The following is a 72,089-nucleotide window of genomic DNA, read 5'->3' as shown; positions in this document are numbered from 1 at the left end:
TGGAAAGAAGCTCCACTATCAAGAAACCAACCACTTCCCACCATGGATGAAACCATGCATGTGAAGAGTGTGAAATCCAACTCAAACTTTGAAGCAAGTCCCTCACCTTCAGATCCTTCCCCGGATCCCTTCTTGGATTTCCTCCGTGGACAATTTGCAGCATAATGGCCCACCTCATGACAACGAAAGCATCGCACTTTCGATTTGTCAACCTTCTTCTCATCATTGGAAGAATTGGATTCAGAAAGATAAACCTTCTCCTTGCCCTTCTTTACCTTACTCGCTAAGGCACAGTTCTCCTCATCATGCATAGATGAAGCACTGTCTCTGGTGCTCCGTCTGATCTCCTGCTGCATCAAATCCGACCATAGTCATTCCTAATCTCGTAGTTTCTCCCTTCCATTCACCAAGTCCTGGTAGCTATGCTAGCTCTTAGGAAGGCCAAGGAGTGCTAGACTCACCATATCCTCATCCGATGTCATGACCCCTACACTTGCAAGCTCATCCCTGCATGTGATGAGCTTGGTTAGATACATAGAGATCGTCTCATCCCTTTCACACTTGATCTTTCGAAGTTTTTCCTTCAATGCCAGCTTCCTCTGATCACTGCTATTCTAATATAAATCTTTCAATGTTTTCTACATTGCATGCGGAGTCTCCTTCCCATGGAGGCTCAAGACAATGTGATCCCGCACTCCCTCCAAGAGAATTCTCCTAGCTCTAGCCACACACTTCCTGTTGTGGGGAAAAATGCCTATGCAGGATGATCCTATCCACCTAAGGTGTGACAGTGCCTTAGCAACAAACAGAAACAGCTATTCTAGTATTCTTCCTTTATGAATTAAGAATGAAGAGAGATGGATGGACTAACCGGTGTCTTCCGTTTGTCCTTCGATCCAATTTCTCTTCTCTTTGAGAGTTCCCAGCTACTTGCCTTCTCGCTCGCCCAGCTTCAACAGGTCCCTGCAAGATCACAAGAAGAGAACACTACACAAAGACATAGATTCATATTCATAACTAGTTCAGGATTAGAAATAAACTAAACATACTAATGCAATCATACATCAAAGATACATCAGTATATAGGAGAAACCAAGATAGCTTTATTGATGAATAACAAGGTTCAAGAGGAGATACAACCAAGAGAGTTCCAATCTAGCATTTCCTTCCCAGCAAATGAAATTCCTATCTTCACCTCCCTTCAAAGCATTAAGCACCCAATGATTCCAATCTCAAACCAACAGCAATTCTTTGCAATAACAAAATTCCAGCCTCCTGGATCTCATGGAGGAGAGATCCATATATAGATGTTTGGAGAGAGGATGAGTCAGCTTGAGATCTGACTAGTGTCCTCTCCCTCTGTCAGTTCTTGCTTCCACTTGGAGACTAAGAGCCTCTTACTCATCACTAGTCGAATTCATTGAGGCAAGTGTCATTGGAGAAGATTCTGGAAGCTTCCAGGGTCTCTCCACCTCATTGAATGAACTTGCCATTTGTCACTTCCCGCTCAGCGCACCCTGGTAGTGCTTCTACCTGCGTTGCAGTGCACCTAGCCAGTGTAATCTCTGCATTTCAGCGCAGACAGCTAGTGGAGCCTCTGAATTGATCCTGAATTGACTTGTTTTTGAGCAGTTTCTGGTGGAGAACTTCTGTGAATTGCTGTGGTTTGTTAGCCTTGTTCCTCTAGGGGTAGGAACAACATGTTTAGGGACTTTGGATCCCTTAGATTATGGACATTTCATGCTTATAGCTGTAAGGCACAAAAATGTCTATAACAGTTGCCCCCTAAAGTATGAGGTCATTTATCGGGTGAAATGCTTTATTAGGAGGATCCGAAGTTCATCCAATGCTGGGAGGAGACCTGTAATAAGATACAATAAAATACATTATTTTTCATACTGCTTTCATGATCTAGCTGAGGCGGGCATTCCCATGCTCAGCTTTATAAATTCATTTTTCTGTACATAGAACAAACAATCGTCTGATGGTAGACTGATAATTTTATGAAATTATCATCCTTTGGGTAGGATGATTATCTGCTGCAATGATGTACATGTCAATGTCTTTATCTTTCCTGAATATATATCGCAGCCCGGATGGATGAAACTAGATCCGGGGTCTTCAAACTCGTTTGATCTTCACTCTAAGTACAAGTCGATCCATGTGAGAAATGTTCTGAAGTCGAACATGGAAAGACATCGCTTGATTACCGGTCAATGAGGTAAACCGTTAACAAGCACGAGAGGAATCACCGATAATGATAATGACCCTCAAGGTACTGCAGTACAATTCACGTGGTGTGAATAAAGGACTTGGCATCGAACACCACGCAAAATCTTTCGGTCGAAGGTCATTGATGTATACCTGTCGCCAGAAGTGAGAAACTTGCCATTGAGGCATGCAAGCTTCAAAGTACTGAAGGGGGTGTTCCTAGATCAACTTCTTGGATAATGAGCTGATGTCGACAAGAAGCGATCCGTCAAAGGAGGGCCTTGATGTATCCCACATCAGTGACACGGAACGGAGTAAATGATTTTTATGGAGGTGAAAACGATCTGATGACATATGATTCAGGGTGGCGGTCATGAAAGGATGAAGGATAATGTACGGCAGTGGATGGGACACGGTTGACTTCTCTGAACGACTTCTCTTGAACATATGGCGACACTTATGCGATGGATCGGTAGCATTACCCCAAATATGGATGGTATGGTGAGACCATGGTGATGTGACCGGTGAATGAAACAACCCAACCCGATTGTGGTACGGAGGAAAAGTGTCATGTTCAAGAGCGACTTGCTACCATCAAAGTTTTCTTGAGTTTCTCCCAATTTTCCCCAGTCATTGCTGACCAGTACCTCTTTATTTTTGTCAAGCTTGAGGAGGATAACATATGCTTGTTCTATAACTTGCCCTTCGGGCAAGCCCATCACTATGTTTTAACGAGCCTAGCGATAGTGAAACTCGTTCTCGTCTAAAGACAAGTTTGTCGCTATTTAATGATTTTAACGAGTCTAACAACAAAGATAACTCAGTCCTTTTCATTTTTAGAGAGTCTGAAAAGGTACGTAAAGTCAACTCCGAAAGTCCTTTTTCGTCATCTAATCCCTTAAGTCCGAAAAAGTATAAAACAATACAGAAGGGATGAGTTTTCGATAATTTTAACGAGCCGAACAAAACAAGCGCTCGATCTTTTTGTGCAATAATCCCTCAGGTCCAAAAAGATTAAAATATAGAGGAGGGATAGCACTTCCGGTCACTTTAACGAGCTGGAAGGCCAAAACTCGACAATCTTTTCATATTTTACGAGTCAGATGAAAAGAGCTTAAAGAAGACTCGTCTTTTGAGGAACGAGTGATAAAACGGGTTAGCAGCTGATTCCAGGTACGGGTTGGAATTTTCCAATCACGGCAGTGTCACAAGGATGGCTAGTGAAATCACTCTTCGCAGCTGTTCCTCAAAATGGGTAAACAATCATATGGAGGTGAACGATCGGCCAATGGAAAAGTGGAGGTGACGGTGCAAACACGACCAAGGCTTTAATGGCTGATAATGTTACATTCACAATGGTTATTTACCGGAAGATAGTTCATTTTTTAACGAGCTTAAACGCGGAAAAACACTGCTCAATCTTATGTTTATTTTTTAACGAGCATGAACTATGTGCTAAAACTGCTCGGATCTTGCGTTTATTTTTTAACGAGCATGAACTGTGTGCTAAAACTGCTCGATTAATCCAGTCATATGATAAGAATGTCTCATTGAAGATGCTATTTTTTATGGAGCTTAGATCTTACAAAGCTTTGCTCCGGATCCTTTCGTTATGCAAGTTCGGAAACGACTAATCCTACGAGTTTAAAGGGTTAGACCTACAGGTTTAAAGGGAGGACCTAAAAATTTAAAAAATAAATAGCCGCCCCTTGCTTGCACTCAAAAAGGTTTGCATGCCCCCAGGTATAAAGTACGATTTCAAGGTTACCCCTCAATTTGCAGATAAAACATTTGTTTTACCAGGAAAGGCCTACCTCTTTTAGGTTACCCAAAGATTGTTTCATTTGCACATCAAACAAGACACTTCTTCAGCGATGTCTACCGAAATAGACAAAGGTGAGAGACTCCGTCTGTCAACTCACATAACTTTGACAAAAGAATCTTATTCTAGAACAACCCCTCTTCCATGTCGAACGAGGTATGGACTAGTCATATTCTCCCACGGAAACCTACCCTATACCCAAAGTTTTCCTGCCGAAGCAGACCAGGACGCATGCCCCTGGGTTCCAGTCATATCCTTCTGAATCACTCGCGCTCATCGGGAGGACGGATCGTGGGTTGAGACATTTCTTGCGTGAAGAGACCATTTAGGGATGGTGTATGACTATTTGCGATGCGTGATCCGGGAAATGAAAGTTGGTCCACGAGCTTGACCACTCTTCCTTCGTGCAGAAAACACATTACTCTAAAGAGTGAGGAGACGATGGCTCCCATGCAATATATATAGTCTTGTCCAAGGAGTAGGTTATAATCCAAGGGTCCTTGAACGACCATCACGTTCATTTGAACGGTCTTCCCTTTCAATGTGATTGGCACATTGGGAAGAATCCCTAAAGGTCGACTGGTTCCTTTATCAAAGCCTGTCAGATTTCTCATTTCAGGCAAAAGCGCTGGCGAACCAAGCGCTTTCCAAGCAATAGAGGAAAGGATACTGACAGATGCCCCCTCATCAATGATGGTGCCAGCCATTACCATTCTGTATATTTGAACGATAATTCTGAATGGTATGCTTGCTGGCAACCAGGGTCTGCCTAGTTGGTTCCAGTCGAAGGATACAACTAGGTTGCTTGGTGGTGGGACCGAATAGACGGCCAGGTATGACTCTGACGAAGTTCCTTCCTACGATAAAGGAATGGGCAAATTGCCCCCTTGTTCGTTGGAGTCTGTGTTGATGAAGAGAATTTGGACGGTGTCGTCTTTATTCTCTTCTGTGATGGTATCATTCGAAGATAGAACCTCTGAAGGCAAGACCGGGTCAACTGCCGCCTCGACCTTTTGACTTTCGTCAGGTATGGATTCGGATGGTTCATCCTCAATGATAGGTGCTTCGGCTGACCACCTGAGCGGGCCAGCCGGGTTCTCAACTGGTGAAGGACTTGGCAGGAGTTTTTGATATCCAGGAGGAAGTCGCGCTGGTAAAACCGGGTGATCTTCCAAAACTCTTTTAGCCTTGTCTAAGAAGGGACAACGGTGGATGGCATGGTCGCCTTCACACAGTTTGCAGGGAAATCTAGCTTTCCCTCTCTATCCTGTGGCTTCACTTTCACTAGTTGACGGTGTGCTGTCAACATGGCTATCAGAGGTTGACGCCACCGAATTGTGCAAACGGGGAGACCAGTCCCTTAGTATCCGAGGGATGCAGGGACAATCTCTGTGGAAGTGGTCTCCCTTGCATATGACACATGGCGATTTAGCCCTAGTCAGTGCTGTGTGTGGATTTTTGTCAGACGACACTTGTTTGCCCCCAGTCGCTTTTGGCTCCTTCTTCTTCTTCTCTTTCTTCTTCTTTTCCTTCTTCTCCTTAGGAACTTGGTTTTTTGTTTTACCAGTTCCGTCAAGCGAAGAGGAAGGAGGAGAGGAAAAATTAGATGAAGTAGAAGGCTGGTGGGTAACTCTGGTCTGGTCTAACTGTTGATTCGACTGTTCAAGAATAGTGGTGTTCTGAACGACATTGGTTGAAAAGAGCCAAACCGGCAAGCCAATTGTCAGTCCTGGAAGCGACAATGTGGCCATATGGGGCGCACCAACATCTCCCCAAGAGGAGAAGGGACTAGGATTTCCACCAAGGGGAATTCCTTGGTTGGTGTGCTCCATTTTCTCAACCTAAAGATCAACGCAGGAAGAAGGGGTGATTGTTCCGTTTAAAATAAATTTTAACGACGCTTTAGACACAACTTGCTTTTTCAATTTTAAAGAGTCGAGAAAAAGCTAAAGATGACTCTAGTCTCCTTCGATGTTTTAACGAGCCCGAAGTGACAAATGCTCGGATGGACTTTTTCTGTTATAGAGTCTGAAAAAGGCCAAAAGGAACTGCTCTGGAGTTCTAGGTAGAGGGTGTGCCAAACTTTTCGCAAAACCGCAGAATACTTTTTAAGGTACGGGCGGTCAATCTTCTTGAATGCTGTGTTCAGTGCATTGCGATCAGTAGGGCGGCCGACACGGCTTCCTAAGGATAAAGGTTTTATGCCTATAGGGGTCTCCCAATATATACTCGACGGTACGTGGGAGCACAATCCGTACAGGCGCTATCGTCCCTCACAAGGAATCACCCACCATCAGCGAGATCGACAGTCACCAGGCTTTACGACGCCGGAACATGTCTCTAGCCTAGACCTCTATGTTGTGCGTTAAGTTACAAAGCATTGTTAAGTTCATTCAGTTTATTTTAGGTTGATCTTTGTAGAAGTTTGCCTTTTTGGATCACCACGAGATGTATGATACAATTCCTAAATGCAATCTAAAGATGATAAGCAAGCTTTTATATCTTTTCAACAATGAAAATCCTAGCTACAAAGGGAAAAGAAAGACACCATCTTTTCTCAAAGAGCAATCAGCACACTCCAATGCACTTTTCCTAAATCAAGCATGCAAACTATCAAGATGCAAATGCACAATGCAGGTGTTTGTTTTCCGCTTTCTTAATATTGATGCCTAAAAAGAAAGCTTTTTGTACAACTTTGAATTTTCTTTTAAATGACAAATACAAACAAGTTTACTTTTTCGAAATCAAAAAGGGTAGAAGAGAATACAACACTTTACGACTTTCGAAATGAACACTTGTTTCGACACTTAAAAGAGACAAACTCAAACCAAAAGCAAAAGTAAATGTATAATCAACTGTAAACAGCCAATGAACTCTCTCCTAAGATCACAATCAACAGATCTGAATCAAGGGCTACAGGATGATTATTTCACTCTTGCAAAGGAAAACTGTAAATGACACCACAAACACATAAAAACACTCACAGTCTTTTTGTACAAAAGGAGGCGGAATTTAAGCAGAGAAAAGGAGTTATCAGACAGGTACCTATGCTGGTTACAGGCTGCAAAAATCAGAGATCAAAACAAGGCAAAACAGAGCAGAGAACCCCAGCTGCACAAGGCCTAACTGGATCAACACACCCTCAACACAGAGGTTTTGACATTCAGCGTAGGTAGCCTTCACGAGACCTGCGTTGAAATGCAGAACCTCTTCACAGAGTCTGCGCTGAAGGAGAAACGAGAGTTCCTCACTGGGTTCTGGGTCACAGTTTGCTGATTAATCTACGGTTTCAGGCCAAATAAAAGCAACAAGCAAGGTACAATCAAAGGGATGCTTTGAGGGAGGACTAAGATCTATCACAAAGGATCATCAAATCATTTGTGAGTCCATTGTTCAGATCATAGACAAATCCAGTGATTGGATCAAAGCAGCAGCTGTCTACTTTGCATCTGAGAATAGCAGATGCAATTCGATTGTTGTTGTTGAGTCTATGAAACAAACAATGATAGAGACACAAATAAAATGACTAAACAAATCTCCCCAGCGGAGTCGCCAATTTGTTGTGGGGAAAAATGCCTATGCAGGACGATCCTATCCACCTAAGGTGTGACAGTGCCTTAGCAACAAACAGAAACAGCTATTCTAGTATTCTTCCTTTATGAATTAAGAATGAAGAGAGATGGATGGACTAACCGGTGTCTTCCGTTTGTCCTTCGATCCAGTTTCTCTTCTCTTTGAGAGTTCCCAGCTACTTGCCTTCTCGCTCGCCCAGCTTCAACAGGTCCCTGCAAGATCACAAGAAGAGAACACTACACAAAGACATAGATTCATATTCATAACTAGTTCAGGATTAGAAATAAACTAAACATACTAATGCAATCATACATCAAAGATACATCAGTATATAGGAGAAACCAAGATAGCTTTATTGATGAATAACAAGGTTCAGGAGGAGATACAACCAAGAGAGTTTCAATCCAGCATCTCCTTCCCAGCAAATGAAATTCCTATCTTCACCTCCCTTCAAAGCATTAAGCACCCAATGATTCCAATCTCAAACCAACAGCAATTCTTTGCAATAACAAAATTCCAGCCTCCTGGATCTCATGGAGGAGAGATCCATATATAGATGTTTGGAGAGAGGATGAGTCAGCTTGAGATCTGACTAGTGTCCTCTCCCTCTGTCAGTTCTTGCTTCCACTTGGAGACTAAGAGCCTCTTACTCATCACTAGTCGAATTCATTGAGGCAAGTGTCATTGGAGAAGATTCTGGAAGCTTCCAGGGTCTTTCCACCTCGTTGAATGAACTTGACATTTGTCACTTCCCGCTCAGCGCACCCTGGTAGTGCTTCTACCTACGTTGCAGTGCACCTAGCCAGTGTAATCTCTGCATTTTAGTGCAGACAGCTAGTGGAGCCTCTGAATTGATCCTCAATTGACTTGTTTTTTAGCAGTTTCTGGTGGAGAACTTCTGTGAATTGCTGTGGTTTGTTAGCCTTGTTCCTCTAGGGGTAGGAACAACATGTTTAGGGACTTTGGATCCCTTAGATTATGGACATTTCATGCTTATAGCTGTAAGGCACAAAAATGTCTATAACACTTCCTTCATTCCACCTACTCAGTCTTTTCAATAGGCTTAGGAATTTCTTGATCAATGAAATCCTTAAGGCCATTATCTTCCAAAACTGCATCCATGTGATCCTTCCAAGCTATATAGTTTGAGCTGCCATCAAGGGCATACTCAAGCCTCAAACCATAGAACGCCATCGATGAAATAGATGTGATAAGAACTTGAGATCTATATCCCGAATAATAAACTTCAAATTTCTCCTGCTAGTATATTGTTCTTGCTTGATCACCTGTGCTCCAATAACATGTAGAATTTTCTCTACAAATTAGCTAGCTTTGATACCATGTAGAAATTTCACCTGTAGAACAAACCGATATATGCAATGTCCTAAAGCATAATACTTGTTCTACTTCTACAAAACATTAAGCGGAAGCATAATTGAATTCATGAGCAACACCAAGTAGAAACATGCATAACTGATCAAGAGAAATAATCACACATAACACAAGATATATCCAGGGGAAAGCACCAGCCTAAAACCCCAACCATCTATTATCAATCAAGTGGAAATCCTATTCACAATACAAAAAGAACTAGCTCTCAAGCTATTCAGTTCTCAATGAACTATGAAGATATGAAAATATGTCTCATGAACCACCCAAGCCCTATTTATATAGGCTTTCCCTATGGTCCTTACGTAGTTTTCTTAGGAAATTATAGCAAAAGCATATGCTATTAATTCCAACATACCAAAAACAACCAATGTTCCAACTACGTATTCCTTGAGAACACTAGTTCCTCAACCATGCAAAAACTACTTACTAGAAATAGTTAAGCATCTGATAGTGCACTGTCCCACATCTAATCTCAACTAGGTCTCTGACAGAACTGACATGCAATAGTTATCCATGAGTGAATCCTCAATTATCTAAAATAATAGTTGCCACATGCGTGCAAGCATTAACAAACTATATTTTATTATTTTAACAACTTGTTAAAATAATCTAACTGGACTTGACTAGTTAGAACTAAGTCAACTGATTCTCTCATTATAGAATTCATGCTTATTCCCTCAATCAATGGACGAAACTCATGTGCATGCTCACAAAGACTTCAAGTTTAATTTTCCATAATTAATTAACTCATGGAGATTAATTAATTAATGTTTTAAATTGTTGTTAAGACCAAAATTAATTTTACTTCCTATAGATAGACTAGGGGCTGCTATAAAGAGGAAGGGACCCAGAAATTCTATTGTTAGAACTTTCTATTTTTAGTAGTTTCACCTCTCACCCAATGCCGCCAATGACCTCACTGGCCAAACTGCTATTTTTAAACATGCTATTTTTAGCAGGTCTATTTTTAGCACATTCTAAATTAGCATTTCTTGTTGCACATTTTTCAACAACCTAAAGGCTTTGCGGTGAAGGGTAAGAAAGAATTGGTATGCAAGTTAAAGAAGTCTTTGTATGGGTTAAAACAATCACCAAGGATGCGGTGTCAAAAATTTGATACATTTATATGGGGACTTGGCTTCACCAGAAGAAAAGCAGATCATTGTGTGTATTTTAAATTAATTGGTGACCGTGTTATTTATTTGGTTTTGTATGTGGATGATATGTTGCTGGTTGGAAATGACAAAGAAATTATCTACGATTTGAAGACCCAATTGTCCTCCAAATTCAACATGAAAGATCTTGGTGCTGCAAACTATATTTTGGGCATGGAAATTAAAAGATATCGGGCAAAGAGGAAGCTCTGGTTAAACCAGAGGAAGTATGTTGAGACAATATTGCAGAGATTTAATATGCAGGATAGTAAACCGGTGAAGGTTCCTATTCCTGTAGGTGTAAAGTTATCTGTTGAACAGTGTCCCAAGACACAAGAAGAGGAAGAGGACATGTCCCATGTTCCATATGCAAGTGTAGTCGGTAGCCTGATGTATGCAATGGTCTGTACTAGACCAGACATTGCACATGCAGTGGGAGTATTGAGCAGATTTATGTCAAAACCAGGAAAGGAGCATTGGACAACAGTGAAGCGGGTTTTCAAGTATTTTTGTGGCACTAGTGATTATGGTTTGTGCTACCAAGGAAGACCAAGATTGGACAGAGTGTTGGATATTTGTGGCTTTGTTGATGCAGACTGGGCTAGAGATCTGGATCAGAGAAGATCTACAAGTGGGTATGTGTTTAACCTATTTGAAGGTGCAGTCAGTTGGATGAGTAAGAAACAATCTGCAGTGGCACTATCAACTACAGAGGCAGAATACATGGCAGCCACTCATGCAAGCAAGGAAGCAGTTTGGTTGCAGAGATTGTGTTCAAGTATGGGGTTAGTACAAGGAGCTATAAGGATAGGCTGTGACAGCCAAAGTGCAATTTTCTTGGCAAAGAACCCTGCATATCATTCAAAGACAAAGCACATTGATGTTTAATATCACTTTGTGAGGGATATGATAGAAGACAAAAAGGTGTTGCTGGTAAAGGTGGACACTTTGAAGAATACTGCAGATGCATTGACAAAATCTGTGAGCTCTGAGAAGTTCCCTTGGTGTAGAGAAACAATGGGCGTTGCAGGGCTGGATAAATGACTCATCTCTCTTGTGGCCCCCTGTGGAAAGAAAACAACAAGTGGAAGAATGTTGGGTTGTGTTATATTCTTTCCACGACTAGCCCACATAGTTAACCGAGGGGTTAGGAGGAGGGTGGAGCCCCCCCTTCGTTGTGCCAATTGCATAGCAAGGGGAGTCACAGGGGGTTTGAGGTGTGCAGGTAACCCCACTTTATGGGTCCGGAGCAGCGCCCCTGAAAATTTTGGTTTTGGAACCTATGTTAGGTTGGGCAGACCCACCTTTGGTTTTGTGCATGATTTTCACACATGTTTTTTGGACGCGATGGTTTTCGGTCCATGGTATTGGATGCTTTGGCATGTATAAATATGTATTATAACATTGAAATGAACATAAAGAAAAATCAAGCTAGTAGTCCCAGTTTTGGGATCCAGGCGAAAATCTCTGTGTATATGTGTTTTATGTGTTATGCTCTCGCATTGTTTATTTTCTGTGTTTTAGAATTCGTATGCAGGTAATTTCTGTACAAGGTTAAAACCTACATACCCAAGCAACCGGCTAGTCGAGGTAAACATGCAATGAGAGGCCACTATGATATGATTCAACTTCTTAAGTCACGTTAAAGAAATGGAACCGATGGAAACACACCATACAAGCATTCAACATCAACCTTATGACCCTCAGGAACCAATCCAACCTTTCTGCCAACTAGTCCCTGGGTCCCACTGAGCTTTTGGACCACTTGACCTCTAGAGGCTCTCATGCTATGGGCATGCCAATGTCCAAGGACTTCTGTATGCACTCACAGGCCTGCAAGCCATCATCCAGAGACTCTTTTGCACAATGCTATGCCAGCATCCCCAGGATTTGAGCCAATTTAGGCCCAGAAACCAGGTCACTGCCAAAAATTGAATCACATCTTCAGAATAGTAAAATAACAATGTAATGAAAATATAAATGCAATCACATGAATGAGACCTTAACTGGAACCCTATTAGCCATGACATGCATTTCGTCAAACATATCACGAATATGTAATCTACAGGTGTAAATAACATATCTGAGCATAGGGGTCTCATACTTAGCTGAGAATCGCTAAGAGACATTGATGCCTCAACATATTAACTACCATTTCATCCATTAGGTCATAAATACATTGATCATTCATTTACAAGTAAAAACATTATGAGAGCCATACATAGCTACTGTCATAAAACACATATATAACTAGCATAGTAGCAGCAGAAATACCAATGAAATCACAGTCATATAAACCACCTATAATCCAGTATAATACTCATAGAAATACAAGGAGAAATAACCTCATATTGATGATGCAAAATCCAAACCCGGGATGAGACTTCCACGTTCCACCCGACCGTAGAATGGATGAGCCAAATCTCTCTTTAGTCATTCACCCTTGTGCCATATTCCAAGCATGAATGTGGGATCTCATAGAAAAAATCAATCCAAAACCATCCGTGGCTTCCAAAGGCCACCCACCTCAACCCATCAAACAATTATTCCACCTCATGGTTGAACATAAAAAAATCATCTTCAAAATGATCTTTATCCAAGCCTTCCAGGGCTTCCAAAGCGTTTGTCCAACCAAGGCTTCCAAGACTAGTAACTCAACCCACATCCTTTACCGGGCTTCTAGAGTGTTTGTCCAACCAGGGCTTCCAGGACCAATAAGTCAACCCACCAAGGGATTCTAGAGCATTTTTCCAACCAATGCTTCTAGGAATAGTAACTCAACCCAAGTTGTTACAGGGCTTCCAGGACTAATAACTCAACCCAAGCTAAGGAGACATGAGAACCAACCAAAACAAAATAGGGAAAAAAAATCCACAATCATCATTGTTATCCAGGAAATGGAAAGGCTAGGCAATCCACTGTTAATCCCGACCATCCTACATGCCTATGACATATCACAATCAACAAACCACACACATATGCCATGCATGCCAAAACTAGTGAGGAAAACATACATGCAACTCAGTACCTGGAAGCAAAATCCATTGTAGTTGTTGATCCCGATGTCTTCTTATGCCTCCCTACTCTTCCTTTGCCTTCTTGCTCCAAAACTCCAAGAGTGCTCCAAGAAACTCTAAGTGTCCAAGAGTATGATAGAGAGTGAAGAGAGCTCCACCAAAACCTTTCAAAATCTTAACCACTGATCCTCAAAAGCCTTTTTATTAATTAGGCCTCTATTTTTTTCATTTTCCATTATTTTCCTTCAATTTCCTCCTCACATGCAACCTGTGACCTTTCACCTTCCTTTTCTCCTAATTTCCATTATTTTCATAAATAAAATTCCAATAATTGCCTCATGCCTTTCCATTGCCTTTGCCAATTTCCTTGGCCATAAGAAACCAAATGAACACCCACTAGGATGTTTTTGCCACCATTCATATTGGAATACGTGTCCCATGACTGTGGCCTCATATATTTTTACATGGATTTTTAATTAGGGTTGTTACACAAGGGAATTACAAGAATTACATTTTTCCATGAGAAGGCGACACATGGAAGAGATGTGTTACAATGAAGGGAATCCACAAGTGAAGGACAAGATTCTGCATATTGGATAGAAGCAAAGAGGACATTCCAAGCTATAGAAGCCAGAGCAAGAAAATTAGGAGAATGATGTTTTCCAATGAGAAGGTGAAAAATAGAAGAGATGAGTTACTCTGCAAGGGAAGTCGTAAGTGAAGGAGAAGATTTTGTATGTTGGAATAAAGCTTCCCTCCTTTCATAATTATTTCCCTCATCCTCCAAAAAATCATGTTGTAATAATAGTCTTGAATGCTTGAGTTCAAGTACCATCGACTTGCTCTCCCCATTATTCCTTGGTTGCATGGGATCACCACTCGAGGACCTACCAGAGCTACACATATTACTTAGCCATTAAGGGAGGTACACCTAGGATCATCTACTTTATGCATCAATATCACCCTGCATATGGATCTAATAAAAGTTTAGTTACACCATTAAATGTTGAATATGTGCTCAATATTATGTCAATGATTAACATAAACCCCTTAAGACTTTTCCAATTTTGTTTCTATTGGTTATAGGTTAAGTAGAATAGTAATTGCCCACATAAGCAATTGGAGTAGTAATACTATCGATGTGGGAGACAATTGAGAATTCCCATCCTATATTTCAAATCTACCATTTATGCATCGAGAGGAAACAATTCATTTTCCCCATTGGACAAAAATTCAAGTAGATGGGTTCCTTTTGGCCCACACACATTTCATATGCATTTATTTTGTCTTTACTATAGGCTAGGAGGTGACATGGAGTTCACATGGTATACCCACATGGAAACAACTTAGATATCACATGTTTAGCGAACACTGTAACAACCCTGGTGAAAATTCCATGTAAAAATATATAAGACCAGGGTTGACGGGACACGTATTCCAAGCTAAATGCTGGGCAAGACATCCTAGGGGGTGTTCATTTGGTTGTTTATGGCTAAGGAAATTGACAAAGGAAATGGCTAGGATTTGGAAAGGGAAGAGGCATTTATTGGCATTTTATTTATGAAAATAAAGGAAATTAGGAGAAAAGTGATGAGCCCCAAAAATGGATAGTTATTTGGGCTCATTCAACCTCCTAATTCAACTTAATCCACCATTCTCATTAGTTTATTGCATGTTTTTATTATATTTATGCTAATAGAGTGAATTGGGTTAGTCATTATGCCAACAAGTCTAATGGGTGCTTTGTGTAGCCTTTTTGGTCAACTTGGAGACAAAATTGAAGGTTTTAATGAGCACTTGGCAGCCAAATTCGTGGGAGAACAAGGGAGAGGATTTGTAGGAAGGTGTCCCCTTCATTTATGGGCCCTTACCTCGAATTCTCCACCATCAGCTCGGAGTTCAAAGGCCACCAAATCAATTAGCACAAGGGCAGCCAAGCAAGTCAAGTAGGACCGTTGTTAACTACAAGTCTTGGGTAGCCGAGTCCCTAAAGTTTAGGAGGACTATTGGGGTCCTCAATTTGTATAAATAAGAAGGCTTAGGGCCTCATTTTGGTTATCTAGTAGTTAGTCATTTCATAGTCTTGTTGTAGTCATTTTGTAGTTCGATTTTTAGGCAATAGATTAGTTTTGTTGTCAGCTCATTTTCAAGTTCTCCTTGTGGACAGTTTTGATGTAACTCTTCATTTCCTGATCAATAAAGATGAATCCAGCTTTGCACCAGCTCTAAATCTCTCTTAGGAGGCTGTAGCTCTTGGGGTTGGGCCCATCTCAAGCGCCCAGTACCTCCTTTGTTTACCTTTATGTGTCTTTGCTGCATTCTTAGAGTAAAATCTGCTATTTAGATTTAAAACTTGTTGTGTTATTTAGGTTGCTTTTGATGATTAAAGTAGGTTTTCATGTTCAGATTGATTTGGATAGATTAATAACATAAAGGATCCTTGGAAAAAGGGGCTCAATCACCTCTGATCTTACCTCTCCCTCAGTGGGATCGTGAGTTGGGACAAAGGTGACCTTGCTGCCCACAAAAACGTTGTTTTGCTTCACCATGCAAGTATTAGTGTTGGATTCTTAGTTGTCAAACTTGATATCGGTTTTGACTGCATGCTTAGGGTTATGATTGCTTAGTTGCATAGTTAGTTCATCTGATTTTGTACAAATAAACTTTTGTTCCATTTCTTTTGCTACTATCTAGGTCAGATTAGGTCAAGGTAATTAGGTTCTTGATTTTCCAAGTCTTCATTTGTTAAATTCGAAAAATAACTTGCAGAGCACCTGTTATCCTTCTCTATCTACCCATAATCCATCAGATAATCTGCTCCAACCCTTAGTCCATGATTCGTACCCTTCATTTGCCATACTTTCCCCACCTTGCCCTAATTCCTACATTCTTGTGCATCATCGCTTCCTCCATCCTTGAACAAATCCAATCGCTCCTTAGCCTCATCCACCAAGTTCTAGACCTCTTCACAACCCTATTTCACCCCCATACTCATTCCTCCCTCTTTTTCCCTCCATCCATGCTCCAAAATCCCATTTCGAAACATCCTGTAAAAGAATTACAGAACATCCTATAGAAATCCTGAACATCCTGTAGAACCCCTGCAGACTTCCTGTAGAAGCTCATAAACACGATTTCTTGGCAGCCAAACTTTTTGAGACTCTCTGGAAGGGTGTTAGGGACCCCTTAGACCTCTATGAACCTTCCCAACCTTTCCCAAGCATTTCTCCTCCTTGATCCACCTCTGCACAGTCAAAAATAGTTAGAAGCGCATGCATGATAATTCCAACAACTTAAACAAAATTACAAAAAGATGTTTTCTTCAGATAGAGGTAGTCTAGACACATGTATTTTACCTTCATAGAAGTAATGGAATCTCTTTTAGTAGTTTGCATGCTCTCCTTTGCGTCAGTAGGACTAGCTGGTAGAATTAGGGTTTGCTAGGGTTTGCGTTTCTTTTTGGCTCTCGGTTTCTTTTTCCAATTAGATTAGCTTCCTTCAAGTTAGCTTTCATCCATCAATTAAAAAGCTTCTTCTAAGAGCTCATAGAAGTTGGCTTAAGCTCCTAGCGGACTTGTGCCAGCTGACCAAGTGACAGTTGCGGCAAGAGCTAGTACTTGTGCATACTGCACCGTCGCTTCCAAGTTTGTTACGAACTACCGGGTTGATAAAATTAAAGAAGGGAGTTCTAGGAGTTGTAGCATTATTGCTACAATACTGGGGCTCACCAAAAAGTAAGGTGAAAGGTCACAGGTTGCATGTGAGGAGGAAAATGAAGGAAAACAATGGAAAATGAAGAAAATAGAAGCCTCATTGATAAAAAGGCTTCTAAGGATCAGTGGGCAAGACTTGGTTAGTTCAGTGTTGGAGCTATCTCATTATTCTCTCTGTCTCTCATACTCTTGGACACTTAGAGTTTCTTGGAGGACTTTGGCATTGGAGCAAGAAAGGCAAAGAAGGCAAGAGGAAGCAAAGATCACGTAGGGAAAGGCAAGATCAAGAAGCTACAACTGACTTCATTGCAGATATCGACTTCCTTGTGTATTTTCCTTTTCTAGATTTGGCATGCATGGGATTGCATGTGTTGCTTTTCTACCATGGCATGGGTTTTTCCAGGTGTGACAATATTTTCAATCTAGCCTTGCCATTTGTTGATAGCTTTGATGAGATGGGTTCTCTCATTCGGTTTATGTGGGATGACCAGATTGGATTCGAAGTTGAGTGGGGTGGATCTACGAATTGACAAACACATGGTCTGAGTGGTCCCTGAACCGAACTATGGATCACGAAGCCACTAGCATAGTAACCCCTAAACCAAATTGTGGGTTGCGGTAAAGCCAGATTGTGTGCCTCGGTGGGCCTATAAATCCTTGTTGGTGAATGGTGGGATATACGGTAAAGCCAAGAGGTGGATTTCTCTTCGTTGAGCCTAGTATTATCGGGATGGGATGTACAGTAAATCCTGGAGAGTGTGTCTCAATGTAGGGCCTAGTGATCCTTGAATCGGACTATGGATTGCAATAAAGACTGAGAGACTAGGAGGCACTCAAATTCCTCACGGTATAGGTGAAGGACTCCGGTGGAATCCATTTTGATTGGTGTTTTTTGGTGTGTTCCATGAGTCCCACATTCATGTTTGAATATGGAATGGGGGTGATTGGCTGAAGAGAGACTTGGCTCAACCAATCTATGGTTGGGTGGAACGTGGTAGTCCCATCTCTGGTGGTTCATTGCATTCATTAATGAGAAATTCATTCCCTTGATTTTCATGTGTAAATATACTGATGAATATATGGATTTTGATGAATAATATGCTTATGGTATTTATGTTCCTATTATGTTGGTTATATCTATATTTTATGACAACAACTATGTATGGCTCTCAGCATGTTTTTACTTGTATATGAATGGATAATGTGTCTATGACCTAATATATGATAATGCAGAAAATGACATGAGGGAACAATGGTTCATAGAGATTCTCAGATAAGTATGAGATCCCTACACTTAACTCAGTTGTTTACCGTGTAGGTTACATGTTGATGATATGTTCGACGAAATGCCTGTCATGGCTAGTTAGGGCCTGGTTATGGTCTTGTTCAACTTATTTCTTTTACATCATTGTTTCCCTATATTTTTATTGATTCCAAGCTATCACTCTATTCTAGGCAATGTTTTAAGCTATGGGCCTAAAAAAGTGGCTTAAATCTCGGGGTCATTAGCACAAAACTGGCAACTTTGGTCTCTGGTCACTGGCAGGCAAGCCTGTGAGAACGACTTTAGGTTGTTGGTCGCTCCCTTGCCCATAACATGAGAGAGACTATGGCCTAAGAGATCCAGAACAATAGTAGGACTCAGGGACATGCTGTCTGAGTGGCTAACATGTCTTCTGAAGATTTTGAAGTTGATGTTGGATGATTGTGTGTGACGTTTTGTTGATTCCACTTCCTTAAGGTCACAAAAGAGGTCAAATATGATCATAGTAGCATCTCATCTCATGTTTACCCCAGTTGGCATGGTTGCTTGAGTGGATGTGGAAGAAGAGTGTTATAATCACAAATATTTATTGATGTTCTTAACAAAGTATCATTATGCCTCTTTCTTCTTAATATAATAATCCATGGCCACATCTCCTCAAAACACAAGAATGTAGAAAAAATAAATGTAAATTTGGTAACGTTGGTCAAACAATTTTTGAAAATGATCATATATTATTAATTTCAAGTAAACTAATGGCAATCAATGCATCATTATTCTTTTAGTGAATCATATTTTAATAAATAATCAACACGTATAATCTCCTTTATAGTCCTATATACATTTGAAATCTCACTCTTAACTCTTAATCATATTCGCTTACCCAAAACGATTAACATCTATATTTAACCCTTAACTTATGTTATTTGGAAATGAAAAAAAAATTACTCAAAATTCTTCCATATATATCTTTTTAAAAAAAATCAAAACAAAATAATACTTTACTATCTAAACAAAATTATTTTAATACATTATTCAAAAAATCTATCAATAAATGTTTTATTAATTTTCCTCTCTTAGAACACCACATTATCCCAATTCACATAAATGTTTCTTTACCATTTTAAAAATATGCTACTAATATATTTCATGAATCAGCTAGATCGATAAAAACCGTCCACTTTCTTTATCCACTCATTCAACTTTGATGCGAAAATATTTTCTAAACCGAGGAATGCGAAATATGTGTTGTAACCATGCATTTATACTCAGTCCTATCCATATGAATGTATTAGGAGGGCTACCCATGTGACCATACTTTGTGTATGCCATGGTTTTTCCCAAACCCTTGTAAAACCCCACTCGCCCTGCCTCAAAATATTTTGGCTTCGCTTTTCAAGATTGTCCGAGTAGATATCGGCTCCCTGCATCTGTCAGGCAATTGCTTCTTTTACAAATATGATGATGATGTTGAGCAAACGACTGTTAGCTAACCAACTCCCAATATTAAGGTCAATGCCTGTGCTTTCTTCTCTACCTTTTGCATTTACTGTAAAACCCCAGAATTTTGACAATTTCTGCACTCCAATAGTAAGCCCATCCTCAACTCCACCCAGGAATGTTGTCATGGAATTTTTTATCAACAAATGTTGTTAAACACAGGAAGAATTTGCAAAATACTTCAAAAATTACAACAGATTTCTACATGCAAAATCAAGTCAAAATTTGGAAGAAGTCTTGGACTTGTTAAAGTGTTGTGGGTTTACCACCCCTGCTCAGTTTCGAAGAGTGGTCCATCGCAGCCCTAAGATTTATTTTTTGAGATCCGAAACAAACCTAAAGTCTAAGATGACTTTCCTTAGGTCTTTCATGGAAGAAGAGGATATCTATAAACTGGTTATTACGAACACGAAGACATTAGATGTCAGTGAGAAGAAGCTCAAATCTTCAATTTCACTTTGGAAAAGAGTGGGTGTTGAGGGTCGAGCATTATCAGAGTTAGTGGCTAAATAGCCTCGCCTACTCATGGCTTCAGAGGAAAAGGTAATGGAGTCATTTAAATAGGGCGAGCATTTGGGGTTCAAGCTGGGATCAAAGAATTTTGCACTTGCTATATGTGGAATGTTTGGAATGGGGAATGAAGTCTTGAAATAAAGATTGCAATGTTTGAACAGTTTAGGCTTCTCAAATAAACAAATTTCAGAATTACAAATCAGCAACCAGGTATTCTAGGGTTTTCAGATGAAAATTTGAAGAGTCATGTAGATTTTCTGGTCAATACTACAAGGCTTAAACTATCTGATCTTGTTAAGTATCCAATTATGCTTGGATTTAGTTTGGAGAAGAGGGTAATTCCTCGGCATAGAGTAATGGAAGCATTGAATTCTATGCAAGTGTTGAAAACAAAGATGCATTTTATATCGATTCTTCATTTGTCAGAGAAACGTTTCCTAGAGATATATGTGGATTCGAATGCAGAATCGTCAGTTTTGCGAGATATTTACCACTTGTGAAGGTTGGAATGTTGAACATTGACAAGGAGACATCCAATGATTCAGATGTAGGGCCAAGGCTATATGCCATGCATCAAGGCATGAAAGTTGGAGAGTTGAGCATGGAGAAGGAAACGCACACTGAATCAGGTGTAGGGAAAAGCTCCATTATTGTCAGTTTATTTGATAAGTTCTTTATCATCTTATACATCTCCTCTATCCTCTGTTCTTGTGATTCTCTTCCTTGACTTGAGGAAGTTGCCTCTTCTTTTCCATTTTTCTTCTCTCCTGGGTCAGTTTTGCCTCTTGACTTCCCTATTGAGGTAAAATTTGATTCTAACTCAAGAGCATCAGTTTCAATCTAGTCCAAGGTACGAGACTTCCTCTCTCTGAGTGTGAAGTCGAACTTTGATTCAAAGGCCCCAAAAAAAACTACTCAAGCAGCGGCCTGTGGAGGTTTAATCTCAACAGGTAGATTATTGTACAATTTATTAAAACTTTTTATAAAATCCGAGATATCCTCATCAGGTTTCTTCTTCATAGAATTGAACTCAATAAGAATGTATCCATGATCTCTCTTCTCTCCCCATTTCTGCATAAAATAATTTTCCATTTCTTCCCAAGTGGTAATGGAAGCATTCAGCAAGGATTTGAACCATTTCCTGGCTTCCCCATCCAAAGATTGGACAAAAAGCCTCAACACTACATCTTGGTGCTCGACATTCAAATTTTCTGCAAAGGCACAAAAAAATTCTATGTGTCTCTATGCTGATATGTCAACTTCTTCATTAAATTTGGGCAGGAGCTTGAGATATTCCTATGGCATAACATTTAAAGGTTGAGGCAGGTCTAAGGGAGCATATTTATTTAACAAGAAACCTAGGATAACCATTTGGATCAGAGGTGGTGGTGCTTGATTTATTAGGGGTCTATGAGGTATGATCAATTGTGAGATAGTTGATTGACCATGGAATGAGAAATTGTTCACACTGTGGGTAGGGATGCTCTGGAGTATATCTTTTACCTCCTCAACTTCACGGAGGGGAGGAAATGAGAGAGAATGGGTGTTGACTACAACTTCTTCTTCTTTGACCTTTAGGGAGGCAGTATTGAGTAACTAACCATTTTCTGAAGTATATACCATAACTCTAGGAGGAAAATCAGAGCATTGAGTTATGGCATTCTGTGAGCTAGATGAGGATGTTTCAGGAAACGAAGAGACAGTAGCACCAGTATTTGGGGTTTTTTCCTTCCAAATCCTTCTGAATATTATTCTTTCTGGGTCAGATACAAATGGTGTTATTTTCTGAGAGGTATTTGAGTGGGTATGGGGCCTCTTATAATCCAAGATGATTAGATAAAAATATGGACAGTGGAGTCGCCAAGGTGTTTATAAAGAAATTCAGATAGTGGAGTCGCCAAGGTGAGAGATCTTCAACCCACACTTCCCTTGCTCACCTGACAGAGGGGATGTAAAGATTTGTCGTACCTAGGGGAAAAATTCTCTAATCCATTCCCTAGAAACAATGCCAAAAAGATGTTGTAGCTTTTTCTATCACCTGTCGCACAAGTGCTTTAGAAGATATAGAAGCCTCCTAGAGACAGCCTCTGGGTTGAAAGAAGAGCAGTGCCTAGGGCATCCGAAAGGAGTGCTTTTGGAGATTATCAAAGGGATTTCTACAACACTCCATATGTCATGAATTTGGAAAAAGTTAATAAAGGGGGCTTGGTTCAATAGTCCTTCATCAAGGTAGACTCAAGCAAATACATAGATCTGAATACACAAGGGGTAAATCTGGCTCATCTCAAAGAGAAATGTCTAGTTCTAGTGGCTAACACACAACAATAGGTAGCCTTATATTGGCGTTGTAGTAAAAATGAAGAGGAGGAAAGAAAGAAGGAAATTCGATGCAGAGGGCTGGATACAATGCAAAATCCTAAGCATCAAGCTCCAACAGAAGTATGAAAGAATGAGGAGGTGAAATGGCAGAAATTATGGAGTGAAAATTAAGGTCTCATGCTCTATACCTCATGGACACACTTGTCACTAATCAACATAAGTAAATCTATGCTTATAAAGGTATTGTAAGCTATCAAATAACACATGTAAACATTCAATTAACACAGGGACTATTACTACATATCATCATACATATAACCATGAAAGAGTGAAACCGACAATTTCATTACATAATTTTAGAAGAGGAAAAACATACATGAAGTGAGATACAATGAGGAAAACATACTGCGCATTGCTATGATACGAATCAACAAAATAGTTTCATTAATCCTCGAAGATCAAGTCCAAATCCCCATTCCATTTACATTCAGAAATTATATTGTTCAAGTCCCTCATGACCATGCAAATAGAACCAATGCAAAACCATAGAATTTGCGTTGGGTTGTGTTATATTCTTTCCACGTAGTTAATAGGGGGTTTGAAGGGCACCTGTAACCCCACTTTTGGTTTTGGACCATATGTTAGGTTGGGCGGACCCACCTATGGTTTTGTGCATGATTTTCGCACATGTTTTTTGGACGCAATGATTTTCGGTCCATGGTATTGGACGCGATGGTTTTCGGTCTATTGGATGCTTCGGCATGTATAAATATGTATTGTAACATTGAAAGGAACATAATTAAAAATCAAGCTAGTAGTCCCGGTTTTGGGATCCAGGGAAAATTCTCTGTGCATATGTGTTTTATGGGTTATGCTCTCGATTGTTTATTTTCTTTGTTTAAGAATTCGTATGCAGGTAATTTCTGTACAGGGTTAAAACCTACATTTAGTATCAGAGTTGTTTTGGCTTCAAGGGGATGCCTTTGTTGCTGAGGGGTTTCGCTCGGGCCTGTGGTAGACCCTGTTCAGTGGGAGATCTGCGAGATCGATTCTGGTGGTGAAAGAAGGTGGCGAGCAGTGGAAAGATAGAGATTGAGAAGTTCAATGGTCAGAATTTTGAGTTGTGGAAACTCAAGATGGAGGATCTGTTGGTGGATAAAGATCAGTGGATCGTGGTAGATCCGGGTACTAAACCATCGGGAGTGACCGATGAAGAATGGAAGAAGTTGGATCGGAAGGCAAAGAGCACAATACGATTGTGTGTCTCAGATTCAGTATTGCTGAATGTATCAGGGGAAGCTACGGCAAAGGCTTTGTGGGTCAAGTTAGGGACTTTGTACCAATCTAAGTCTCTAGTGAATAAACTGTTCCTGCGGAAAAAGCTGTATAACCTGAGGATGAAAGATGGAGACTCGGTGACAGAGCATCTGAATGCGTTTAATACTGCGGTAAGTCAGTTATTATCTGTTGATATTAAAATTTTAGATGAAGATAAGTGCATCAGTCTGTTTTGTTCTCTACCAGATTCGTGGGATAGTCTGGTTATTGCAATAGGTAGCAATGCAACTGCTTTGCAATTTGATGAAATAGTCTCAGCCTTGCTGACGGAGGAGATGAGACGGAAAAATATGGACAACCAAAATGGTGATGCCTTGTCTGTACGAGGACGGTCCCAAAACAGAAACAAAAATAAGTCATCGAGTGGGAGATCTAAATCTAGAGGGAGATCTAAATCTCCAGGAAAACCTACAAAGGTGGTGTGCTGGAAATGCGGAAAGGAAGGGCACTTCAGAAGGGATTGTAAATCTAAAACTCCTGATAAAGGAAAGGGATCTGATGATGCTCCTTCTGCAAAGGCGAAAACCACCTCAGATGAAGGTGGAGATGTGTACTTAGCTTCTTCAAGTACACATGTAGATCATGAGGCATGGTTGATTGACTCAGGTGCATCCTTTCACTTCACTCCCCATAGAGAGTGGTTCTGCGAGTATGAGAAATACGATGGTGGTGATGTCTTCTTAGGAGATGATAGGAAGGCTAGAATCATTGGTCGGGGAAAAGTAAAGTTGAAGTTGCAAGGTGGAAGCGTTAGAACACTTCCGGGTGTTCTACATATTCCTGCATTGGCCAGAAATCTGATTTCTGTAAGCAAGTTGGATGATGCAGGTGTAAAGACGGTGTTTGAGAAAGATACCTGCAAGATGGTTCGAGGAGCACTGATATTAATGCGGGGAGTTCGGATTGGAACTCTGTACAAGCTGCAAGGTAGCACTGTTGTTGATGGGTGCAATAGTTATATGGTTCCTGAAAATGGAGTAGAGAATCTAGTGGTCTCTGGAGAGAAGACCATGTTGTGGCATCAAAGGCTTGGACATATTGGAGAGAAGGGCCTTCGAATACTTCATGGTAAAGGTATGGTAGAAGGTATGAATAATAGCTCTCTGGATTTTGATTTCTGTGAAAATTGTGTATATGGGAAGCAAAATCGGGTGAGTTTCCCCTCTAGTGGTAAGAGGATGAAACAAATATTAGAGCTTGTGCACAGTGATGTGTTTGGACCTGTGAAGGTTCCATCACTGGGTAAGTCTGTGTACTATGTATCATTCATAGATGACTTCTCAAGGAATACATGGATATATTTTCTTAAGAAGAAATCTGAAGTCTTTGACAGGTTTAAAGAATTTAAGGCTCTGGTGGAAAATCAAACAGAGAAGAAGATAAAGGTGCTGAGGACAAATAATGGTGGAGAATTTTGCAGCAAGGAATTTGAAGAATTTTGTAAGAAGTGTGGTATAGCACGACAGAAGACTACTCCATATACACCTCAGCAAAATGGAGTCGCAGAAAGAATGAACAAGACGTTGATGGAAAGGGAAAGAAGCATGCTCAGTGGTGCCAGGTTAGGACAGGAATTCTGGGCAGAGGCGGTGGATATTGCATGTTACCTGATCAACAGATCACCTTCATCAGCGTTGGAGGATAAGACTCCACAAGAAGTATGGACTGGTAAGAAACCCTCTCTTTCACATCTAAGGGTATTTGGATGTGATGCATATGTACATGTTCCAAAGGAGAAACGAACCAAGTTGGATAGTAAATCTGAAAAGTGCATCTTTATTGGGTATAAGGATGGTTTAAAGGGTTATAAGCTTTGGAACCCAGTCACACGGAAGGTTGTGTACAGCTGAGATGTGTTGTTCAGAGAGGTAAAAGATGTTATTCAACATGAAGTCCAACCAAAGGAACCTGAGAAGATAGAGTTTGAGCCAAAGGAGGAAGAATCAGACTCTGCAGCAGAGGAGGAATCAGAAGATGAAGAGCCACAAACTCCGGCTGTGAGAAGATCAGTTCGAGAAAGAAGGCAGCTAGAAAGGTATAGTCCATCTGCTTTCAGTTCAAATTTTGCTTTGTCTGTTACTGATAATGATCCCAGAACTGTGAAGGAAGCAGTGGATTCAGACGATGGAAAACTCTGGAAAGAGGCCATGGTCGATGAAATGGCATCTTTGCACAAAAATGAGGCTTGGGATCTGGTGGAGTTGCCGGCTGGAAGGAAACCCATTGGTAGCAAATGGGTGTTCAAGAAGAAGACAAATGCAGAAGGAAAGGTGGAGAAATACAAAGCTCGATTGGTAGCAAAAGGTTATTCCCAGGTGCCGGGAATTGATTTTGGTGATATTTTTTTCTCCTGTTGCCAAGGTAACTTCTATTAGATTACTTTTATCTGTTGCTGCTGCTTTTGATTTTGAGGTAGAACAGATGGATGTGAAGACAGAATTTCTTCACGGGGATTTGGAAGAGGAAATCTACATGAAGCAACTTGAAGGCTTTGCGGTGAAGGGTAAGAAAGAACTGGTATGCAAGTTAAAGAAGTCTCTGTATGGGTTAAAACAGTCACCAAGGATGTGGTATCAGAAATTTGATACATTTATACGGGGACTTGGCTTCACCAGAAGCAAAGCAGATCATTGTGTGTATTTTAAATTAATTGGTGACCGTATTATTTATCTGGTCTTGTATGTGGATGATATGTTGCTAGTTGGAAATGACAGAAATTATCCAGGATTTGAAGACCCAATTGTCCTCCAAATTCGACATGAAAGATCTTGGTGCTGCAAACTATATTTTGGGCATGGAAATTAAAAGAGATCGGTCAAAGAGGAAGCTCTGGTTAAACCAGAGGAAGTATGTCAAGACAATACTCCAGAGGTTTAATATGCAGGATAGTAAACCGGTGAAGGTTCCTATTCCTGTAGGTGTGAGGTTATCTGCTGAACAGTGTCCCAAGACACAAGAAGAGGAAGAGGACATGTCCCGTGTTCCATATGCAAGTGCAGTGGGTAGCCTGATGTATGCAATGGTCTGTACTAGACCAGACATTGCACATGCAGTGGGAGTATTGAGTAGGTTTATGTCAAAACCTGGGAAGGAGCACTAAACAACAGTGAAGCGGGTTTTCAGGTATTTGCGTGGCACTAGTGATTATGGTTTGTGCTACCAAGGAAGACCAGGATTGGACAGAGTGTTGGATATTCATGGCTTCGTTGATGCAAACTGGGCTGGAGATCTGGATCAGAGAAGATCGACAAGTGGGTATGTGTTTAACCTATTTGGAGGTGCTGTCAGTTGGATGAGTAAGAAACAATTTGTAGTGGCACTATCAACTACAGAGGCAGAATACATGGCAGCCACTCATGCAAGCAAGGAAGCAGTTTGGTTGCAGAGATTGTGTTCAAGTATGGGGTTAGTATAGGGAGCTATAAGAATAGACTGTGACAGCCAAAGTGCAATTTTCTTGGCAAAGAACCCTGCTTATCATTCAAAGACAAAGCACATTGATGTTCAATATCACTTTGTGAGGGATATGATAGAAGACAGAAAGGTGTTGCTGGTAAAGGTGGACACTTTGAAGAATACTGCAGATGCATTGACAAAATCTTTGAGCTCTGAGAAGTTCTCTTGGTGTAGAGAAGCAATGGGAATCTCAGGGCTGAAAAAATGACTAAGCTCTCCTGTGGCCCCCTGTGGAAAGAAAACAACAAGTGGGAGATTGTTGGGTTGTGTTATATTCTTTCCACGTAGTTAATAGGGGGTTTGAAGGGCACCCGTAACCCCACTTTATGGGGTTCAGGGCAACGCCCCGGAAAATTTTGGTTTTGGACCATATGTTAGGTTGGGCGGACCCACCTATGGTTTTGTGCATGATTTTCGCACATGTTTTTTGGACGCGATGACTTTCGGTCCATGGTATTGGACGCGATGGTTTTCGGTCCATGGTATTGGATGCTTCGGCATGTATAAATATGTATTGTAACATTGAAAGGAACATAATGAAAAATCAAGCTGGTAGTCCCGATTTTGGGATCCAGGGAAAAATCTCTGTGCATATGTGTTTTATGGGTTATGCTCACGATTGTTTATTTTCTTTGTTTAAGAATTCGTATGCAGGTAATTTCTGTACAGGGTTAAAACCTACAATTTGAGCCTCTTGGATGCAAAATTTGGGAACCTTTGTTAATTGTTTCTTCCCCCTTTTTATAAGAGGGGAAGATTTGAAAAAAGTTACAAAAATATCTTAGATTTAGCTCTAGTTGTCTGATCGACTAGCTGCCACGGTGTGTTAAGGCTTTGTCACCCAAATCATTGCAACAAAATGATTCCTTCCTTTAAAATATAATATAATAGAATAAAAAAACAACAGAATAACAAATCATAGGAAGAATTGAATGATGACTCTAGCTAAATATCTCCACACCACTTCTTGTGATGGCCTCTGATCAAGCCACGTATATGCCACAATGTGCCTCTTTCGTTACTCAGTCGGTTCCCCTATCGTTATCCGCCTAATCTAAATGAATTTCCCCTTTTCTAGAGTTGGGAGCGATCAATGGCGATGGCCTCTGTGTTTCTCGGGAATCGTAGTTGCCAACTCATCCAACTCTCTGAACTTCATGTATTATGCTATCGGCACCTAATATGCCTGGTAACATTGTCATAATGCTATACCAGAGATTCACATTATCGTAACTTTATACTTAAAATACGTTACGAATATAGAGAGTCATGATATCCTTTGGCCCCCTTTGTTTAGCCCCTTTCTGCATTTCTCATCATATGACCGAGGGTTGTGACCAAGTGCTTAGCCTTAAGGCGCTAGGCCCTTTTATTCTTGTCCGGGGGCTATCCTTCCTTTGTAAAATGCTTTGTGCCCTTGGTTCTATAACTTTCTCTTGACCATGCACCAACCTAATATCAGAGCCCCTCTCATCAGTGGTTTCCAGTCAGGGACATAATAGGGGAGTTGTGACATGCTCATCCTCTGATCGCCGATATCTGATTATGAGGTCATCATCTCCACGTGGCACTTCCTGAGTGGTGACACATGTCACCTAGATTCACCCCTCTTAGGCCCCTCAAAATGCCAAAACAACCTGCCACGTGTCCTATCATACCACCATGTCATGCTGACGTTAGTTTTCGTGTGCCCTTAGTGGAGCCAATCCTGTGTCGCCATGTGTAACTTAACGGGACCAACCAGATGCTGCCACGTGTAGCTTATCGAGACCAACTAGATGTTGCCACACGTCCTATTGGAGGAGAGAGAAAAGGGCCCGTATGCCCTTGGTTTTATGGGGAAATCTTTTGTAAACTTGTATTTGAGTCCCCCGACAATTTTACACTCTCGACACATTTCCTTTGTCACAGCGTTGAAAAGGCTTCACTTTCAAAAGTTTCCAATTATTGATTGTTACAATATTTTGATACGTTGATGCGGCCTGCTCCAATGCGATGGATCCTCGATGCTAAAACTGTCAATACTCTAGACCTCTGATACTTTAATCTTCAATATTAAACCCTCGATATTCCTTCTTTCCTAAGGATTGAACCCTTGAAACTTCAAAAGACCATATCTTTTGATCTAGGAGTCCATTTTTGGACTTCCACATACTGTTGGAAAGCTTGTTCAGAGAATTTACCAATGGAGAGGGTCCAATGTGGGCTTTGAGTCTGTTTGAGGCCTAGAATATGACTAAAATATCCTATGCTCTTTTGCATTATTTTGACTTTATTTGGCACTATTTGAACAATTTTTTAGTAGGTGATAACACATATACTCATGATGACACATTCCACAACAACATCATAACCCTTCACATGGAAACATCACTACAACTATGATCAACACCATGCAAATGCAATAAGCACTTGGACTACAAGTGGTGAGCTCCAGTATTGTAGCAATAATGCTACAACTCCTGGGGCTTCCTGTCTCTTAATTTTATCAACCCGGTAGTTCGTACAAACTTGGAAGCGGCGGTGCTATATGCACAAGTACTAGCTCTTGTCGCAGCTGTCACTTGGTCAGCTGGCACAAGTCCGCTAGGGCTCAAGCCAACTTCTATAGGCTCTCAGAAGAAGCTTGCTAATTGATGGACGAAAGCTAATCTCAAAGGAAAGCTACTTTACTTGACAAAAATGAATTGAAAGCAAATCAAAGCATGTAAACCTAGGAAACCCTAATTTGACTAGTCTAACCTCTACAATGCAAAGAATGTAAATGCAACTTCTACAAATGCTGTCATTACCTCTAATAAGTGAAAATGCATGGATCTAAACTACTTGCATCATGAAAGTTATGTTTTTGTATTTTTCCTTTAAGTGTGTGGAATGATGGTGATCTTGTGCTAACTAGGGTTTGGTTGTGCAGATGGGATGGAGAAGGAAGGAAAGCGTGGGATAGGTTGGGGAGGCTAGGAGAGGTCCCTAGGGATCCTTGGCATCCATCCACAGAGGTTCTTCACATTCAGATGCTCAGCAACCGAGAGAGTGGCCTCCTACAGGATGGCTGTGGAGGATCCTACAGGATACTCTGTTTTCTACAGGATGTTTACAAATGGCTACAGGATGACCTCCCGTGGGTGTTTGAAGTGATGGAGGAGTGATGGAATGATAGGGGGAGATGTGTAAGGTAGGAATAAGGCTGGTGATGGCTTTAGAAGTGGAAGAATAGGATGGGAAGTGAGTGTAGGGAGGTGGATGGAAGGCAAAGGGCTATGTCAACGAAAAAGCTAGAGAATGGAAGTACGTGAGGAGTGAAAGAATTTGGGAGATGACAGAGTGGAGCAGGGATCAAAGATGTGTTTGCAGGTGTGATCAAGGTGGAGGACGAAGTGATGGAGCAAGAGAAAGTAGTGTAGATGAAACAAAGGCTTGTGAGTGTCACCAAAACGAGAATGCTTCAACCTGAGCTACCTGTGACATAAAATCAATGAACAGCAATATAAATTGTGAAGGAAACTCATGCATGGCAGTGGAATGAAGAAGCAATGCTAAATATGAAAGTGCATGAATGGATCTAAGTAATGCATCAGCCTACTTCCAAACAACTACAGCAGTTCTAACTAATAAAACCAATCTGTTTGACTTCTACAGGAAATCTAAATCAGCAGCTATACTCACATGCATGTAAAGGAAAATGGAAACGAAATGCTAAAGGAACAATATTGATACAAAGGAAGGAGGCCTGAGCTCTTAGGTTGGGCCCAACCCCGAGAGCTTTAGGCTCCTTTAAAAACTCAAAATCTGATCCAAAACTGCTTGCTTTTATTCATAATCAAAAGTCTAATGTCATGCCAAAACTGGCTTACAAAGAGCTAAAACCACATTGACTAACTAGCTGCTACGAAATGACTAACTACTAGCTACCAAAAATGACTACCAACTAGCTAACAAAAATGACCAACCACTAGCTACAAAATGTCTACTAACTAGCTACCAAAAATGACCAACTACTAGCTACAAAATGCATACTAACTAGCTAACCAAAATGAGGCCCCAAGCCCTCTTATTTATACAATTTGAGGACCCAACAGTCCTCCTAAAAGTTAGGGACTTGGCTGCCCAAGACTTGGAGTTAACAATAGTCCAACTTGACTTGCTTGGCTGCCCTTGTGCTCATTAATTTGGTGGCCTTTGAACTCCGAGCTGATGGTGGAGAATTCGAGGTAAGGGTCCATAAATGAGGGGGACACCTTCCTACAAATCCTCTAGCTTGTTCTCCCACGAATTTGGATGCCAAGTGCACATTAAGACCTTCCATTTTGTCTCCAAGTTGACCAACAAGGCTACACAAACCACCCATTAGACTTGTTGGCATAATGACTAACCAAATTCACTCTATTAACATAAAAATAATCAAAAACATGCAATAAACAAATGAGAATGGTGGACTAAGCCAAATTAGGAGGTTGAATGAGCCCAAATAATTGTACATTTTTGGGGCTCATCATCACCCCCCTACTGAAAGTGTTGCTCATCCTCTGAGCAACCAAATCTCTCCCCTTGTCTTTGATGGCCCTGGTGACGTCCTTGGCTAGCATCTTGGCCGATTTCTCCTTTGGCTTCCCTCTTTTCAAACTTTCCTGTAGAAACTGTTCTGTCTTCCTGTAGAAACAGACTCTGTCTTCCTGTAGAAATCGTTTCAACTGTTTTGGTCTGCTTGGTTGGGGGTTCCTTCTCCTTGACCTGTGCTGTGGTTGCCTTGGGTGTGCTCTGCTGTTCATCAGATGTTTCCTTGTCTGCTAGAGGCCCTTCTTACTGCTGTTGTTCTCCCAAAATGGAGGGCCTATCTTCGTTCTGACTTCCCTATAGCTGTAACTACTGTTTTAGCAGCTCATTCTCCTCATGTATTCTGTCTCTGTCTCTATCTCTGATCCTGTCCCCAAAGTGATTTTCTCTAGCAAATGTGGCCCTTGATGATTTACTCTTTACTTCATTCACTCTTACAGTCCTCCCACCAATTGCCCTTCCATCCATGTCATCGAGTGCATTAACTGCAGCTCTGGGATTAGTAAAAGTGACAAAGCCATAGCATTTACCCCCAACTCTCGGTCATTCACAATCATCAGGCTCTCCACATAGAATTTATCACAATCAGACAATAATGGTCATAAACAGTAAAGCTTGGCAATTAGGACTGCTGCCCAAGTTTTCCTGAAACATTGGCATCTTGATAATTTCTTATAATGCAGTGTATGATGCCTCTGATATTAGGTCTGGCACCAGGGACCACCAGTGGACCTGACCAATATCTGCTTCAAATAAAAGCCATATGTTGCCGGACTAACAGCGATATTAGAGCAAAAAAAAAAAAAACTCACGTTGATAAGCAATAACCGTTTTGAGAAGAGATGTGTATTGATGTCAAATTCACATGTGTAGAAGCCCAACTATCTCGGATAAGGATGCATGATGAGGCAAACCTGGAAGATGAATATCTGGATAGAGCCTTTACTGCAATAATAGTGCCATAAATCTCAAAGGCCCTTATGAATGGAATCTTCAGTAGAATCATATGGAAGGCCACGAACATATACTGAATCTTCATCATCAACCGTCATCTTTCTAATACTTTGGATGCTTGATAACCGGTTTTTCACTTTAAACTTGAAACATCGAAGAACTTAAAGAAGATCAAACACTGGACATCCTTGAATTTTCAGCATCAAAGGTGCAAGAATGCCTTCTTATGAAATAGGAAGTAAAGGAATTTGAACTTGTGATATTTCTCTTGAAAAGGAAGTGATAAAGTTCCCAAAATGTTAATAGGCCATTTGTATTTGTTGGTCCTGCTGAAATTAGTCACAACATCTAAAACAAGCCAGCAATATGGTGATAGACCCCTTTCTCAAGGTCATCCTCCAATTGATATCAAGGTTCTGCAACCCAAGCTTTCATGCAGACAATCACAGTATCTCGTCTGGAGCTCCAAATTCAACAAGAATTCTTGGTTTTCCTTCCGCATAGCTGTTCTCTGCCTTTCCTGTAGACGACATCCTGTAGAAACAGGTGAGAATTTTTATTTTTATTTTTTTTATGAAACGACAGAAATCTTGTAGAGCATCATTGGTTAATTGATCTGGAAGTGGTAGACATGCGCTTCAGTTGACTGCAGTTAAACAAAGAGTGGTGAGAGTCAGCCAAGCATCATTTAATTTCACCGTGGTTTTTGGCGAGGGAGTGAAGTGGCCAAGTGCACGTTGGCCCCATGCAACTGTTGTCTCCATTGCATTGTTTAACTAGTTGTTTTCTGCTGTTAATCTCATCCATCAAGCACGCTGAAGTCTAACTGTCCATCACTACCCGTTTTCAATTTTCTTTCTGAGATGGCTGAGCGCACGTGTGCCATTCACCCACCAAGTGCTGTTGAACTGGATGAGGGTGGCCAGTTAGCTGGCCACCGATTTGTCTAAATCCAAACATCTCATTGTTCACGCAGATTTCGAATTGCATTCATGCAACAGAGGAATTAGTTTAGTCACGTACCTTCAAGTCGACCGGCTGCTGTGAAGCTCTTTGCTGATGCATGCTTGGATTCCTGCTTGCATGTGGCTTGGCTGCTAATCTTTGATTGTTTTTTTTCATGTGCAGGTGTCCTCTGGCCGGATCTGAGTGCATGCAATCAATTCCACGTTCAACTCTGCCCGTTCAAGCTGCTGCCATTGAATTTTCTCAAGACCAGAACTTCTTTTTGCCATTTCTCCCAAACGGTCGATCGGATTGAGCTGAAACTTGGTGGGCATGTTCCTACCATCATGATGCATCTCCCATAGAAAATTCGTGATCAATGGATGCACGGATTTCGAGAAAATTGGAAAATGGCTGAAGATTTCAGAGCTCAATTTCTCGGAAACCGTGCATCGGAATTGGCTGAAACTGCTTGGGGAGGCTACTATCATCCATGTGCATCTCCCCATGAAACAAGTTTTGAAACGGATGCACGGTTAGGGAGAAAATTCAAAAATGGCTGATGGTGATGGAGGCTGATTCCTTGGAAACCGTGCACCGGAATTGCATGAAACTGCTCAGGCATGTTGTCATCGACCTTGTACAATCCCCCATAAAACGGTTTGTCAAATGGATGCATGGTTTTCAAGTTATGGCAAAAACAAATTTGGCTCTAGGTGTTTTTGCTTCAAGGCTTTTTGCATGTGCTTGCATGGGATGACAAAATGGATTTTGTTTGTGATGCAGGTATGGAGATGATGGAGGATGAGTTGGAAGACGGCAGGAGGACTCTTGAACCTTTGAGGAAGCTACCATGCTTGCAAAACCACTTTTTGAAATGCATGCCTAGTTTCCCACAATTTCTACAGGAAGATCCTGTAGAAGCACAATGAGAGGCACAAGGAGGTGGAAAAAATGATGGATGAAGGCAAGGGATGGACACACCAGTGCTTGTAGGCCTAATCAACAGATCCCCACCATTAGATTCACTTTTGAGATTGAATTTGGCTCGTCCAAAGGTTCTACAGGATGTTTCCTGTAGAAATTCAGAGCATCCTGTAGAAAACACAGTTTTGAGGAAAGAAGCATAATGACATGAAAAGAATGATGGAAAAGGGGTGAGGAGTGGAAACATAGATGAGTGTAGGCCTCATGGACATATTCCAAGCCTTCAGGTCCTCTTTGGAGATCAATTTGGCTTTTTTTGTAAGCTTCCTGTAGAAGGCACAAAAACTCCTTTGACCTTGATTTTGAGTGATCCACCTATCATGAAACGTCCTCCTTTAACCTGCAATGTCATTGATGCAACATGAACTTATTCAATGGAGATTAGCTTTATTTTTCTTTTTCTTTTTCTCTTTTTTTTTTTTTTTTTTTTTGAAAAACAACTAGGGCGCCTCATGGAGGTTTTCACCCTAATTGCCTGCCTTGGGCGCCTCCAAGGGAGGTTTTCACCCAAAGATCTTTTTCTCTTTTCCTTTTTTTTTCAACCCATTGACCGCCTCATGGAGGTTTTCAATCGATGAGCCAACCTAAGGCGCCTCCAAGGAGGTTTTCACCTTAGATTTCTATTTTCCTTTTTTTCATTTTTTCTTTTTCTTTTTTCATTTTTTTTCTTTTTTTTCTTTTTTTTTACCCTACCCTACTTGAAAAAAACAAAATCATTTTCAAGTATAAGAATACTTCCAATGGAGCCATGTGCACATCGAGATCATAGACAAAATGATGTGAAGGCTCGAAATGCATGTTTGGACAAGTATCCAGATCTCAGAGACCAAATGATCTGACTTTGAAGGGATCAAACAAAATTGAGGGAGAAAGTACCACTGCAACTTAGTGACCTTCTGAAACCATATCTCAATATAGCTTTGATATCCTTGGTTCTTTTGCTGATCTGGATCATTCTTCATGTCACCTTCTATCATGACCTTCTGATCTTCCTCTTTTTGTTGATCTTTTTCTTGAGTACATGGAAGATTTGATTGTAACCATGAGGGATCTTTCTTTATCTCTGATTCTGATCTCTTTTCTTCATTAAGTGCAGCCCATAGTTCTTTGATCTCATCTCTTGAATCTTCTTTTGCTGGATGTGATTCTTCAATGCTTTCATGATGATCTCTTTTGTGCAATGCTTTTCCTGAGCTGTGGTGAAGATCATTGGGCTCACGAGGAATCATTTGCACATGTTGTGCCTCAGATTTGCAATTGGGTTGAGCTGCTCCAGTGCATGGTTTTGGAAATGGAGGTACGGGTAGATGAGTGGAGGTGTGAGTTTGAGATGGAGATGGATGGCATTGTGGTTGGGTAGGCATTTGGGGTTGCCTTGGTGGAGGAGGAGGCGATGGTTGTGGATGAGCAGGTGGTGGAGGAAAATGAGCGGGATGAGAGTTATACTGGGGCCTCCACTCCTGATAAGGTGCATTCCACTGAGGTTGTGGCTGAGCATAAGAGTGAAATGAATGAGCAACTGGTTGGGCATAGTATGGATCTGTGAAGGAACAAGGAGAATATGACCAAGGAGGAGGTGTAGACCAGGAAGGATGAGCAGGGGGATCCCAAGAAGGCATGAAAGTGGCTTGATAAGGGTCATAATAGGTCTCGGGTATCCCTTGCATCTCCTGTTGGTAAGATCTAGGTCCATGTGGCCTCCTTTGGTTCATATAATAGAGTGATTCAGTGGCTCCTTTGGCTCTTTGATATGCAGCTTTGATTCTGGGCAAGGAAGGGCACTGGTCTGTAGGATGGTATTCTTCACATACAAAACACACTTCTAGGGAGTGCATTGGACATTCATTCCTAGGATGCTTTTTAAGGCACCTAGGACAAAAAATGACCAAAGCCCTCTTGGCTTCTTCTTGCTTCTTTTGGATCCGCAAGGTATCCAGTTGCATGGCAAGAAACTGCCTCATGTCACTCTTGAAATCTTCGATCTGATTTGCAAATTCATCTTTGGATAAGGGACTGCTCCCAACATTTCTGCTTGTAGCCATTTGCTTCAGAGGAATGTTTCTTCTTCTTCTCCCCTAGAGGTTCTTCAGATATGTCTTGATGTCCACCCAGGGGTCCTTTCATCACAGCCATCGAAGAAGAACGTTGGTTGTGTGAAGCAGTGGGGGTGTTGTGCAATCATTTTTCTAACTTATCTCTACTCCTACAAAGCATGAAATAGATTGAACTGCAACTAACTATCTTGCGAAATTGAAAGGACTAATCTATTTTGCTCAAATGAAATTGCAAGAATGAAATGCTAGTCTACGCTTGCGGAATTGAAATGCTAATCTACGCTTGCAGAATTGAAATGCGGAATTGAAAGGCTATTCTAGGAAAGCAGGAAATGCTAATCTATGAAAGCGGGAAATGCTAATCTATGAAAGCAAGAAATGCTAATCTACTTTTGCATAAATGAAATTGCATAATGGAAATGAAATAAACTACTTAGCAGAAGGTTGTAGTAGAAAATAGAAGAATAGCAACAATCACCAATACTCTGCCGCTTCCCCGGCAACGGCGCCAAAAAGATGGTGAGCTCCAGTATTGTAGCAATAATGCTACAACTCCTGGGGCTTCCTGTCTCTTAATTTTATCAACCCGGTAGTTCGTACAAACTTGGAAGCGGCGGTGCTATATGCACAAGTACTAGCTCTTGTCGCAGCTGTCACTTGGTCAGCTGGCACAAGTCCGCTAGGGCTCAAGCCAACTTCTATAGGCTCTCAAAAGAAGCTTGCTAATTGATGGACGAAAGCTAATCTCAAAGGAAAGCTACTTTACTTGACAAAAATGAATTGAAAGCAAATCAAAGCATGTAAACCTAGGAAACCCTAATTTGACTAGTCTAACCTCTACAATGCAAAGAATGTAAATGCAACTTCTACCAATGCTGTCATTACCTCTAATAAGTGAAAATGCATGGATCTAAACTACTTGCATCATGAAAGTTATGTTTTTGTATTTTTCCTTTAAGTGTGTGGAATGATGGTGATCTTGTGCTAACTAGGGTTTGGTTGTGCAGATGGGATGGAGAAGGAAGGAAAGCGTGGGATAGGTTGGGGAGGCTAGGAGAGGTCCCTAGGGATCCTTGGCATCCATCCACAGAGGTTCCTCGCATTCAGATGCTCAGCAACCGAGAGAGTGGCCTCCTACAGGATGGCTGTGGAGGATCCTACAGGATACTCTGTTTTCTACAGGATGTTTACAAATGGCTACAGGATGACCTACCGTGGGTGTTTGAAGTGATGGAGGAGTGATGGAATGATAGGGGGAGATGTGTAAGGTAGGAATAAGGCTGGTGATGGCTTTAGAAGTGGAAGAATAGGATGGGAAGTGAGTGTAGGGAGGTGGATGGAAGGCAAAGGGCTATGTCAACGAAAAAGCTAGAGAATGGAAGTACGTGAGGAGTGAAAGAATTTGGGAGATGACAGAGTGGAGCAGGGATCAAAGATGTGTTTGCAGGTGTGATCAAGGTGGAGGACGAAGTGATGGAGCAAGAGAAAGTAGTGTAGATGAAACAAAGGCTTGTGAGTGTCACCAAAACGAGAATGCTTCAACCTGAGCTACCTGTGACATAAAATCAATGAACAGCAATATAAATTGTGAAGGAAACTCATGCATGGCAGTGGAATGAAGAAGCAATGCTAAATATGAAAGTGCATGAATGGATCTAAGTAATGCCTCAGCCTACTTCCAAACAACTACAGCAGTTCTAACTAATAAAACCAATCTGTTTGACTTCTACAGGAAATCTAAATCAGCAGCTATACTCACATGCATGTAAAGGAAAATGGAAACGAAATGCTAAAGGAACAATATTGATACAAAGGAAGGAGGCCTGAGCTCTCAGGTTGGGCCCAACCCCGAGAGCTTTAGGCTCCTTTAAAAACTCAAAATCTGATCCAAAACTGCTTGCTTTTATTCATAATCAAAAGTCTAATGTCATGCCAAAACTGGCTTACAAAGAGCTAAAACCACATTGACTAACTAGCTGCTACGAAATGACTAACTACTAGCTACCAAAAATGACTACCAACTAGCTAACAAAAATGACCAACCACTAGCTACAAAATGTCTACTAACTAGCTACCAAAAATGACCAACTACTAGCTACAAAATGCATACTAACTAGCTAACCAAAATGAGGCCCCAAGCCCTCTTATTTATACAATTTGAGGACCCAACAGTCCTCCTAAAAGTTAGGGACTTGGCTGCCCAAGACTTGGAGTTAACAGCAGTCCAACTTGACTTGCTTGGCTGCCCTTGTGCTCATTAATCTGGTGGCCTTTGAACTCCGAGCTGATGGTGGAGAATTCGAGGTAAGGGTCCATAAATGAGGGGGACACCTTCCTACAAATCCTCTAGCTTGTTCTCCCACGAATTTGGATGCCAAGTGCACATTAAGACCTTCCATTTTGTCTCCAAGTTGACCAACAAGGCTACACAAAGCACCCATTAGACTTGTTGGCATAATGACTAACCAAATTCACTCTATTAACATAAAAATAATCAAAAACATGCAATAAACAAATGAGAATGGTGGACTAAGCCAAATTAGGAGGTTGAATGAGCCCAAATAATTGTACATTTTTGGGGCTCATCAACAAGCATAAGGAAAACACATGCAACTGACATGAATGCATGACCAACACACAACCCATCCAGTCCAAGGGGTGAACCATGCTCTAATACCCATCTGTAACACCCTCCACTCACATCTACCCAAGCAACCAACTAACTGGGGTAAACATGCAACAAGAGGCCACTATGATATGATTTGACCTCCTAAGTCATGTTAAGGAAGTGGAACCAAATGAAACACACCATACAGGCATTCAACATCAACCTTATGACCCTCAGGAACCAATCCAACCTTTCTGCCAACCAACCCCTAGGTCCCACTGAGCTTTTAGACCACTTGATCTCTAGAGGCTCTCATGCTATGGGCATGCCAATGTCTACGGACTTCTGGACGCACTCACAGGCCTACAAGCTAGCATCCAGAGACTCTTTTGCATAGTGCTATGCCAACATCCCCAAGATTTGAGCCACTTTTTTAGGCCCAGAGACCAGGTCACTGCCCAGAATTGAATCACATCTCCAGAACAATAAAATAACAAGGAAATGACAGTATAAATGAAATCACATGAATGAGACCTTGACTGGAACCCCATTAGCCATGACATGCATTTCGTCAAACACATCACGAATATGTAATATACAGGTGTAAATAACATATCTGAGCATAGGGGTCTCATACTTAGCTGAGAATCGCTAAGAGACATTGATGCCTCAACATATTAACTTCCATTTCATCCATTAGGTCATAGATACATTGATCATTCATTTACAAGTAAAAACATGATGAGATCCATACATAGCTACTGTCATAAAACACATATATAAATAGCATAGTAGCAACAGAAATACCAATGAAATTACAGCCATATAAAACACCTATAATCCAATATAATACTCATATAAATACAAGGAGAAATAACTTCATATTAATGATGCAAATCCAAACCTAGGATGAGACTTCCACGTTCCACCCGACTGTAGAATGGTTGAGCCAAATATCTCTTCAACCATTCACCCCTATGCCATATTCCAAGCATGAATGTGGGATCTCATAGAACACATCAATCCAAAACTATCCAGGGATTCTAGAGGCCACCAACCTCAACCCATCAAACAATGATTCCACCTCATGGTTGAGCATTAAAAAAAAAAACCAACTTCAAATTGGTCTTTATCTGAGCCTTTCAGGGCTTCCAGATCATTTGTCCAACCAAGGCTTCCAGGACTAGTAACTCAACCCACATCCTTTACCGGGTTTCCAGAGTGTTTGTGCAACCAGGACTTCCAGAACTAATAACTCAACCCACCAAGGGATTCCATAGCATTTTTCCAACCAAGGCTTCTAGGAATAGCAACTCAACCCAAGTTGTTATAGGGCTTCTAGAGCGTTTGTCCAACCAAGGCTTCCAGGAATAGTAACTCAACCCAAGTTGTTACAGGGCTTCTAGAGCGTTCTTCCAACCAAGGCTTCCAGGACTAATAACTCAACCCAAGCTAAGGAAACATGAGAACCAACAAAAAAAAAACAAGGAAAACAAATCCACAATCATCATGGTTATTTAGGAAATGGCAAGGCTAGGCAATCCATTGTTAATCCCGACCATCCTACATGTACATGACATATCAAAATCAACAAACCACACACATATGCCATGCATGCCAAAACTAGCGAGGAAAACATACATGCAACTCAGTACCTAGAAGCAAAATCCATTGTAGTTGTTGATCCTGATGTCCTCTTACACCTCCCTACTCTTCCTTTGCCTTCTTGCTCCAAAACTCCAAGAGTGCTCCAAGAAACTCTAAGTGTCCAAGAGTATGAGAGAGAGTGAAGAGAGCTCCACCAAAACCTTTCAAAAGCTTACCCACTGATCCTCAAAAGCCTTTTTATTAATGAGTCCTCTATTTTCTTCATTTTCCATTATTTTCCTTCAATTTCCTCCTCACATGAAACCTGTGACCTTTCACGTTACTTTTCTCCTAATTTCCATTATTTTCATAAATAAAATGCCAATAATTGCCTCATGCCTTTCCAAAGCCTTTGCCATTTCCTTTCCCAATTTCCTTGGCCATAATAAACTAAATGAACACCCACTAGGATTTTTTTTCCACCATTCATATTAGAATATGTGTCCCATGACCGTGGCCTCATATATTTTTACATGGATTTTTAACTAGAACTATTACACAAGGGAATTACAAGAATTACATTTTTCCATGAGAAGGAAACACATGAGAGAGATGTGTTACTATGTAGAGAATCCACAAGCGAAGGATAAGATTTTGCATATTGGATAGAAGCAAAGAGGACATTCCAAGCTATAGAAGCCAGAGCAAGAAAAGTAGCAAAATGATGCTTTTCCATGAGAAGGAGACAAATAGAAGAGATGAGTTACTCGGTAAGGGAAGTTGTAAGAGAAGAAGAAGATTTTGCATGTTGGAATAAAGCTTCCCTCCTTGCATAATTATTTCCCTCATCCTCCCAAAAATCATGTTGTAATAATAGTCTTGAATTCTTGAGTTCAAGTGCCATTGACTTGCTCTCCCCATTATACCTTGGTTGCATGGGATCACCACTGGAAGACCTACCAGAGCTATACATATTACTTAGTCGTTAAGGGAGGTACACCTAGGATCATATACTTTATGCGTCAATATCACCCCACATAGGGATCTAATAAAAGTTTAGTTACACCATTAAATGTTGAATCTACGCTCAATATTATGTCAATGATTAACATAAACCCCTCAAGACTTTTCCAATTTTGTTTCTATTGGTTATAGGTTAAGTAGCATAGTAATTTCCCACATAAGAAAGAAATATTATTGGAGTAGTAATACTATCGATGTGGGAAACAATTAAGAATTCCCATCCTATATTTCAAATCTACCATTTATGCATCGAGACGAAACAATTCATTTTCCCCATTTGAGAAAAATTCAGGTAGATGGGTTCCTTTTGGCCCACACACATTTCATCTACATTTATTTTGTCTTTACTATAGACTATGAGGTGACATGGACTTCACGTGGTATACCCACATGGAAACAACATAGATATCACATGTTTAGCGAACACTGTAATAGCCTTGGTGAAAATTCCATGTAAAAATATATAAGATCACGGTTGATGGGACATGTATTCCAAGCTAAATGTTGGGCAAGACATCTTGGGGGGTGTTTATTTGGTTATTTTGGCTAAGGAAATTGGCAAAGGAAATGGCTAAGGCTTTGGAAAGGTAGGAGGCATTTACTGGCATTTTATTTATGAAAATAAAGGAAATTAGGAGAAAAGTAAGGTGAAAGGTCACAGGTTGCATGTGAGGAGGAAAATCAAGGAAAATAATGGAAAATGAAGAAAATAGAGGCCTCATTGACAAAAAGGCTTCTAAGGATCAATGGGCAAGGCTTGGTCAGTTTAGTGTTGGAGCTCTCTCATTATTCTCTCTCTTTCTCTCATACTCTTGGACACTTAAAGTTTCTTGGAAGACTTTGGCATTGGAGCAAGAAAGGAAAAGAAGGCAAAAGGAAGAAAAAATCACGCAGGGAAAGGCAGGATCAAGCAACTACAACTGGCTTCATTGCAGATATCGACTTCCTTGTGTATTTTCCTTGCTAGATTTGGCATGCATGGGATTGCATGTGTTTCTTTTCTACCATGGCATGGGTTTTACCAGGTGTGACAGTATTTTCAGTCTAACCTTGCCATTTCCTAATAGCTTTGATGAGATGGGTTCTCTCATTTGGTTTATGTGGGATGATCAGATTGGGTTCGAAGCTAAGTGGGGTGGATCTGCTAATTGACAAACACATGGTCTAAGTGGCCCCTAAATCGAACTATGGATCACGAAGCCACTGGCCTAGTGACCCCTAAACATGACTGTAGGTTGCGGTAAAGCCAAATTGTGTGCCTTGGTGGGCCTAGGAATCCTTGCTGCTGAATGGCGGGATATAGGGTAAATCCAAGAGGTGAATTTTCTCTCCGTTGAGCCTAGTAGTCTTGGGATGGGATGTAAGGTAAAGCCTGGAGAGTGTGTCTCGGTGTAGGGCCTAGTGATCCCTGGATCGCACTGTGGATTGAAATAAAGGCTGAGAGACTAGGAGACACTCAAATTCTTCACGGTGTAGGTGGAGAACTCTGGTGGCATCTATGTTGATTGGTGTTTTTTTGTGTGTTCTATGGGTCCCACATTCATGCTTGGAATATGGCACGAGGGTGATTGGCTAAAGAGAGACTTAGCTCAACCAATCTATGGTCGGGTGGAACGTGGTAGTCCCATCTCCGGTTGGATCATTACATTGATTAATGAGAAATTCATTCCCTTGATTTTCATGTGTAAATGTACTGATGAATATGTGGATTTTGATGACTAATATGCTTATGGTATTTATGTTCCTATTATGTTGGTTATATGTATATTTTATGACAACAACTATGTATGGCTCTCAGCATGTTTTTACTTGTATATGAATGGATAATGTGTCTATGACCTAATAGATGATAATGCAACAAATGACACGAGGGAACAATGGCTCATAGAGATTATCAGATAAGTATTAGATCCCTACACTTAACTCTATTGTTTACACCTGTAGGTTACATGTTGATGATATGTTCGATGAAATGCCTGTCATGGCTAGTTGAGGCATGGTTATGGTCTTGTTCAACTTCTTGTTTTTGCATCATTGTTTCCCTATATTTTTACTGATTCCAGGCTATCACTCTATTATGGGCAGTGACCTAGGCTCTGGGCTTGAAAAAGTGGCTTAAATCCCAGAGTCGCTGGCACAAAATTGGTAACTTTGGTCTCTGGTCACTGGCAGGTAAGCCTGTGAGAGTGATTTTGGGTTGTTGGTCGCTCCCTTGCCTATAACATGAGAGCGACTATGGCCTAAGAGATCCAGATCAACATTAGGACTCGAGGACATGCAATCTGAGTGACTGACATGTCTCCTGAGGATTCTGAAGCTAATGTTGGATAATTGTGTGTGATGTTCTATCGATTCCACTTCCTTAAGGTCACATAAGAGGTCAAATCTAATCATAGTAGCCTCTCGTCTCATGTTTACCCCAGTTGGCATGGTTATTTGGGTGGATGTGGGAGGAGGGTGTTACAATCACAAATATGTATTGATGTTCTTAACAAAGTATCATTATGCATCTTTCTTCTTAATATAATAATCCATGGCCACATCTCCTCAAACCACTAGAATGTAGAAAAAATAAATGGAAATTTGACAAGGTTGCTCAAATAATTTTTGAAAATAATCGTATATTATTATATCAAGTAATCCAATGACAATCAATGCATCATTATTATCTGAGTGAATCATGTTTTAATAAATGATCAACATGTATAATTTCCTTTATAATCCTATATACATTTGAAAGTCCCACACGAAAGTCTTAATCATATTCTCTTACTAAAACTAATAACATCTATATTTAACCCTTAATTTATTAATGAATGAAAACATTTTTCCTCCAAAATTCTTCCATATACATCTTAAAAAAAAAAAACAATACTTAACCATCTAAAAAATATTTTAATACATTATTCAAAACTGTATCAATAAATGTTTTATTAATTTTCCTCTTCCATACATTTCTCTTCTCGTCGACCAACACATTATACCAATTCACATAAATGTTTTATTAATTTTCCTCTCTTCGAACACCACATTATCCCAATTCACATAAATGTTTCTTTACCATTTTAAAAATATGCTACTAAATTAATTCATGAATCATCTAGATCGATAAAAACCGCCCACTTTCTTTATCCATTCATTCAACTTTGATGGGAAAATCTTTTCTAAACCGATGAACGGGAAATATGTTTTTGTAACCATGCATTTATGCTCAGTCCTATCCACATGACTGTACTAGGAGGGCTACCCATGTGACCATACTTTGTGTATGCCATGGTTTTTCCCAAACCCTAATAAAACCCTACTCACCCTGCCTCAAAATATTTTGGATCCGCTTTTCAACATTGTCCGAGCAGATTTCGGCTCCCTGCATCTGTTAGGTAATCGCTTTTTTAACAAATATGATGATGATGCTGAGAAAACGACTGTTAAATAACCAACTCCCAATATTAAGGTCAATGCCTGTGCTTTCTTCTCTACCTTTTGCATTTACTGTAAAACCCCAGAATTTCGACAATTTCTGCACTCAAATAGTAATCCCATCGTCAACTCCACCCAGGAATGTTGTCATGGAATTTTTTATCAACAAATGTTGTTTAACGCAGGAAGAATTTGCAAAATACTTCAGAAATTTCAACAAATTTCTACGTGCAAAATCGAGTTGAAATTTGGAAGAAGTTTTGGACTTGTTAAAGGGCTGTGGGTTGACCAGCCCTGCTCAGTTTCGAAGAGTGGTTCGTTGCAACCCTAAGATTTTTTTTTGAGATCCGAAATAAACCTAAAGTCTAAGCTGACTTTCCTTAGGTCTTTCATGGAGGAAGAGGATATCTATAAACTAGTTATTACGGGTGCGAAGACATTAGATGCCAGTGAGAAGAAGCTGAAATCTGCAATTTCACTTTTGAAAAGAGTGGGTGTTGAGGGTCGAGCATTATCAGAGTTAGTGGCTAAACAGCCTCGTCTGCTCACGGCTCCAGAGGAAAAGGTAATGGAGTCATCTAAACAGGCCGAGCATTTGGGGTTCAAGCTGGGATCAAAGAAGTTTGCACTTGCTATACGTGGAATGTTTGGAATGGGGAATGAAGCCTTGGAACAAAGATTGCAGTGTTTGAACAGTTTAGGCTTCTCAAATAAACAAATTTCAGAAATTTCAAATCGGAAACCGGGTATTCTGGGGATTTCAGAAGAAAATTTGAAGCGTCATGTAGATTTTCTGGTCAATACTGCAGGGCTTACACTGTCTGATCTTGTTAAGTATCCAATTATGCTTGGATTCAGTTTGGAGAAGAGGGTAATTCCTCGGCATAGAGTAATGGAAGCATTGAAGTCTATGCAAGCGTTGAAAACAAAGACGCATTTTATATCGATTCTTCATTTGTCAGAGAAACGTTTCCTAGAGATATATGTGGATTCGAATGCAGAATCCGCAGTTTTGCGAGATATTTACCACCATGTGAAGGCTGGAATGTTGAACATTGACAAGGAGACATCCATGTTAGCTCCATTAATTTTACACAATTGCTGCCTACAATTATGGAATTGCAGTCTTTCCTTAACTTATGGAAACCAAGTGCAGTAGTTTCCTTAAGTTAAGAAAATCAACTGCAATTACTAAATTTATAATTGGGAGCTACTAAAGTGGTCCATCACTTTGATTCGAGTTCTCTGCCTTGATTTGTGGGACATCTAACACATAGCTATTAGAAGCTTGATGGAAGCTTAGCTACATGTTCATCTATTTGGTCCCCAAGCTCATATCTCAATCCCCTTCAGTTTTACACCATCTAGCTGAGATAGCAGAGCTTGGAAGTGCCTTCAGAATTTTGTGTGTTTTTTTCTTTTGCTTGGATTGAAGCTGGAGTGCTGAAGAAGAAGCAAGTGGACTGTGGCCTGCATCAAAACATCACCAATGGCTAGAGGTAATTCGTATCCCTGGGCATTAAGTTTCAACGATTCTTTTCAGTTCTTTCCGCATGCAGAATCGCTGTTTAAGTTTATGATAATCTAACATTTGGTATCAGAGCCTCTTTTATCTCTACCTTGGTGTGCTCTCGCCGCCCTTTGTCTTTCTGTGCACCTCTTTTTCTCATTCAAAACTTGAGTGTAGTCAGAAATGACATAAAGCCCTAGAAATATGCTTTGGCTGCTCTTCGTGAGAATGTGTTGGCACATCCGTTGCTGAGAATGACGGCCGATATTGCTGATATTGCTGGTCTTAGATACACAGTATTCTGCTCCCTTAATAGATGATTTCATTAACAGGTGTATTGGATTATATCTCAGCAATTAGTCTTTCTAAAAAGTCAAATTGTAAACAGATTTTATAATGTTAATATGGCTGGAGCGGAGCAGCATAATAAGCCTCAGATCTCGTCAATTCTATTTCTTCTACTTAAATTTCATTAACTTCGCCTATCAATCTTTGCTCTATTGTATTTTTTGATGGACGTATTTTATGGTTCATGCTTTTGGCTTCGAGTGAGTAATGTTCGTAGCATTAACGCTTCAAATTTTGTGGGGAACAAAACCTCAAAGTGAGCAGAACTTCAGAGTCTCAAACAACACTCCAACGCCTCTAAAACAACCATGAAGTATTTACAATTTCTGTAAAATAATTTGGATCTCCGTTTGGAAGAAACTGAGGATACATTATGATGCATTTTCTGTTCTCTTTCATTAACGCTTCGTAGCATTAACGCTTCAAGGTGGAATGACGGCCGATTTTTCACTAGTTTATCAGAAGATCCCGGGGTTGGAACTTCTCTGCTGTTTCAGTTTTGCAAATCTGATTATATCCCAAATCTGATTATGAAACTCTAAACCTCGGAAAACATAGCCTTAGCGGGTGGTGAACAAGAGTAATCCTTGCGCTCCTATTTTGTAGGGGTTTGGGAATATGCAAAATCGAAATGTGCTTTCAGATCCGCGCTGACCAAAATTAGGGCGTTCATGCAATGTTAAAGATGCCAATCGATGCCCTTGTATGTAATTAATGTGTCTACGCAAATGGGATATTCATTCTTCTATTCCATGGCCTGTAAATCTCCTGATTGACATTTTAAGGTTATTTGAATTAATTGCCATCTGAACGTAGACGTTAACAGAACTTGAAAAATTTCTCTCTCTTCAATCTGGAATCTGGATATTGATAGCGCAATATTTGTAATCCACGAAAGTCTCTATATTTAATCCATGCAAGTATTTATATTTGATATTTTATAGTTGATATCAGAATATACATAGACATGTCTCTTTTCGATAACATTCAGAGCCGAATAGATGTGTACTGTCTTCTCTCCAAAAAGGACTGAAAAAGGGAGTAACAGATTTGTGATCTCTAATTATTGTTCAACATTTTTAGAGCACTTAATTGCAAGTAAATTTATGATAGGACTCAATATTTGAAATGGTTTAGTCTTTTGTTTTGAATATTTCAAAATTGCAATTTTGTTTGCAAATTATTTAAAGAAATAATTTGCAAATTGTTTAGAGCCCATTTTGTAATTAATTTAAGAATTAGTCTTAAATAAATTATGGGACAGTTGGACTAAGGAATGTAAATTTGATTTTAAATTTTATTTATCTTGTGAGAAAAATAGCTTGTTTGCTAGTCAATTTTTGTTGTTTTATAAACTTAAGGACGAAGCCTGAAGTCAAGCCAGCTAGCCTTCGAACTGCATTTGCTATGCAAGTGCAAAGTAGATCAACGCTGCTTCAGTCAATCTCCAGGTTAAGTTTATAAATTGAACAATCAATTTGTTGTCATTTTCGGTAATGCTGACTACTTTAACCTTGATTTTGATTTTGCTGGAAAATTATTACAGTTATATGGAGTTTATTAAAATGTCATTTTGACTTACTCCTTTCAGTAAACATTATTTTTCTCTCTGGTTAAGTTTTGTTTATGCAGCAAAATAATGTCTAGTGATCCATATAATTTTAATTAATTAGAGAATAGCCATAGCATCTTTAATTAAATAAAATTATATATTTTGTTTGGTTAGATCACATAAAGATTATTTAGACATTAAATTGTAATTAATTACACTGAATATAATAAATTTTATCCCACAGGAATCTTTATTATATTTATGTAATTAATTAGGATAAAATTTCATAACCTACCCACAGGAGTTATGAATTAATAAGTTTTATCATAAAGTTTTATTGAATCTGTTTGAATTGAAAATTTAGCCCATAGGCAATTTTTATGTCATTTGATTCAATTCTTTTTAGCATGATTTACATTGAATATAATAAATTTTATCCCACGGGAATTTTTATTATATTTATGTAATTAATTAGGATAAAATTTCATAACCTACCCACAGGAGTTATGAATTAATAAGTTTTATCATAAAGTTTTATTGAATCTGTTTGAATTAAAAATTTAGCCCACAGGCAATTTTTATGTCATTTGATTCAGTTCTTTTTAGCATGATTTACATTAGTAAAACATGAAAGTAATTAAGCCTCAATTTTAACATAAGCATGTGATTCTTTATTTTGATGCAGCAGTACAACCTGCAAATTTCTCTGAAATTCGTTGTGACATTCCCGAACTTAAGGAAATAATCTCATTTGTTTGTTATGAATCTAATATGGTTAACGTTAATATTAACACATGGTGGATTGATTCTGGATCAACAATTCACATTTCGAATTCCTTGCAAGGTTTGCAAAACCTAAGGAAGCCAGTGGGAAGTGAGCAAAGCATCTTATCAGGAAACAAGATGGGCTCGCATGTGGAAGCCATAGGAACATGTTATTTAACTTTAAGTAATGGTTTTGTTTTGGAATTAGAAAAGACCTTTTATGTTCCAAGTTTTTCTAGAAACTTGATTTCAGTTTCAAGGCTTGTACCTTTTGGATATTCCTTAAACTTTTCAGAAAAATCTTTCAGTCTATTCTATAAATCTGATTATGTTGGGAATGGTATTTTGTCTAATGGTCTTTACTGCATTAATTTACAAAACAATGTCACATATGATTCAATGCATGTTCACACTGGCACTAAAAGATGTGTTATTAATGAAGATTCCTCTAAATTATGGCACCGGAGACTAGGTCATATCTCCATAGATAGAATTAAAAGATTGGTAAATGAAGGAATACTTAATACTCTAGATTTTACTGATTTTGAGACTTGTGTGGACTGCATAAAGGGAAAGCAGACCAACAAGTCAAAGAAAGGTGCCAATAGGAGTTCAGACATATTAGAAATCATACATACTGATATATGTAGTCCAGACATGGACTCACATGGTCAGAGATACTTCATCTCCTTTATAGATGATTACTCACGATATATGTATCTCTACATGCTTCATAAAAAGAGCGAAGCATTAGATGCCTTTAAGATCTTTAAGGCTGAAGTAGAGAAACAATGCGGCAAGCAAATTAAGATCGTGAGATCAGATAGAGGTGGAGAATATTATGGTAGATACACAGAAGATGGACAAGCACCTGGGCCATTTGCTAAGTTTCTTCAAGAGCATGGGATTGTTGCCCAATACACCATGCCTGGTTCACCCGACCAGAATGGTGTAGCAGAAAGAAGAAATCGAACATTATTGGACATGGTGCGGAGTATGCTTAGCAGCTCCAATATTCCTAAATCCTTGTGGATTGAAGCACTTAAGACGGCAGTGTATATATTAAACCGAGTTCCAACCAAGGCGGTTCCTAAAACGCCTTTTGAATTATGGAAAGGTTGGAAACCAAGTTTGCGACATATGCACGTTTGGGGATGCCCGTCTGAAGTGAGAATTTATAATCCACAAGAGAAAAAGCTAGACCCAAGGACCATTAGTGGGTATTTCATTGGATATGTTGAAAGGTCTAAAGGTTACAGATTTTATTGTCCATCTCACAACACTAGGATTGTGGAATCAAGAAATGCAAAGTTTCTTGAAAATGACTTGATCAGTGGGAGCGATCAAACCAGAAACATAGTTTCTGAGAAGGATCATTCAGAATCTCAACCTTCCACTTCAAGTGATAGATTGGTTATTGTTCATAGCACCCCTCAAGTACAAACTGGTTTTGAACAACCAATTGTTGAAGTTCCACAAGCTGCTAACGATATTCCAGTAGATCAAGGAGTTCAAGAGTTGCAAGGAACTTTTGAACAACAAGTTGAACCACATACTTCTCAGGAAGATGATGGTACAACATTAAGAAGATCTACTAGACCTAAGAGATCAGCAATTCCTAATGATTATGTTGTGTATCTACAAGAATCTGACTACAACATTGAGCCGAAAATGATCCTGAGTCATTTTCACAAGCCATGAGTTGCAAAGAATCAGAACTATGGTACAATTCCATGAAGGAAGAGATGAATTCCATGAAGAGTAACGAAGTCTGGGATCTTGTTGAGTTGCCTAATGGTGCAAAAGCCCTTGGATGTAAATGGGTCTTTAAGACAAAGAAAGACTCATTGGGCAACATTGAGAGATACAAGGCAAGACTTGTTGCTAAGGGATTCACTCAGAAAGAAGGAATCGACTACACGGTGACTTTTTCTCCTGTATCTAAGAAAGATTCCCTGCGCGTTATTATGGCATTAGTAACCCATTTTGACTTGGAGTTGCATCAAATGGATGTGAAAACGGCTTTTCTTAATGGAGATCTAGAGGAGGAGGTTTACATGAAACAACCTGAAGGATTCCCCTCTAGTGATGGTGAGCAATTGGTTTGCAAGCTCAAAAAGTCATTATATGGTTTAAAACAAGCATCCCGCCAATGGTATTTGAAATTCCATAATGTAATTTCTTCTTTTGGTTTTGTAGAAAACATTATGGATCAATGTATATACCTGAAAGTTAGTGGGAGTAAAATTTGTTTTCTTGTTTTATATGTGGATGACCTTTTGCTAGCAACCAATGATAAGGGTTTGCTACATGAGGTGAAACAATTCCTCTCTAAAAATTTTGATATGAAGGATATGGGTGAGGCATCTTATGTCATTGGCATTAAGATCCATAGAGACAGATTTCGAGGCATCTTGGGTCTGTCACAGGAAACCTATATTAATAAAATTTTAGAGAGATTTCGGATGAAGGATTGTTCACCAAGTGTAGCTCCCATTGTGAAGGGTGATAGGTTCAATTTGAACCAATGCCCGAAGAACGACTTTGAAAGGGAACAAATGAAGAACATTCCATATGCTTCTGTTGTCGGAAGCCTAATGTATGCTCAAGTCTGCACAAGACCTGACATTGCATTTGTTGTGGGAATGTTGGGATGATATCAGAGTGATCCAGGTTTAGACCACTGGAGAGCTGCAAAGAAAGTAATGAGGTACCTTCAAGGAACCTAAGACTACATGCTTATGTAGACGGACGGACAACTTGGAAGTAATTGGCTACTCAGATTCTGACTTTGCTGGATGTGTTGATTCACGCAAATCAACATCAGGTTACTTTTTAATGATGGTCGGTGGAGCTGTATCATGGAGGAGTGCCAAGCAGACCTTGATTGCCTTTTCCACTATGGAAGCTGAGTTCGTCTCCTGTTTTGAGGCTACTTTACATGGTGTATGGCTTAGGAGTTTCATTTCTGGGCTTAGAATTATGGATTCTATCTCTAAGCCATTGAGAATATATTGTGATAATTCAGCTGTTGTTTTTATGGCTAAAAACAATAAAAGTGGGAGTCGAAATAAACACATCGACATTAAGTATTTAGCTATAAGGGAACGTGTTAAAGAAAAGAAAGTGGTCATTGAGCACGTCAGCACTGAGTTAATGATCGCTGATCCTTTGACTAAGGGCATGCCACCGTTTAAATTCAAGGATCATGTATTGAATATGGGACTTGGTTCCATTATGTAGTTTTTCATTGTATGGACAATGTTATTTTAATGAAATTCTTAATTATTGTGATGTTTTTTCTCATATTTATGTGCACTTTAAGTTGATTTGAGAAAATTCATTTAAGAAGGACCAAGAATAAACATAAGGTTTATTCATTAAGATATTGTTGCCACATAAATTATAATAAGAATAAATGCATAGTAATACATGGAAGATAATACTTGTCATTAGAGGACTTATCGCCATGATTCATGTATCTATTACTTAATACAGATTATCAATGGTTTTTAAGTTGAGACATTAAGTTTGGAAGTATGGACCAAGTGGGAGAATGTTAGCTCCATTAATTTTACACAATTGCTGCCTACAATTATGGAATTGCAGTCTTTCCTTAACTTATGGAAACCAAGTGCAGTAGTTTCCTTAAGAAAATCAACTGCAATTACTAAATTTATAATTGGGAGCTACTAAAGTGGTCCATCACTTTGATTCGAGTTCTCTGCCTTGATTTGTGGGACATCTAACACATAGCTATTAGAAGCTTGATGGAAGCTTAGCTACATCTTCATTTGTTTGGTCCCCAAGCTCATATCTCAATCCCCTTCAGTTTTACACCATCTAGCTGAGATAGCAGAGCTTGGAAGTGCCTTCAGAATTTTGTGTGTTTTTTTCTTTTGCTTGGATTGAAGCTGGAGTGTTGAAGAAGAAGCAAGTGGACTGTGGCCTGCATCAAAACATCACCAATGGCTGGAGGTAATTCGTATCCCTGGGCATTAAGTTTCAACGATTCTTTTCAGTTCTTTCCGCATGCAGAATCGCTGTTTAAGTTTATGATAATCTAACAATCCAGTGATTCAGATGTAGGGCCAAGGCTATAGGCCATACGCCAAGGCATGAAAGCTGGAAAGTTGAGCGTGGAGAAGGAAACGCGCACTGAATCAGGTGTAGGGATAAGCCTAGGTCATGTAGAAAGTCAATCCGGAATGAGAAGAATTTAAAATCTGTGTCAGGCTGTTTCAGCGAACGCATGATGAGATCACTCACATTTTCTTCAGATTCAATGGAACATCAGCAACATGGAGATAATGTGGCTATCCATTAGCGAGCAGAGGACTTGTGGTTACAGATAATCTCTATTGGAGAGAGGCAAAATTTGTAATATACGTCTTAAGTGTTTCAGAACCAAGCTTGTTGTTAGGTTTAATGGATTTTTTTTTTCTTTTTGCTTTTTTAACAGATGATATTGCAGCCGGAGAATATTATGTTTAGTATGAGATTGTGGGAATAGTTCGGCAGAGAACTGCCAGATTCTGCTATTCTTGGTTTCTGAAATTCATGAGGAAAATTGGGGATAGATGGAAAGCTCATCATTGTAAGCTATATGTGATCTGAACAAAATCCCTATTCTTGGCAAAAAATGAGACATGCATTAAATTTGTCAGTAAAGACATTTGCAAAGATTGTGAGAGTTAGTTCTTTTAATATGATTTTTCCTATCAATAGTTTTTCTTTTTCCACCAAAGAACTCCAGGACAATTCGGAAAGAAACAATTATATGGTTTCCTTGGCACAAGGAGAGTCCGAAAGCAGTTATTGTAACTATGATGGCATATAGTTGCCAGTTAACTTCTTTGAAAAGCAGATTGGATGGTACTGTTTTATTCATTTGAATTCAAGCTAAAACTCACCCAAAAATTGCAAAAACATATAATAGATGTCAATTTGTTATAAACACAGTATCTTCGCCCCCCTATTGTCTGTCGTAAACTCTTGCATATAGTTAGCCAACCTGCTATTTTAGTTAAGAGAGTTCTGATCACCTCTAAAGGCAGACTTGTCGTCTCAGGAACGACCTCATCTTTGCAAAAACTATCAATTCATTTCAATGAAGAATGTGGTGAATTATTTGTTCCTAAAATATTTAAGTCATGATGTGAATGAGTAGTCCAATTGTAAGCTTTATGATGCCTGCTTCATTTGTTTGACAAGATGGTCGATGGTCCTCACCATTACAGTGTAGATTTCCTATCTTTCAACAAATTTTGAGAGTGTGCTCTAGAAATTTTAATAAGGGGATTTTTGGCTATATTCTTCATGATTACTCTTCCGGGTATTTCAATATGATTGATAATTTAGAAGAAAAGTGTCAAGGCTTGTTGTTCAGATGGTATCAACTAAAGAAAGTTAACTTGGATTAGACTCTAGCTTTAATTTGTCATTCCCTGCTATAACCTGCTATAACAAAAGGGAGTGCTCTCAGAAATGCCCCACTTGATCAATTTTGGGCAGGGAAAGGATAGAAATTTGAAGAGATTGGGCAAAACTCTACTGTACATAACATAGTTGAAGTATTACTTGGAAAATCATCTGCCTTTTTGAGTTTTAGGCTATGCTTCCTTCTCCAGTTACAATGTTACCAAGTTTTGTTTCAGTTATAGTAATGGAGTAGTTGCTTTGATATCATCTAGTTTTATGCTTCCATCGTAACAGACCTTTCTTTGTTGGAACTTGGTAGCATTAGAGTTATTACTAATATGGTCCATTTCAAAAAGATGACCAATGATGGTATAATTTGAGGGAGAAATTTATCAGAGGTTATGGCAAAGAGGTTGCTAGAATAAAGGCTTAGGAATAAATAGTATAGCTGCTAGTATAGAGGTTGGCAGCAGATCCATTCAGCTTTGAGCTACCATTACAATTTTTGCAGGCAAGCATGTCCTTGAGGTTTTGGAAGATAGAAACGCGTTGAGATTGGCTTTAATATCCAATGGGTTAAACGGGGGTAGATCCACTAATTTTTTATTTTTTTTTGCAAAAACTTAAGGCAAAAAATATCCCTAAAAATTAATGTAGGTAGTCTAATAAAGCCACAAAGAGAATCTTGATGAATTTTTTGAAAACAACTTAACTTGTAACTCAATACACCCCATTGTTTTGATTAAAAATACTAGTGGTCCTAATGACCCTCTCCTGCAGTGATCTAAATTGTTGTGATCTTAGCCTTTCCTGGGAAGAGCTCAAGACTTGTTCTTTGTAGCATGGGAGATGGCAAGGCCCCATGATTGAATGCGGGCTAGGTTGTGAATTTTATAAACTACTTGGGACGTCACTAACCCTGCTCTTATAAGAGTTTACAATGAAGACCTCCACGTTGACACTTAGGTTCTATGATTTAATCACGAGGGCATTAAATTGATCCTTATGAGTGATAATCCTATGTATAGTAATCATTTTGATGGTGGCTTACAAAATGTTGCCAAATTCTTAGCTGTGAGAATAAAATTTATTTCAATAATTTTTTTAGGGAGAGACCTGCGTGGATTTCTATCATCACATTTTTGGATTGTTCATGAACACCCACTATTGTCACACGGAATTTGTCAAGGGTGCGGACACGACTGACCTTCCTAGAAGTCTAAGACATTCTAATGACAAACAAGACAAAATGGAGTGATCTTTCTCTAAATACACCTTTTACAACATGAAAACTACAAGTGTTTAGGCTTACCTTATTCCAAAACGCTGTTGTTGAAGTCCGTTCTTGACGATCCGGATGAGCTCCTCCTTCAAGTCAATTCCTGCAACCACAAACAATCAAACAATTACCAAGCACTTGCATTTCATATAATAAAACATATATTCAACATGCAGACCAAGGAACACATGAAATAACTCATTAACACAAGCTATTGAGAAAAATAAACCAGTTTGTATTAATAACGAAACAAAGAAACTCTTACAACCTGGCCTTGGTGTTGTGCAAGTTCCTCCCAGGGTCCATCAAAGGTTTTCCTCTACTTTGACAAAGCTCACCCTCTCCCAAGTAGAATCAAGTGAAGACAATCTCTCCTCACAAAGGCTCTAATGGAAGACCTAAATCCTGCAGCATTTACCCAAAGAAAATGTATAGCTCCAACCTCCTCTCCTTCTGGCTCAATGCCTTTATTTATAGTGCTGTAAAGAGGTTATTCAGGTCCACTATCAATGGGATCATCCCCCTCTTTGGGTGGGATAGCTCCCTTATTGATGGGATAAGTTCCCCCTTAATAGAGATACATGAACCAACTGGAGGCGCATCCATTTCATCAAACCGACCTCTAGAATGTTCTAGAAGTAACCACAAGTAACTTTTTCAAGATAAAACTCGCGCATTTTGCCTTTTACAGAGGGACGCACCTGTCCCTTAACATACAGAGCGTCCATGGACGCAGATTTTGTGAACATGGTCAGCGTCCCCGCAGGTAAGGCTAGAGAGAACCTGCGACCCCAGAGATAAACATAGTTTTTACAAGACTTTCTCTCTTCTTTGAGTTTGAGATGGATAACAGAGGCATGAGACTTGCCTAAGAGGGTAGCATGACTGTTGATTTGAGCCATACTAACTGTAAGTAGTCAAGGTGACATTTTTTAGTGTAACAGATTGCCCCCTAAAGTGCGAAGCCTGGAATAGAATAGGGTTTTGTAATTCTAGGAAGGGTGAAGCGCTTTATCATTTCAAGGATTGCCTTGTGGATGGCCTGGTTGGAACCTGCAATTTTCAACACAAAATACATGGATAAGATTATATCATCACTGAGGTAGGCATTCCCATACTCAGATTCAAAACTTTAACTAATGGACTAACTATTCTGATACAGGAATGATCTTGCAGTACATCATTTTTATAGACTTTTGTAGACACAGTATGGACGCAGCCATCTGTTTATGATTAGTCTACATAGATAATGAATACAAAACTCCTCGCAGCCTGGATGGTAGAAACTAGATCCAGGGTCTTCACTTCTACTTCCCGAATTGGTACGATTCTAGCATGTGATTAAATGATTCGATGTCGAACATGTTAGAAACCACTTGATTACCAGTCAATGATGTAAACTGTTAACAAGCGTGAGAGAAACCACCAGTAATGTCAATGGTTCTCAAAGTACCAAGCACAACCCGTGAAATGTGAATAGATGTTTTGATGTCGAACACTTCACGGAATCCTTTGATCGAAAGTCAATGATGTAAACTGACGTCAAAGGCGAGAAACCTGCCATTGATGCATGCAGACTTCAAGGTACTGTCGATTCCTAAGTCATCTTTCTAGATAATGTGTCGATGTCGATAGAAAGCGACCCGTTGCAGGCAAGCCCGCAACACGAAATCATTGTTCAAGTTGAAGAAATGTTGCTGTAAGGACTGACTCAGGGATGGTCAAATGGATGACAAGTATTTTGCAGATGAAAGTTTTTGCTTGCAGACCTCTTGAACACATAACGACACAACAGATGGCTTGGTGACGAATAACTCAAAGTTAATCCCCGAAACCCGGTTAAAGACTTTCAAAGTGATTTGGTCAACTGTGAGGTAAAAGATTTCCCAACCCAGGTGAATGAAAAGTGTCGTGTTCAAGAGTGGTAATAAAGTTTCTTCTGAGACAAAAGGTGACAAACAGGTTCATTCTTCTCTCTTTTCCCCCACCATTTCTGGCAAGTACCTCTTTATTTTTAACAAGCTTGAGGAGGATAACATATGCTTGATTATAAGCTCATCCTTCGGACGAGTCCAACCTAGTTTAAATTCGAACCCTAGGAAGGAGTGGTTCGTTCCTGTTTGTAATTGAACAGGTCCTCTACTGTAAAAGTTTAACGAGCCCAGTATAGGAGAAACTCGGCGTTTTTCAATTTTAGAGAGTCTGAAAAAACTAAAGGAGACTCCACGTTGAACTTTTTCGTATATTTGTGTCCCTCAAGCCCGAAAAAGTATAAAATAATACCTGGGGGAACCGCTTGATCTTGCGACCAAGGAGTACTTTCATAATAGTGTCGTTAACCTGAAAAGTAAAAAGCGATCAAGGACACGTCGTTTTATTTCCTTATCGAGTTCGAAACGACAAAAACCCGGCAATCTTTTCCTGATTTTGCGGTCAGAAAAGAGCTAAAAGGGGACCGTCTTTTAATTCCGTTTTAACGAGTGAAAAAGAAACACTCGGCGATCTTTTCATGTTTTAGGAGTCAGAAAAGGGCTTAAAAGATGACTCTGATATTTTTGTTTGTGAAAAATTACAATTTCCCTCGAAATCCCTTTGTCCTGCACAAAAGCAACACATTACTCATACCTGTTTAAAATAGGCAAAAATACATTCAAAAACATCTTTTCATGGTAAAAAATGAACTAATTCATCCAAAAAACCTATAAAAAGACCTTTTACCATGTCATTTTTACCGTTTCACTGTTGAGGTTGAAAAAGGAGCTTTTGACAAGAAACTTCCCGTGGTCGCTGCGGAAAATCTGACCGTCGGAATCGAACGCCGTCTCATCCAGGTATTTTACACATCCTACTCTGCATTTCTATCCGTTTAGAATCAATTTTTAGGTTTTAGTTTCATTTTTTGGGGGGGTTTTGGTTTTGGAATGCGCCTCTCGGCGGACGCAGGTGCCCTTCGGGTGACCTGCGTCCCCCGACTTTTTCTCATACGGGAAAACGGTCGGAAGACGCAGCCCGCCTTCAGGCCAGCTGCGTCCGGGCGCCCTGTGCTACAAAGCCGGGGTGCGTCCTCCGAGAAACGCGCATTTCAAAACCCCAACTCTCTCAAAAAACCACCAAAAATTCCCAAATCAATTTCTAATTGCTATTTTTGATATGCAGGGCATTAATCATGTTAGACTGGAGAGAAAGAGAGCATGTAGAGGAAGATGAAGCTGCAATAAATCATCAACCTTCCCTGGATGCCCTAAGAGCATGCGGATTATACAAATATTGGACCATACCGGGCATGAGGGGCCAGGTAAGATTCTTGGAATGGCTGGTTGAGCGATGGAACGTACAAGAACAATGCTTTTACATAGGAGGGCACCAGCTCGAGATAGAGCCCTCGGATGTATACTTTCTCACTGGCTTGCCAAACAGAGGTGAGCAACTCAGTCTTGCGGGGACTAGGCCGGGTGGCCAATCCCTTGATAGTCTCCGCGAGGATTGGTGCACACGTGGGGCTCACCATTCAAAAGGCATAGAGATAAAACACATCACTCTACCGGAACTCAAAGTCATAGCGTTCACGGTTACCAGAATTTGCGGCGCGGCCGCTTTACACATTGCTTCCGGATCCCAAATGCGGATGGCAATTGACTGTTACCAAGGCACCATTTTCAACTGGTGTGAAGCTGTGTCGGCTCATATGAAGAGCCAACTGACCAAGGCAAAGAACGGACGACTAAAGACTTTTGGATATGGGCCTATAGTCGTGAGCTTTGCCTTGGAGAGAATTCCAATGCTGATCCCTCAGCAACTCACTGTTGATATCTTGGGTCCCCAGCAGCCAAAGCTGATACGATGGGTTGCGGTGATGGCCCGGCATCCTGACGAGGGCGCGACAGTAGTTCGATTCTCAGATAGTTATTTTGACTGGTTAGAGGGCCAGCTTTTTGTGATACAGGACTTTCCGTATGCCGGAATGGATTTCAGAGGTGATCCGGACATGGTTCTTCCACAGGGAGAACAATGGGACGACAGAGGTACTTTTTATTTTCACAAGTTTTCTAGTTATGTATTTTTTGTATTTTTTATATATATCGTCTCAAAACTAATAGTAAACTTTTTCAAAATGCAGATGTTGGTCCACAGCGTCCAGCCAACCTCCGGCCTTATGATAGACTACATCCAGCTGCACCGGTACCGGCCCCACAGGATGCGACAGCAGAAGTACTAGCTGAGTTGGAGCATGATCTAGAGCGTCTCACGGCAGATATACCTGAGACTACTATGGACGACATTCCTATCAGGCTTCAGCGCTTCGTAGTCGCGGTCCCTGGACCGTTTAGGAGATTTTTGCGTAAGGTAGCCCGCGCAGTGGTGTCGTACAGAGAGCACCACCAGTGATTGACTAGTCACTTTTGTAGTCACATGTGACATTTTTGACTTTTTGTACTATCATTTTGCCGATCATAAGGTGTTTTAAACCTATGATCGAAGACGATGTATATATTTTTTGACACACTTCTATCTATATATATCACTATTACCGGCTTATCTTGTTTAACATATGTGATGAAATGTTTTTAAATTTACTTGCATGATTATCGTAAATGTCTGTCCAACATTCGAGAAGCAATTGCATCTGCTAATGTATTCAAAGACCTTGGAATATGTTGATATTCAATGTAATCAAATTCACGTTCCAAGAGACGCACTCTCAAAAACAACCTTAATAACACAGGATTTCTAATGGCATAAACTCTATTAAGCTGTAATACAACAAGTTCAGAATCTAACCTCACTATCAAACGTCGAATTCCAAATGAAATAGATTCGGATAATAATTCAACCACTGCACTGTATTCTGCAATGTTATTCGTTGTTTGACCGAGGCTTACCCCATGCATAGAAACTAACTCGTCAGAGGGCGAATAGATAACCCAAGCTGCGGAAGAGATATTCCGTGTATTACGACAAGCACCATCAGCAAATCCAATGTATGTTTGGAGAGGCGTCGACATCTACAATATCAAGAGTAAAACCAAGATAAGCCAGAATAATGACGAAAAACCACACTCGCTAAGCTAAGCACACTGACTAAACTAACACACTTGCTAGCTAGAAAGAAAATCTAACCTATCTAAAAATTTCTCCATACCCATCATTTTAAGCATAATACCTCTTTAGGTAAAGTCCATTTCTGGGTTTACCCAAAGAGTCCCCATCAAAATCAACTAACTCATAAGCCCCTTTTGCTAGCTTTCGCTTTACAATGTAGGGCCCATGCCACATGGGAACGAATTTTCCGGCACCTAGCTTATCGTTAGCTTGATCATATAATAGTACTAGGTCTCCTTCCGAAAAACTTCGAGGGGTTACATTTTTATCGTACTGAGCTTTCATTCGTTTCGCGTGAGTCTCGATAGCTAAAGTAGCGTCACGTCGAGTCTCATCTAATTTAGCCAAGTATAATAACCGTTTCTCCTCTTCGGAAGTAGCTGGAAGTAATTCGACAGCCATTTGAAGTGATGGGATTTCGCATTCAATAGGTAACACAGCTTCTAAGCCATAAACTAGCTGGAAAGGGGTGAAACCTGTTGAATTTTTCACTGAAGTTCGATATGCCCATAGCGCCGAAAATAACATGTTATGCCAATTCGTTCGATGGATACCAATGATCCGTCGAATCATGATGACTAGAACTTTGTTGATTGACTCAACCAAACCGTTGGCTTGCGGATAATAAGGAGTAGAGCTATCGTGGCGCAAACCAAGCTGGCTTGTAAGCTCAGTCATCATGACGTTTCGAAAATGGCTCCCATGGTCAGTAATGATTGCTTGTGGGACACCAAACCTAGTTATGATATGATTGAATACGAAAACTGCAGCTGTCTTGCCGCTTGCGTCGAATGTAGGCATCGCCTCGGCCCATTTTGTAAAATAATCAACCGCGAGGATGATATACGCATGCCCCCCGGCCGAGTGAGGGTTACAAGTAATAAAGTCAATGCCCCATTTGGCGAATGGACCAGCGGCAATTATAGGGTGGAGAGGAGCAGGTGGAGCGCGCATCTTTCGATCAAACACTTGACAGTTGTGGCATGTTCTGACAGCAAGGATACAATCTTTAAACATAGACGGCCAGAAATAGCCAGCGCGCAACACCTTCTGAGCTGTGGCATACCCAGACATATGACCGCCACATGCTCCAGAGTGACAATCATTCAAAACTCTCTCAGCCTCTTCGTGAGTTAAACAACGTCGAAAAACTAAGTCTGCCCCCCGGCGATAAAGTGTATCTCCAATAATTCTGTATTGCTGGGATCGAAACCGAATTTTTCGACGGTCTTCCTTGGAAGCTTCAGGCCGAAAGGTTTGGGTTTGGAGATAGATGATTATATCCCCATACCACGGATCTAAAGTGCTAATAAGAAACAAAGATTCGTCCGCAATGGACTCCTCTGCCACAGTCTCTGTGTCAGCACTCGGGAAATCACACATCAATTCCGCAAAAACTAAAGATTTCTTAGACTTGGACTTCTCGAACTCCAAGTCGAACTCTTGCAGGATAACAATCCATTTAGAGTACTTGCCCCCTAGCAGTTGTTTTGTCAAAATATAAATCATAGGGTTGCAATCCGAAATAACTGTAGTCTTGCGGAGAAGAATGTAGTGACGAAAACGCTGGACAGCTTGAACGGCTGCCAGGGCCAATTTCTCCACATGCGAATATTTTAACTCAGTGGGATTTAAGGTTCTACTAAGATAATATATCACATGCTCTGCTTTGAATTCATCTTCTTGAACTAACACCATTCCAATGGTGGAATGCGAAGCTGCGAGGTATAAGAAGTAGTCCTGGTTGTAGTTGGGAGGATGCAATAACGGTGCATGGGTCAACGCGTGTTTTAGTGCATCAAAAGATTGTTGGGCAATCTCGTCCCAAAAGAATTGTGCGTTCTGTTTCAACAACCGTGTAAAACCTTTAGTGACCTCGGCGTAGTTTGGGATGAATCGGCGTAAAAAGTTCGCTTTCCCTTGCAAACTTTGGAGTTGGCGCAAACTCGAAGGAGGAGGCAATTTGATGATAGCCTCGACTTTCGAGGGATCGACGCGAATGCCGGCTTTTGAAACAACAAATCCCAGCAATCGACCTGTTTCTATACAGAAAACACACTTGTGGGGATTCAACCGAATTCGATAATGCCTACACCTCATAAAGATTGCTCGTAGGTGGACAAGGTGATCAGCTCGTTGTAAAGAATGAGCAGGCAAATCATCGAGATAGGGTTGCACAATGTGCTTGATGTCATGAAATGCATAAGACATCGCCCGTTGAAAAGTGGCCCCGGCATTCTTAAGTCCAAAAGGTAACTTGCAATAAGCAAATGTCCCCCATGGACAAATGAATGCCGTTTTTGGTTGGTCGGCAGGTAGAATATTGATTTGATTATAGCCTGAGAAACCATCCATGAAGGAAAACATCTCACTTCCGGCACAATCATCAATAATTTGATCGATATAAGGCGTAGGATAGTTGTCTTTTGGACAAGCTCGATTGATATCCCTATAGTCGATACAGATTCTTATTGTTCCTTGTTTTTTATTGACGGGAACAATATTCGATACCCAATCCGTTAACGGGATCGGATAAATGAAACCTGCTTTCAACAGCTTTTCGACTTCTGCTTTAATCGCAGCCGCTTTTCGAGGGTGAATCTGACGCAACCGTTGCCGAATGGGTTTAGCATCCGGGTAGGTTTTGATTTCATGAACAACAATGGCAGGATCAATTCCCGGCATTTCCTCGTAAGACCAGGCAAACACGTCGCGGAATTCTTGGAATAGGGCCTTGTAAGTTTGGATTTCTTCTTCAGTACATGCGGCACCTATATGAATGTTCTCCTCGATTCCGGGCTTCACTGAAATATCAATGGGAATAGTACGAGAAATATTCCCTAAATTCAGCTCTGAATCAGAATGTTTCGTTGGATCCTGAGCGTCTTTGACATATTCAGCGGTAAAGATAGATGAAAAATCATTTTCAAATGCATCATCCTTAGGTAAAAACGAAGATCTGTGATGGAGATCTTCCCATGGTAGATCATCTACACTTAGGATTTCGCGAAGTTGTTCGTCAGATGACACTTCTTCGGGAAACGTTATCCGTTCTAAGGGTGAGGTGAAAAGTGACTCTTCACTGACCACATTCATTTGGTCGGTTTCGGTTGAATGAAAGTCGGTAAAAGACATAAGAGCTTCATAAGCAATCTCATACGGACTCAACGGCATAACATCACCGAGTGAGTCTAGCTCAGAGTCAGAGGGAACATACCAAGGATCATCATAAATAATGTTTTCTGACGTGATCATATGAATTGTTGCAAACGAAGGGTCTGCATTGAGTGGAGGGAGAGGAAAAGTTCCCAGTAAACCGGAATCCTTAACTAAACCTACACCAATGTCCCTATAAGGGATTGTCGTTTTACCAACATGCTGGATAGTTTCTGAAGAGGTTGGGTCGGATGAAAAGTATGTCAGCTGATCAATAGTCACGATCTTACCGTTATGTGGAAACTTAATGACTCTGAAGACCGATGAAACGACCGCTGTCATAGCATATGACCAACTTCGACCCAAAAGAAGGTTGTAGTCTAGAGGGGCATCAACCACTTCCACATCCAGACTAACGGTTTTACCTTCGACCCCTATAGGCAATTCTTGTAGAATACCAAACGGACGGAACCCACGGCCATCAAAGGCCTTAAGGATGGTGGGGGATTGGTTCAACGAAGGAGAACCAAGCGATCTCCAACATTGAATCGACATAATACACGTAGAAGCTCCCTCATCAATCACAGTCCGATGAATAGGCCTGTTTTTGACTATCACTGGAATTTGGAAAGCCATTTGATGGGGGAGACGCGGTGTACTACTTTCTAGATCAAAGATCATTAGGTTCGGGTCCTGAACATCGACAGCTCCAATAGCCGACAAAAGCAATTTTCGTTGCGCTGGACATGATTGCAGCACTTCGAGTGCCGACATTGCTGAAGGTGAAACAGCTAAGTCTTCAACAATGTTGTAATTCTGGGCTGCTCTCGCATGTGGATTGAAAGCAGACCTTCGAAGTACACCCTTGGCGGGCGGCTTAATCACTAAGTCTGGGTTAGGTTTTTCGATCTGTAGTGGATCGGAACCAGGAGCTGAGGTTGATGGGTTAGAGTGAGAAGATTCTGCTTCCTTACCATCAACAGGAGCCTTACTACCATAATCTTGCGATCGAGTCGCAATCCTGACATGAGACATCATCAAAATGGGTTCTTCACTGGCATTCGAAGAAGAACCTATCATCTTATTCTCCTGCTCTGGAAATGGATTTTTTAACACAGCAGGAGTGGGAGAACCTTTGACTATTTTCACTACCTCGGCCCGATGAGGGCAGTCTCTCGTAAAATGATCTTCTTCACAAATAAGACAAGGATATCGAGGTTTGCGTTTTTCGTCATTGGTTTCCGACTTTTCCGTTTTCTCCTTTGGAGCCTTGTCTGCTTTAGCCTTCTTCTTTCCTTTCTTCTTTCCACCGTTTTTTGATTTGGCCGTAGATGACTCTACAGCGTGAATGTCGGCGGTAAGTTCAGGAGGAGAAGACTCTCCTGTCGGAGAATCAGGCAAAGTGATAATTGGAGTATTGGAGGTCTTGGAAGACTTCTTCTTACTCTTCGTAGTCACGATACCAATCATACCATCAGCGGCATGAGATCCCGAAGGAGCAGCAGCGATTTGGTTTGACTTTGGAAGATCCGGAATTTTCTCGTGTAACGTACCCGACTGAGTGTAAACTAAGTCAAGGTATTGTGCCTGAGCAATGACTTGCTCCTCAGTAACTACTCCGGCCTTAGCTACATCTTCAGTAATTCTTGGTAATAATGATTTGACAAACCATTCAGCTAAGATTTGGTCCGGGATAAAAACTTTCACTAATCTTCTTCGACGTCTCCACTCATGGATGTGATCAGAAATGTACGTGGATGTCGATTGTTTTAGCGAAGTTAATAATTCTGTACCATTATCGTATCTGACTGGTAACTGAAAATGAGTTAAGAACGAGGTAGCTAACTGGCTAAAGTTGTAAAAAGAGGCCCGTGGTAACTCAATGTACCACTTGGCTGCGAGACCAATGAGTGTACGCTGGAAAAGACGTAAGCGGATGGAATCATCTGAGATGGAATTTGATGCACACCAGAGGTGGTAAGTCATCACGTGATTAGACGGATCCTCTCCAGACTTACCTTCGAACTTGGGTATATCGCTGGGCAACTTATTTGGCATTGGCGGCCAGAACTGAAGATATTGAATTGGATCGTTCGTTAGGCGCGTCAAGTCGGGTAAATCTAAAGTCGCAATAAACGGTAACTGCCGGTTAGGATCTCTAAAACTCTGAGTCACAATACCAGCCCCAGGAGGAGGATATCCAGGATAACTAGGAACAGGAGTCGCATTTGGGATATTATATCCTCCTGGAAAACCAGGATTAACCGGACCGTACTGGGGTTGCTGAGGTGGTTGATAAGTGTACCCAGGATACGGTTGATACTGGTAAACCGGTTGTTGGGCAGCTTGCCCAGGTTGATACTGTCCCTGGTACGGAGGTTGAACAAATTGAGGTTGAGTAGTAACAACCGTACTTGTACCAGGTTGGCCTGCAGGCATCTGGACTGTGGTTTGAACCGTGGGTCCAGACAACGGTACAGATGTCTGAGGAGTGGTTACAGGGACAGTAGAAACCGGAGCTGCCGATACTCCAGAAGTAAGCATGGTAGATGAAGCGGTAGTTGCTGCAGCCGTGTGAGGTGGAGTACCAGGTGCAATTGGCGGCTGAGTAACTACAGAAGTTACAGGGGTCTGAACACTTGACTGGACAGGTTGCGGTTGCTGGGGTGGACCAGGAACTGCAGGTTGTCCTGCTTGAGGTACCGACTGTATACTTGGTTGCGACATCTGTTGACCCTGTGACGGATCCCATGTTAACATTCCAGGGTATTGACTCGTAACAGGTTGAGGATACTGAGATCCATAGCCGTATTGAGGATAGGGTTGATAACTGTAAGGTGCAGTCCCATATGATTGCCCTTGAGGTGGTTGATAACCTTGACCAGGGTATTGACCCGTAGGTTGATAACCTTGAGGTAAATACGAATACTGGGGTTGACCTTGACCTTGAGGTTGGTATCCTTGAGGTTGATACCCTTGGGGTTGATACCCTTGGGGTTGCCATCCTTGAGGTTGCCATCCTTGAGGTTGATATTGATACTGAGGTTGACTTTGGGGTACATATTGAGGCTGGGGTTGATACCCTTGGGGTTGATACCCTTGGGGTTGATACCCTTGAGGTTGCCCCCCAGTCACGAATGAAGTACCTTGAGGTTGCCCCCCAGGCATTAACGAAGGTTGCCCCCCAGGCGGTAATTGGCCACCTTGAGGTTGGTTAATGGGAGTTGAACCTGACATCATATAAACGTCACCTATACTCAATGGTACATTACCACTGTTTCCAACTAATAACCCATGATCAACAGGTTGAGGAGATGCTCCCGCAAAGGTACCAGAAAGTGATTGATACCCAGTAGGAACAGAAGGACCGCCATGTAAAAATGATTCAGGACTTTGTGAAAACACAGATGACTGACCAGACATATTTACAGGAGAATGAATTCCTCTAGGTGGAACCGGAGTACGAGGTGTAGAAAAACCTACTGAGTTGTCTAAAAAATTGGTTAATGCAAGGTACCAAGATTCACTTCTAGGAGGACTGTAAAAGATGGATTCACGCTCCCTTAGATCAAGGGTAATTAGATCTTCAGAATCAGAAACGCCTATTTCTTCCTCTGGAACAAGTTCTTCTATAGCAATTAATCCAACAGGAAGATTTTCGGTGATAATTCTTTCTATTCTTGGTGAATCAGGAACACTAGGAGTTGGAGTAACAGGTTCGGAAATTTCAGGTTCTTCGCCTGTTTCACTGGCAGATGAAAAACTACCAGCAAGCTCGGAAACTGTAACAGCTTCGGGATTGTAACCTGTTTCTAAACTTTGGTAATCTGGATGGACTACCAAGGAAAATTCTCCTTCTTCAGGTGATCCTACTCTACTGCCACTAGGAGGAGTTACAAGGACCTTTAACCCTTCTAAATGACCCGGAATGTCTTCAGGAGATTCACCCCGCGATTTACGGAGTTTTCTTAACAAATCTATTCCGGTAACAATCTCAGGAGACTTGCCCCGAAGTCTACGGGACTGTCTCGGTAATTCCGCCACAATTAAAGATTTTAACTACAACACACGAAAACAAAGTAAAAATTTCAAATCAAACCACCTAAAGTCTTCTAAAGAAGCAAACAAATTTGAAGCACACGCCTAAATAATCTAGAGCGTCAAACCACACACAAACAGTAGTCTTCCGGACCAAAAGCGCTAGTTGGTGATTAGGCCCAACCTCGCAGGATTCAGTACAGAAATGGTGGGTGGAACAGTTACCCCGGCAACCTGCTTAATGAATAGACTGGACCAAGTTCCTCCACTTTAACCGTCTCGAAGTGAAGCGAACCCCCCAGAAAATCCAAGTGAGTATAACCGACGTCTGCTCCAGGTACAGTGGGACCTTCCCTCCACCGTCACCTTGGGTAGAATCCTAGATATTATGGCCACTAAGGTTACCAATCACAACAATTACACCTGGGGGAACAGTCTAAACTCCGACAGCACGCAAGGGCAGAGTAGCAAGCTCCAATCCCCTTACCGGCTCCTTGACAACAATCCAAGGTTTACCGATAAGTGACCCCTGGCTCCTCGACAATGGTTAATCCGAGGTTTACCGTTTGTAATACGTACTGCCTGGCGTCGTTCCCAACGAGGGAGGAATGATCCCCTCACTGGTTCGGACACGAGCTCGTGCTTCTCCTTTAAGAGGAGCTTTCCCAGAATGTAACTGAAACAATTGGATTTGTTCTACTCAAGATAGACTATCTGTTTGGTTTTGTAGTCTTGGAGAGTTAAGTACTCACCTACTCCAAGACCCTAGCCTAAGCTATGTTGGTGCTTCAGAGCCCTAGAAAAATAAAGATTACTAGATTGATTTTAATTTAAGCGTTACTTTTAAGGTTGTTTCTTAAGTCAAAAGGTGATGGAAGTGAAACCAGTGGTGTGTTGACTCGACTCGAAACCACTACAAAATGCACCTAGAATGATTTATCCACTACTTTACTTTTTCGATGAATTGCTTAACTAAAAAGTTGAGAGAATGCAATCTTTATAAAAGCAACTTCTTAATTGAAGACAATCAAAGAAACAATTCGTTTGTCTTTTCCAAGCATAAAAACATAACCTCTCTTTACATGCACGAAAAAACTCTTTTCTTCTTTCGAAAACAAAAAGCTACTTGAAACAAGACTTTTTAAGAAGATGTTTTTGTATTTTTCTTTTAATAAAGCAAATAAATCTAATATAACCAAAAATCAATCTTAACAACTCTTAAAATCTATGAAAATGCACTCATAAGCAAACTAAAGGCAAATTTACTCTAAGCAATCTTAACGAGGCCAAAACTAACAATGATTATTTCTAAGGTGTTTTACTTGATCACAATCAAATCAAGGACTAGCTTATTGCAGAACCAAAAACTAGCCAAAACAAAACTCTAATCTTTTTGTTCTTTTTGTAAAATGGAAATCAATACTTTATAAACAAGCAATTCGAAATTTGACCCAAAACAACTCAAATGGCAAGTTGCTCACAAAAGGAGACTTTACGACAGGCCCGACTTCTAAGAAGGTTGACTAACCAGAGAGATCTAAGGCTGGACAACTTTCTACTATCAAAGTCACTACAAAGCCTTTCCAAAAATCAAACCCTAGGTCTAAACTTCGTTGAAAACCACTAAAACACTCAAAGCTCACAAAACTAGTTCAGGTGAAAATTCTTGACAGGGTACTAAAGGATCTGGGCAGAAAACACTAAGGAAAAACAAAATCTAAAAGCAATTTAAAGCAAAAATGGAATTTTCTTAAAGTTTACAGGAAGACGCAGGCAACCCGTTGTCACAGGTGCGGCCCCGCTCTGTGCAGACGGCAACAGCGCGTCCAAAGACGCACTGTGCAGTACTAAGAGGGTGCGTCCTTCTGGAAAAATGAAGAAAAACCAAATCTAACTAAATCTAAAGCTAAGCCACCCAAATACTAATTCTCACAGTCAAAAACCAGAAAATAAAAATGATTTTCTCAAAGCAAAGTTCATATAAAGGAAAAGACTCTCTCATTAATGGATTCCCCAGCGGAGTCGCCAATTTGTCACACGGAATTTGTCAAGGGTGCGGACACGACTGACCTTCCTAGAAGTCTAAGACATTCTAATGACAAACAAGACAAAATGGAGTGATCTTTCTCTAAATACACCTTTTACAACATGAAAACTACAAGTGTTTAGGCTTACCTTATTCCAAAACGCTGTTGTTGAAGTCCGTTCTTGACGATCCGGATGAGCTCCTCCTTCAAGTCAATTCCTGCAACCACAAACAATCAAACAATTACCAAGCACTTGCATTTCATATAATAAAACATATATTCAACATGCAGACCAAGGAACACATGAAATAACTCATTAACACAAGCTATTGAGAAAAATAAACCAGTTTGTATTAATAACGAAACAAAGAAACTCTTACAACCTGGCCTTGGTGTTGTGCAAGTTCCTCCCAGGGTCCATCAAGGGTTTTCCTCTACTTTGACAAAGCTCACCCTCTCCCAAGTAGAATCAAGTGAAGACAATCTCTCCTCACAAAGGCTCTAATGGAAGACCTAAATCCTGCAGCATTTACCCAAAGAAAATGTATAGCTCCAACCTCCTCTCCTTCTGGCTCAATGCCTTTATTTATAGTGCTGTAAAGAGGTTATTCAGGTCCACTATCAATGGGATCATCCCCCTCTTTGGGTGGGATAGCTCCCTTATTGATGGGATAAGTTCCCCCTTAATAGAGATACATGAACCAACTGGAGGCGCATCCATTTCATCAAACCGACCTCTAGAATGTTCTAGAAGTAACCACAAGTAACTTTTTCAAGATAAAACTCGCGCATTTTGCCTTTTACAGAGGGACGCACCTGTCCCTTAACATACAGAGCGTCCATGGACGCAGATTTTGTGAACATGGTCAGCGTCCCCGCAGGTAAGGCTAGAGAGAACCTGCGACCCCAGAGATAAACATAGTTTTTACAAGACTTTCTCTCTTCTTTGAGTTTGAGATGGATAACAGAGGCATGAGACTTGCCTAAGAGGGTAGCATGACTGTTGATTTGAGCCATACTAACTGTAAGTAGTCAAGGTGATATTTTTTAGTGTAACAACTATCAAGATAAAGTATTATTGTAGAGTTTCCATACTTAGGAGTCTTTTCTTTATTGGTAGCGTTAGAGCTATGAAGAGCTATGAGGAGCATGGTCTCTACACAAGTAAGTGGCTAAGTGGCCATGGATGGATCCACGGATGGATTACTTTGAGGGAGAAGTTTATGAGGGTTTATGGCGAAGAGGTTTGCTACAATGAAGGTTTAGGGTTAAAAGATATGGGAAGAAGCTAACAAACATGGAATTGGTTTTGGAAGTTGACACATTCAACCTTGAATTCCATTTACAACTTTGTTTAGTCTAGCATATTCTGAAGGTTTTTGAAACTAGGGAAAGTCAAACATGGTGTCACTATACTGTATGTTCGCAAGAGCCATTTTAGACATGTATTTTTGGTTTGTGAAATCAATAGCAGAAGTTATGGAGAGGT

General features: G+C 40.4%; 1 protein-coding gene across 1 annotated transcript; it reads left to right on the top strand.

Moving 5' to 3' along the window:
- The first annotated feature begins 45,246 nt into the window (after positions 1–45,246).
- On the top strand, positions 45,247–53,838 carry LOC149150534 (transcription termination factor MTERF8, chloroplastic-like). The gene is made up of 2 exons (XM_089439953.1): positions 45,247–46,478; positions 53,655–53,838. Exons 1-2 carry the CDS (start codon positions 45,796–45,798, stop codon positions 53,680–53,682), a joined length of 711 nt encoding a protein of 236 aa, XP_089296079.1. The 5' UTR covers positions 45,247–45,795; the 3' UTR covers positions 53,683–53,838.
- The last annotated feature ends 18,251 nt before the right edge of the window (positions 53,839–72,089 follow it).

The sequence above is a fragment of the Pinus tabuliformis genome, chromosome 9 (genome assembly GCF_031772625.1).
Source record: "Pinus tabuliformis cultivar Carrire ecotype Pingquan chromosome 9, CPIR1, whole genome shotgun sequence".
Lineage (NCBI taxonomy): Eukaryota > Viridiplantae > Streptophyta > Pinopsida > Pinales > Pinaceae > Pinus > Pinus tabuliformis.
This window is presented reverse-complemented; position numbering and strand designations above follow the sequence as displayed.

What these genes read in the sequence shown, in the direction of transcription:
- LOC149150534 (XM_089439953.1), top strand. Translation starts at nt 45,796, where the DNA reads ATGGAGGAAGAGGATATCTATAAACTAGTTATTACGGGTGCGAAGACA. An exon ending in ATTGACAAGGAGACATCCAT is followed by an intron (nt 46,479 to 53,654) that starts GTTAGCTCCATT and finishes CTAACAATCCAG; the next exon opens with TGATTCAGATGTAGGGCCAA.